The sequence below is a fragment of the Callospermophilus lateralis genome, chromosome 8 (genome assembly GCF_048772815.1).
Source record: "Callospermophilus lateralis isolate mCalLat2 chromosome 8, mCalLat2.hap1, whole genome shotgun sequence".
NCBI lineage: Eukaryota > Metazoa > Chordata > Mammalia > Rodentia > Sciuridae > Callospermophilus > Callospermophilus lateralis.
The window spans coordinates 107,639,530-107,690,716 of NC_135312.1; the positions used below are offsets into that span (position 1 = coordinate 107,639,530).

General features: G+C 35.7%; 3 protein-coding genes across 5 annotated transcripts; 2 read left to right on the forward strand and 1 right to left on the reverse strand.

The window, feature by feature from the left end:
- Window positions 1-8,038: 8,038 nt before the first annotated feature.
- Window positions 8,039-21,937, forward strand: Ppid (peptidylprolyl isomerase D). The gene is made up of 10 exons (XM_076865069.2): window positions 8,039-8,224; window positions 10,456-10,596; window positions 12,615-12,721; window positions 15,108-15,296; window positions 16,250-16,372; window positions 16,511-16,617; window positions 18,357-18,498; window positions 20,659-20,745; window positions 20,841-20,883; window positions 21,652-21,937. Exons 1-10 carry the CDS (start codon window positions 8,140-8,142, stop codon window positions 21,738-21,740), a joined length of 1,113 nt encoding a protein of 370 aa, XP_076721184.2. The 5' UTR covers window positions 8,039-8,139; the 3' UTR covers window positions 21,741-21,937.
- A 424-nt stretch (window positions 21,938-22,361) lies between these two features.
- Window positions 22,362-47,622, reverse strand: Etfdh (electron transfer flavoprotein dehydrogenase). The gene is made up of 13 exons (XM_076865068.2): window positions 47,278-47,622; window positions 42,980-43,120; window positions 42,327-42,556; window positions 40,635-40,716; window positions 40,078-40,196; window positions 37,794-37,871; window positions 33,869-34,015; window positions 32,067-32,207; window positions 30,765-30,908; window positions 27,437-27,605; window positions 24,713-24,895; window positions 24,052-24,273; window positions 22,362-22,908 (listed from the first exon to the last, which is right to left on the reverse strand). The coding sequence occupies exons 1-13, from the start codon at window positions 47,309-47,311 to the stop codon at window positions 22,745-22,747; spliced, it is 1,854 nt and encodes a 617-aa protein (XP_076721183.1). The 5' UTR covers window positions 47,312-47,622; the 3' UTR covers window positions 22,362-22,744.
- Window positions 47,173-50,978, forward strand: C8H4orf46 (chromosome 8 C4orf46 homolog). Of its 3 annotated transcripts, none has more exons than XM_076865071.2 (3): window positions 47,173-47,839; window positions 48,007-48,221; window positions 49,470-50,978. In XM_076865071.2, exons 2-3 carry the CDS (start codon window positions 48,036-48,038, stop codon window positions 49,623-49,625), a joined length of 342 nt encoding a protein of 113 aa, XP_076721186.1. In that variant the 5' UTR covers window positions 47,173-47,839; window positions 48,007-48,035; the 3' UTR covers window positions 49,626-50,978. The 3 variants fall into 3 exon arrangements, with proteins under 3 accessions (XP_076721186.1, XP_076721187.1, XP_076721185.1); XM_076865072.2 differs by having other exon boundaries at window positions 47,173-47,825; XM_076865070.2 differs by lacking the exon at window positions 47,173-47,839 and having other exon boundaries at window positions 47,881-48,221.
- The last annotated feature ends 209 nt before the right edge of the window (window positions 50,979-51,187 follow it).

A 51,187-nucleotide genomic window follows, 5' to 3' on the forward strand; every position in this document is an offset into this window, starting at 1 on the left:
AAATAAAAAATGTGAACCTCTTCATTATCAACCCTGCTGAATTTATTGTTGCTTTTGGCAGAAAATCCTAAATCACAAAATCCTGTCAACCCATAAAACCCAACAGACCCTCTTTATTTAAACTTTCACTACACAAAATCTTCTGTCAAAGACACCAAGATCTGTTGTTTGCATATATTTCTTTTAGTTTCCATCTCTGCCCAGAATTAGGGAAGTTCATGGAGATACCAAAAGATTGACATAAATTCTTTATTTGTTCTAATTTGTTATGCATGACAGCAGAATGAATTTTGATTCATATTACACAAATGAATCACAGTTTTTCATTTCTCTGGTTGAACACAAAGTAGAGTCACACCATTCATGCCTTTTTTAAAAAAATATTTATCTTTTTTAGTTGTAAGTGAACACAATACAATATCTTTACTTCATTTTTATGTGGTGCTGAGGATCAAACCCAGGGCCTCATATGTGCTAGGCAAGCACTCTACCATTGAGCCATAACCCCAGCCCATCTTTCCTATCCCCATACCCACTCCCCTCCTCTACCTCCCCTTTGCCCTATCCACAGTTGATGGACATCAATTCTTTAAATTCTAACCCTTCTCTGTGCAAAATGATTAGGAGGAAATTTTATTATTGTTTTCATTTTCTATAGAAGAATGTGCTATTTTTCTCTGTTCACATTCTATAGATATAAAATATCTTATAAAAAGTATAAAAGCCTGATCCATTTTATCAGGTCAGATCAAAGCCAAAATATAGAGCAAGTATATAATGTTAATGACAGAAGGAGTTCAAGGTTCTCTCTCTCTCTCTCTCTCTCTCTCTCTCTATATATATATATATATATATATATATATATATATATATATGCCTGACTTTTTTACAAATACTTAGACCTATGAAGATTATTTGATATTGGAGGGGAGGGTGACTCAGCATAAGTACTTGCCTAGCATGTGTGAGGCCCTGGGTTCCATCCCTAGCAGTTAAAAACAAAAACAAAATAACAACAACATACATTGTTAGATTATATCTTTATGGTAAATTGACTTTGGAATCATTTGGCAACTTACTTAACCTCTCTTACCCTTATTGGCCTGGTGAGTAAAATTGAATAACAAGGTTATCTACACTACAGAGTTGTTTGAGGACTAAATAAGCATGTAAAAACACCTAGCACAGAGCCTGGCACATAGTAATGATCAATAATAGGTGCTACTTTTGTTTGTGAGAGTCACAAAATTATTTTTAAGGAAATCTTTTTAGTTATTTATTTACTTTTTTTTTTTTTTTGTACTAGAGATTGAGCCCAGGGATGTTTTACCATCCACCTATATATTTCCCAGCTTTTTAAATTTTTTTTTTTTTTTTTTTTGGTGCTGGGGATTGAACCCAGGGCCTTGTACATGTGAGACAAGCACTCTACCAACTAAGCTATATCCCCAGCCCTCTTTTTAATTTTTATTTTGAGACAGGGTCCCGCTAAATTGCCCAGGCTGGCCTGGAACTCATAATCCTCCTGCCTTATCCTTCTGAGTTGCTGGGATTATAGGTCTGTGCTACCATTCCTGGTTTAATGTAACCTTTTTGTTTTCCTTTGGGAGAAAGAAATACTGAGGATTTGAACGAGTCTATCAATAGTTTCGTTTGTTAGATGAGGGGAAATAAATACTTTGCAACTGAAAACAGTTTAAATCAGTCAATACTCCGTGGAAAAGAAAATAATCTTATTACTCCTCAGAAAAATTTTTACTATTGTTCTGTATTACACAATCCCTGTCTTTCTGGTGCTATTGTAAACTGATAATCAATATCTTTGTGTTTGTTTGTTTTTGTCATGTGGTTTTCAGCTGCTAGAACAATCCCAGCATATTGAGAATACTCAGGCACAAAGTTTGGGGCACCATTCTGAATGTGGGATGGTTTCTGCTGGCGCCATAGACTTTGCTGTCCCCTGGTGGCATCTGCTGTCTTTCATTGGTTCAATGTCCCTGGTCAGAAAGCCTACAAGTAGATTGGCAGAGCCTAAGAGCTATTCTTCCATTCTGATCTGTAAATTTTTTCTCTTTCGGAAGCAACACTCTGTATGGCTCAGAGCTGGGATCCATGGTAAGGAAGCTCTCCCACAAGTAATTACCTCAACACCAAGTATTCCTCTGGGAGCAGAATATTTTGTCTCTTTAAAAAAGACTCACTTGTTAGCTAGGTGTATTGGCGCACATGTGTGATTGTAGCCACTTGGGAGGCTGAGGCAGGAGGAGTGTAAATTTAAGCCAGCCTCAGCAATTTAGAGAGATCCTCAGCAATTTAGTGAAATTGTCTCATTAAAAAAGAAAAAAAAAATACTGGGGATGTAACTCAGTGATAAAGTGGGTTCAACCCCCAGTATGGATTAAAAAAAAAGAGTTACATATTAACCTCTTCTTGAATTTCTAATTTTGCAGCAGAGCTTGATGCTACAAATAGGATCCTGGGATTTTTTTCCCCCAACTATGGTGTCCTTATTTCCCTTGACATAGGACTTGGGCACCACTTTGTGTTTGTCTGGTGTCCTGATAAGGACTCAGTGGTCCACAACCTTTGCCCATGTAAAGGCATACAACTCAGATGTGTGTGAAATACAACTTAATCTGTAACTCACTTATATTAAATTTTGAATAGCTTGTTCTGAAGGATTGGTAATGTAATTGTTGTCAGTTTCTGTTATTCCTCCTTACCCTTACTGAGATTGGATCTTAATTTGAAAAGGTCTGACATGGTGGCAAGTTTTTAGGTTGGTATGCTCTGGTTCTCAATGTCATTTGTCTACACAGGCATCCAATGAGAAATCCATTCTCTTACCTCAGTTCTCAGAGGCCTCTGCTGACTTCATAGTTCCCTTCTGCAAGCTCTCTTTAAATCTAGAGATTGTCTTTCCTTTTCCATGCCCACCTAGATGTATAGGGATATTGGGAGCCTGTGTAGTTCCTTTCTACCTACTCCTACATGTTTTTTTCTCTCAGGTCTGTTGTTATTCTGGAGGCTGTTTAGGTATCAGGGTACATGTTTCCTCTGCTCCTGGATCTTAAAAAACTCATCTATTGAGGTTTTCAGGGATGTGATCAGGGGACTAGGCAACACTCCCGACTCTGGGAAGAGGAAATCTGCTTTGTTCTTGCTTTCCCTCTTACTCTCCTCTCTCTGCCATTTATGATCCTCTCATTCTTCAGCACAGGAGATGGGGTTTGTTTCTTTGACTTAGTTTTATTTTCTTCTGAAAGTGGAAAGCCATGGTCTTACAAAAGATGTTTTGTTCAACTCTTTTGGTGTGTCAATAATTATTCTCTGTTTCTGTCAAGCCACGTCTTCTGCAAAACCAGAAAGAGATTCCTTTTTATCCCTCTCCTTTCTTTGCCATTACATCGTTCTCTTAAAACAATAATCATAGAATACTTAGCTGCTTGGAGTGAAGTGATGGTCAATAAGAATTGAGAGAATATTGGGCAAGCTAGGTCTGATGGCATGTTTCTATAATACCAGTTACTTGGGAGGTGGAGGCATGAGAATCTTTTTAGCAATTCTGGAGTTCAAGGCCAGCCTGGGCAACATACTGAGACCCAAGTCTCAAAAGTAAAATTAAACAAAATATGGGGGTTATGTCTTAATATTATCTATACTTATGAGAAAGAGACTAATAACAATAATTATTATAAGGCTCTCAGCATCCCTGTTCCATTCAAGTGAAACCAGGTCCTTAACCCTAAGAAATAGTGCATGTTCTTGGCTCTTTTGCTGTTCCTTGTGAAGGTAAAATGTCAGAAATTACAATCCCCTATCAAAATAAGCAATCTGTCAGTAGAAAACGTTGTCTACTAAAAGGTTTTTCTTTTCACCAGAAGTTCAGTTTGTTCATTTGGTTTTTACTGTACTAGGGATTGATCTCAGGGATACTTAACCAGTGAGCTATATCCCCAGCCCTTTTTAGTTTTCATTTTGAGACAAGGTCTCGATAAGGTGCTCAGGCTGGCTTGGAACCCGTAATCCTCTTGTCTCAACCTCCAGAGTTGCTGGGATTACAGGTGTGTGCCACTAAGTCTGGCAAAATCCAGTTTTGAGTGGTTTTGGGAGGTATGATTTTTTCATTTGGTTTGGTTCTAGGAATATGACAGTTTATATAAAGCTGTTACTTGACTGTGAAAAATCTAGGCACAACGAGAGTAACATTCGAATTAGTCTTTTTGCAAGCAGAAACCTATGTAACAGAAAGAATCACATTATTTTTTTCTTCCAAGAGTGTGGCAGCATCCTCAAAGCACCTTGGCAGTGTTAACTTCCATCTTGAAATATGTTGAAATTAGTAATAAATACAATATATACAACCAGAGATATGAAAAATTGTGTTCTATTTGTATAATAAGAATTGTAATGCATTCTGCTTTCATATATAAATAAAAAAATAATTACAATAAAGTATTAACTATTCAAGTTTAGCAATAGTTATTTACACTTATTGAGTCTTACTATGTATCGGGTACTAAAATGCCTCAATTTAATCATTATAGCAATCTTAAAAGAGGTATATATTTTTTACCCTAAGTTTTAGATGACACAAATGAGACATAGTTTAAGTAATTTGTACTTATCAAAACTCAAATGCTAATATCTATTAGAATTTTATTTGAACTTCAGAACTCTGATGGCAGAGTAAAAATGCTTAATTAATAAGAGTACACATCATATAATGATTAGGAGGACAATGGCATAAAAGTGACTATTTTAGCAATGATAATCTAAAAGCTTATTGTTAAGCTACTAGATCAGAATAATAATTATTATTTTTTTGGTATTGGGGATTGAACTTAGAGGTACTTGACCACTAAGTCACATTCCCAGCCCTATTTTATATTTTATTTAAGAGACAAGGTCTCACTGAGTTGCTTAGCAATTCACAGTTGCTAAGGCTGCTTTGAACTCCCTGTCTCAGTCTCCCAAGCTGCTAGGATTACAGGTGTGTGCCACCGCGCCCAGCAGGATAAAATTTTTAATGTGAGTTTATTATTATGCAATTCACCAGTTTGCAGCCCAGACATGAGACTAGGTTAGAGAAAGATTTGACTTTCCTGGTATCAAAGGACATTGAGCAGTCTGAAGTTCATGGTCTACTTTTCCTATAATATTTATAAATAAACAAAATTCACAGGATTGCAAATAAATCAGTTATTTTGAAAGTTATCAAAATATTAAAAAGCAAATTTGTAATATAATATGCTTTTTACAATGTACTACATTAAATACAACCTAGCAGCAAGTGTAATTATTACTGTATTATGAAAATGCTGAATGATGTGTACAGTATCTTCAGAACCTCAGCAAATGATGTGAAATGAAAATAAATGTGATTACTGTTGGTTAAAAAAAAAAAGAATAAGAAATACAAACAACAAATATGTGAAAAAATGTTCAGCGTCCTTAACAATGAAGAAAATGCGAATCAAAACTGCACTGATATTTCACCCCCTCCAGTTAAAATGGCAATCATGAAGAATACAAACAAAAAAGGAGCATTGTTACTGGGACGGCAAATTGGTACAACCACTTTGGAAAACAGCATGGAGATTCTTCAAAGACTAGCAACAGAACCACCACATGACTCAGCTGTCCTGTTCCTTGGTATCTATCCAAAATAACATAAATCAGCTTTTATAGTGATAAATTCATACCAATGTTTATAGCAGCACAATTCACAATATCAAGATATGGAACCAGGCGAGGTGCTTATCAACAGATGAATGGTATATAAAATATGGCAATTATAAACAATGATTTTTTTTTTTGTACTGGGGATTGAATTTAGGGGCACTCGACCACTGAGCCCCAGCCCCAGCCCTGTTTTTATTTTATTTAGAGACAGGGTCTCACAGAGTTGCTTAGTGCCAGGTTTCATTCTCAACTAAAACACTCAGGGGTCACTCCAGGTAAACTGGGATAACTGGGCTGCGCAAAATAACCACACAAGAGACACAAATACCTTTTTCTTTGAGGTTGCTGTGATGGCTCCTCTGAACTTAAGGGTCCACAGGAAAAGAGAGAGCAAAAGAGCACCTGCTGACCCTTTTTATTGAGGAAAAGCTATTCAAATGAGGCAAGGGGTCAAGTTTCAGGGGGCTGAGTCTAGCTTCATGATGTCTGCTGTCATCAGGTTGATTGACATCTAGGTAGGCCACAACCAAGGGCACAGTAAGATAAGGGGACACACGAAAGGTGTTTCCATGGAACATTCTATCCCAAACAGAGCAAAGGGTTATATTACAAAGGAAGAGGTGAGCATAGCTCCACCCATGGGGCTGTAGCAAGACACACCCATGCAGAAGACACTGTCCCTGGAACCCAAGAAGGGTGGGGAAAGCTCTGCCACATTTCTGTGACTGAGCGCCTCAGCATCCAGCCAGGGAGTGTGACTCAGTCACATGCAAGGTTGGTCTCCCATAGCTTAGCACTTTGCTTTTTGCTGAGGCTGGCTTTGAACTTGCAATTCTCCTGCCTCAGACTTGGGAGCTGTTGGGATTATAGGCATGCACCACTGAGCCTGGCCACAATTGAGTTTTATTCATCCATAAAAAAGAAATTATGTCATTTGTTGGTAAATGAATAGTGAACACCATGGTAAGTGAAATACACCAGAAAAGCCATAAGTTGCATGTTTTCTCTCATAATATGGAGGCTAAAGAGAAATAAAGAAAAGGAATAAAAAAAGGGATCTGAGACCACACTTTCATTTATATATATTTATATAATCATAATGCATTAATTAAAAGATGAATGATAACAGAAGGGAGATCAGTAAGTAGAGCAAGCAAGTCAGGGGAAGAAAGAAGGGGAGGGAAAGTGAATGTTCTGGGCAATGAGATTGGTCAAATTATCTTATGTATGTTTGAATATGCCATAATTAACCTCACTATTATGTATAATTATAATGCACCAATTACAAAAAACCCTCAAACTAAAATTTCACCCTGGCCCCTTGGTCTAGGGTGTAGCTCAGTGATAGGGTGCTTGATTAAAAAGTCAATTTTTGTCCCCCTCCTTTTAAAACATCAACTTCAGTGCTTATATTCAGGGTATATTACATGCCACTTCAAGGTGAGAGTAGAAATCTGTTGCTTTTTTATAATTCTCATTTTTACATATCCTAAGATCAGGCAGCAAACAGGGCAGGAACCTTCATTTCACTGAATAGGAAAGGGGGCAGTTCTGATAGGTGAAAATGAGCTCTGATCGTTCCTTCCAAAAATCTACCCTAGCTGCTGCTATTCAAAGCTTGTGGCTTTTAAGACACTCTGAATGCTGCATTCAAATATGAACGGTTTTGTTTTCTCAGAAGAAAAAAAGGGTAAACATCTAAGGATAACTTATGCCTTATTGGTAAGTTAAGCACACTGAATCCAAATTGCTTGGCTCTAACGGAACTAGAGGTCAAAGCATTTACACAGGTTTTCTTCGTGGATGATCAAATTATAAAATTACGATAACAATACAGTTATTACAGGTTGGGTACCAGCCCGGCAGTCTGTCGGTCATTATGTTAAGTGATTTATGTCTTTAATTCTCCAAATGACCTTAGGAGGTCAGATTTTTTTTTTAATATTTATTTTTTTAGTTGTAGTTGGACACAATATCTTTATTTTACTTTTTCACTTTTATATGGTGCTGAGGATCCAACCCCGCGCCTCACACGTGCTAGGGGAGCTCAGCACCGCTGAGCCACAACCCCAACCCCTGAGGTCAGCTTTTTTATTCCCATTTTCCAGACGAGAGAATTGAAATCCAGTTAATAGCCGAGCTGAGGATGGAATGGGAACGACTCCAAAGCTCTGCTCACCACGAAAGGCGAAGAAATTAGCGAAAGAATACACCGAAGTAGGAGAGCAGCAGGGAGGGGAGCACACGTAACAGCCACACACGCGCTCGCCCGGGAGTGCACTAACGCGGGGGGAGGCGGAGGCGGAGGTGGGATCGTGGATTTCCGGTCTGGCGCCGGAAGTGGCTCCTCAGCGCCGCCGCCAGCTTTCCGCGGAGAAAAGCGCACTGGAGTTTGTGCTGCTAGTGGTGCACGAGGTTCGTGCGTTGTGCTTTTAAACGCGTCTGTAAGTCGAGATGTCGCATCCGTCCCCAGAAGCTAAGCCTTCCAATCCCAGTAACCCCCGAGTCTTCTTTGACGTGGACATCGGAGAGGAGCGAGGTGAGTGAAGTTGTTGGCTGAGGGGCCCCAGGAGGAGGGGCTGGGGGCGCTTGGGGGACTCGCAGGGTGCCTTTCGGACCGGGGGCTGGTCGGTAACACTGAGGCATGGCCGCCTGGGTCCTATCTGGAGCAAGATCGGCATGCGGCGTGAGGTGGAACCAGGGCTTTTGTGCTAATGCTGTCGGTCATGAGGAAGTTTCTGGAAATTTCTAGTTCAGGAATTGTGGCGGTCTTAATATTTCACTTGCCTTCTACCTGTGCACCACCAGCTTGTCACAAAATAAGCTTATTTTATATTTGCCATGGGGCTCTTCAGAAGCCTCGTGTGTCTTCGGAGCTCCAGTCACTCAACACGTCTTTTGGCGCACAAAATGTGTGTGAGGGTGTGTGTATGTATATGTATGCACATATATGTGCACCTGCCATGTTACTTATAAATTAAAGCCACTTGTTTGCTTAGTGCTTTTTCTTTACTACTAATTTTAGAGGTCAGATAAGCAAACGTTTTTTTTGGCATTGGGGAATTGGGAGTAGCTCTGTTGCCTAGGATACCTACCTGCTTAAAAGTTCCTAAGGCCTTGTGAAGTTATATTTATAATTGAATTGGTCTTCTGTAACATGTTATAATTGCTGACCAGGCAGTGTGTTTGAATGCATGTATGGGACACACACATTTTACATGTACCTTCAGCTTGTTTTGGAACTAATTCCAAAACAGTTTTGGAATTTTCGCATTTTAAGGCGTTGTATAGAAGAGGAATTTTTCAGCTTTTATTTCAAAGACTGAACTAGGCAGTTTGCACAAAGTACAGAGAAGGGCTACAGATACATATAAAACTGGGCCAGCCTGACCACTGAAAGGGTATTTTATTTTATTTTTTGGTACTGGGGATTGAACTCGAGCACTGGACCATTGAGCCACATCTTCAGCCCTATCTTGTATTTTATTTAGAGACAGGGCACCTTGCTTTTGCTGAGGCTGACTTTGAACTGAACTTAGGATCCTCCTGCCTCAGCCTCCTGAGATGCTGGGATTACACGTGTGTGCCACGGTGCCCGGCTTCATTTTCTCTTAGTGGTTGGTTGGTGATTGGAAATTCTGAATACAGTTTATTTGGGGGCTCATGGTTTCAGAGCTCTCAGTGCATAGACATCTGGCTCTAGTCCTTGGGGCTTTGAAGTGAGGTTGAACATCATGGCAAAGAGTGTGGTGGAGGGAAGCAGCTCACATGATGATCAGAAGCAAAGAGAGACTCCATTCACCAGATATAAAATATGTACCCCAAAGGGATGCTCCCAGTGACCTACCTCTTCCAGCCACACCCTACCTGCTTTGGGTTAACTGAGTGATAACTTAGGCGTTAACCCTATCAGGGGATTAATTCAGTGATTGGGTTAAGGCTTTTATAACCTCTTTCATTTCACCTCTAAGCCTTCTTGAATCGTCTCACACATGAACTTCTGTGGAACACCTCACGTTCCAAACCATAACACCAAGGGAAATTAAATTTGTATATTGAGATTTCTGCATTCCCATGTACTGCAGCATTATTTGCAATAGCAGAAATAATAGCATCAACCCTGTAATGTCAGTGGATGATTAGATAAAATGTGTACATACACACACACACACATACACCAAGGAGTATACTATTCAACCCTAAAAAAAAAAAGGAAATAGTGTCATTTGCGATAAGGAAGAACATTGAGGACATTATGTTTAAAGGAAATAAGCCAAATACAGGAAGACAAATACCACATGATCTCACCTGAATGCGTCATCTAAAAAAGTTGAACTCATAGAAGTAAAGAGTAGAATGGTAGGTACCAGGGGCTAGGGAGAGGTTGCTCAAATGATATTCAGTTTGAGGAGCTATATGTTCATGATATTTTTTTTTTTTTAATATTTTTGTTTTAATTGTACATGGACACGGTGCCTTTACTTTATTTTTTTGTGGTGCTGAGGATCGAACCCAGTGCCTCACTTGTGCTAGGCAAGTATTCTACCACTGAGCTATGACTCCAGCCTCTAAGTTCATGATCTTTTGTACAACATTGTGATTATAGTTAATAACAATGTATTGTGTTCTTGAAATTACCAAAAAAAAAAAAAGACCAAGAGAATTTAGTAATTCAAGAGTGATTTGTTACCATAGTTGTACCAATTATCCTTTTGTCATTTGGTGGTTTATTTTTGCATACTGACACAATTTCATTTTCTTTTCTTTTAGTTGGTCGAATCGTCTTAGAATTGTTTGCAGATATTGTACCCAAAACTGCAGAAAATTTTCGTGCATTGTGCACAGGAGAAAAAGGCATTGGACCCACGACTGGGAAACCTCTCTATTTCAAAGGATGTCCTTTTCATCGAAGTATGTATACATTTTCTGAATCTACCTTCAAACAGACAAATTCTGTTCTTCAGGAGTTAGGGAAGAAAACATTGAGATGGGAATAAAGGTTAAAAAGTACTGGTGTAGTTAGTTCCTAAGAGGATGCTTTGTCGTGAGAAGTAATAGCTCAATTTCATAAAGACTAGACTGTGAGGTGGAATTAATTATGGGCGAGTACTAGGGTTTATCTATAGGGAAATGGACTACACCTGTTTTTACAAGTTTTTCTTCACTCCTAAACCATTTGATTGAGAAAGAAAGAGCACAGCTATGATAAAGTGAGCTGGCCTTAGGTAGTTGACTGCCTGGTGACAGAAAAGTTATTTTTACTTCTTGGGCAGGATTGCTTGAGAAGGCTACAGATTGTAGATTCAGTGTCTTGGACACACGGTGATTAAAGTATATCATTTTGTACTTTGTAATCATTATTTTATTTAGTGTTTACTTAACAGTTCCCCTAATAGACTGAAGGTTCTATAAGTTTAACTATATGTTCTTATCACTTTGTCTTTAGCACCTTGTATAATTATTGAGTAATCACTCAGTAAATGTTTATTTATGAATAACATGAATACATTTTTTTTTGTTTGTTTTTGCAGTGCCTCACTGCAAGCACTCGAGCTATACCCTCAGTCTTGTGGTTATGTTTTTAAAAAATAATTTATTAAGAAAAATTAGGATCAATTATTAAATGTTTCAAGCATTTATTTGCTTCTGTGTTTCATAAGACATCAATGTGCTAACAAAATATATGTAGAAAATAGTTAACATAGCAGGCCCAAGGCTGCTATCCTTATAAAGGTCTGCTTCCAAGAGTAGCACTTAGCTGGAGTTTGGGAGCTTGGCACTTAAACCATTCCTTAAATCATAAGGGTGATTTACTGTCTCTAGACTGTTTATACAAATATAACTTATGTTGAATATCTGCTTTCTTTTTCTTTTTGGGAGTCTGGAATTTTGGAATATGCTAGGCAGAGTACCTATGTGATAAGGCCTCCATAAATACCTGGGATGCTGAGTCTCTAATTGGCTTTCTTGGGCACAACTGTTGTACATGTTTCTACATCTTCATTGCTGGGAGAAATGTGTTCCATGATACTTCATGGGAGGGAGGCAGCATAATGAAGCCTGCACATGGATTTCTTCAGATCCTGCCTATGCCTTTTTCCAGCTGTGTATCCTTATGATTATAATACAATCAAATGTTGAGACCATGAGTCCTAGGAATCTCTGAACATAGGAGTGATTTTGGTAGCTCTTGATATAAAGGGATAATTTTACTGAAGTATTTTATTAGGGTGTAAAAAATACTAGGACTAATTGGTCTTCATTCAGCAAACATTATTGAATAGCTACATACATAGTTACAAGGAAGAAAAAGAGTTGCTGTACTTAAAGAACTCATTGGTGGAAGAAATAGATCATTATGTAAGATGAAGTTAGAGTCAAGATATGTTGGAGAAAACTTAAGATATCCAGATTTTGGGTTTCATTGACAGTTTTACTTGTAGGTGATCAGGTGGTAAAATGTAGGTTGGACTCAGATTGCAAAAAGTATAGAGTTGTTAAGATAGGTTCGAAGAAAACCAGAGATTAAATGTTCTCTCTGATATGTGGATGCTGATTCACAAAAGGGAGTGGAAAGGAGTGGAGGGGATTGGAATGGGGGGAAGGAGGAGAAGGGAGTGGGAATGGGAATGGGAAAGACAGTAGAATGATTTGGACATAACTTTCCTATGTTCATGTATAGATACATGACCAGTATAACTCCACATGTACAACCACAAGAACGGGAAATTGTACTCCATGTATGTATGATATGTAAAGTACATTCTACTGTCATGTGTAACTAAAAAAGATAGGTGGAGAAAGACAAATGGGAGGATGTTGTAACTAAAGTGCTTTAGGAAGTTGTCTTTATTATTACCTATTCGTTAGTTAATATGGCTGAGCTATCCATGTGTCAGTCACTAATAGCCATTCTCCTTTTTTTGTAGTTATTAAGAAATTTATGATTCAGGGTGGAGACTTCTCAAATCAGAATGGGACAGGTGGAGAAAGTATTTATGGTGAAAAATTTGAAGATGAAAATTTCTACTATAAGGTAAAGTGGAGGAGAAAGTGTATATTTTTGCTAACAGAAAGGTTACACATGTGAAATATATTTGTTGGATATTTTTAAAATACCAAAAAAAGACCTTAAGTGTGCCTAGATTATGCTTTACTTATAAAAGGAATCATATTTGTAAATGTGCTTTTTTTTTTTTTTTTTTTGTGGTGCTTGGACTTTTAAATCTAGGGTCTTACACATACTAGGCAAGCCCTTACCACTGAGCTACATCTCCAGCCCAGCATCCATCTTAATATGGAAGGTCTTCATCTAGTAATAATTTTTATTTGTCAAAAATACTCTATTATTTCTTTGTGGTAGAGTTTTTACATGCTTTGTGTAAGCCAATGAGTTCTCTTAAGATATGTGATAAGGCCCCACTAAATACCTGGGATGCTGAGTCTCTAATTGGCTTGATAAAATGAGCCTATATGGCAAATTGATTCCAGGAAAAATGTTTTCGTTGTAAAGATGATAATTTGTGCATCTTTATTCTTGAATTTGAAGAGCAACAAAAATCATCGCTAATATCCATGATGTCAGGGGATTTGCAAACTAGTGGATGTGGTTAATGTCCAAGCTTCTAAAGGACATTAGTGGTACCTGTGCCTTCTTCATTGGCTCAAGATCTAATCGGGGTATATTGCATCATTCAAGTTTTAAGAATGAACATGTAAGTACAAAAGTAAAGTGATGTCTTTGGAAATGAGGAATATGAGCAAGGTAATGAGGAAAGTTTGAAAAGCAAATGTCATCATTCTTTTAAATAGTACTTATTGACTGTAGTTGTATGCTCAATTCTATTACTGGAACCAGAAAGATTATAAAAATGAAAGGCCTTGATGACAAGGAATTTATAATTTTACCTTGGAGACAAGATTTAAAAATATGGGACAACTAGAGAATAATAAGATACAAATAAATTCTAAATTGAGTGAATATACTAAACTTGTATATAAATTTGATCCAGGTTGAGGATCCCTTGTATGAAATGCTGAGAAACAGAAGTGTTTCAGATTTTGGAGTTCCTTGGATTTTGGAATATTTGCATCTGCTTTCCCAGTTAAGCATCCCTAATCCCCAAATCTGAAATCTGAATTTGTGAATGCTACTGCACAAAAATTCAGATTTTGGAGTCTTTTAGATTTTGTATTTTCACGTTAGGGATTCACAACTCAGTAATATAAACTTTAAGTGTGCTCTGGGGCAAGGATGTGATTTAAATGGCCCAAGTTATTAAAAGAGACATTGAGGAGGAATGGGTAAGCCTGGCCTTGCAAGGTGACTGAAATTTTTTTAGGCAAGAAATAAAATAAGTAAAATTGAAGGATTATGGATGAGGACAAAGACAGTGGAAAACTGAGAAAAGTAGTTAAAATTATAGCTAATGTTTTGGGGAAAGCACCAAAAGAAGCTAATGGAAGAATGTAAACCAAGATAATGTAATGATTTCATGCATGCCAAAAAAAAAAAAAAAAAAGGAAGCTTCTGGAAAGGAGACCTGCTTCTTGTCTAAATTGGTAGCCTTGAAAGCTGAATTATTTAGATTGGAGAGATAAAAGGCATTTTAGGTAAAAAAAACTTAGAGTTAGATATATCACCAATGAGGAGGTATTTACAAAGCTGAAGAAATAAAATAGAAAAACGAAGTTTTCATGACAGAACTATTGAACAAGGTAGAATTTTGATTTCAAGATGTAGGTAGCAGTTTCCTTTGTACACTCCCTGAAGAGTTAATTTACCTGATATAAAAGCCACAAGGTTTAGATTCTTTTGTGATTAGGAAAGTACCTTAACTGAAAGTACCTAAAACTAGTCAAATTCAATATCCCATTACTGTTCCCAGTTGGTGGATGTGTAAAGGAAGAATAATAATGTAGGCCTATTACTGAATGTGGGAAGACCCTTCAGGTCTTCAAGAGCATCCATCATAAAAGGGTAGAAATATATTATTAGATTATTTTAAAGATGAAGTGTAATCATCTTCTTAAAGTGACCAATTTAGAAATTAACCCCCATTTCAGTTATCTTACTTGATTTCATTAGCTTTTCCTAAAGTTTAAGAAGTGATCAAATACCGCCTATTTTGTTCATCGAAGGTTTCAGTTTATACAAAGTAAAGGTAATAGAACATTTCTTAAATAAAAGTATAGTCTGGGTATGTAACTCAGTGTTAAAATACTTGCCTAGTATGCTAGAGGCCCTGGATTCAGTCCTAGTACCACAAAACAAAAAAAGTAAAAACAGAAAAATTAGTGTGATTTAATGGTAGAGTGGCTCATGTTACCAACTATCCTGACTTTATGTGAGTGATCAGTAAAAGAACAGTTTAGATTAATAACTTTCATTTTCTTTGAAATTTTTTTTTTTTTTCCTACAGCATGATCGGGAGGGTTTATTGAGCATGGCAAACGCAGGCCTCAATACAAATGGTTCTCAGTTCTTTATCACGACAGTTCCGACTCCTCATTTGGATGGGAAGCATGTGGTGTTTGGCCAAGTAATTAAAGGCATAGGTGTGGCAAGGATGCTGGAAAATGTAGAAGTGAAAGGTGAAAAACCTGTCAAAGTAAGTAAAAAGTTAATAGTGAAATATACATATTGTCATAGTTTCTATCTTAAAATATTCTAGTGATTATTAGCTGGAAAAATTGGAAAATGTTAGGATGATTTTGATTTAGGAGCCTGCATCTATCACTTTTTGTACCTATTGTCTAAAGAAAGCTTTTAAATTCTTATTTTAAATTTAATGTATTTTTGCTAGATTACTTAAAAGTCTCCCTATATCAGCAAAAGTTTTGATCCAGACTGTGTAATAATGCACAGTAGAAAAAGGATAGCAAACCTAGATTTTTTTTTTTTTAAATATTTATTTATTTTTTAGTTTTCGGCGGACACAACATCATTGTTTGTATGTGGTGCTGAGGATGGAACCCAGGCCGCACGCATGCCAGGCGAGCGCGCTACCGTTTGAGCCACATCCCCAGCCCTAGATTCTTAGTCTAGAGATTTGGCCTTGATCATTTTACTGAATTTTTTTGGCCTGTTTTCCTCATCCATTGTTCCTAAAGTGTTTAGACTGTATGATTTCTGAAGATACTTGTGTTCTAGATGTCTGTGAATCAGAATGACCATAGTATTGTGCATCTTAAGTTGTAAGTGGGCATTGGAAACTTAGTTACTTGTAGGAGGCAAGCTTTGGAATTCAGAGTATGAAGGGAATTATAGTAAATTAAAAGTTCATACCTCACCAAAAGATAATTAACATGGAGAATGGTAAAATTAATAATTTACTATGTGTACACTGAGCTTCTGAATACTTAAGTAGATAGTGATATTGTTATATTAGTTGGAATAAATAAGTAAAAAGGGTATTATTGTAATTATAATAAAAGTTTTCTGAAGTCTATGACTTCAGTAGTGTTGTTATTTACAACTATATAGCTTTTAAAGAAGACTTTTTAAAATAATATTTCATTAATATGGTAGTATATTTCTACAATTCCATTATTATTTTTACAGTTGTGCGTTATTGCAGAATGTGGAGAACTCAAAGAAGGGGATGATTGGGGAATATTACCAAAAGATGGCTCTGGCGATAGTCATCCAGATTTCCCAGAGGATGCAGATATAGACTTAAAAGATGTAAGTACTTTCAGATTAGTACTTTAACAAATGAAAATTTTTAGTGCAAAAAGTTTGGGATTTTGTATCACTCTGTATAATGATAAAACCTATCATATTACTTGTTAACTTCCAATGTGTTTGTATTCCTTTGTACAGGTAGATAAAATTTTACTAATAACAGAAGACTTAAAAAATATTGGAAATACTTTTTTCAAATCCCAGAACTGGGAGATGGCCATGAAAAAATATGCAAAGGTTTTAAGGTAATTAAACATTTTAAATAAATTACTGTTAAGATCTTGTAAATTGAATTATAAATTGAAATTCCAAATTCCTCATTGTATTTTGGCAAATTCCCTCTGGAATAAACAGCTGTGTTTGAAATAGTTGCATTTCTTTTGTTGCTGCAGCTTATTTTGAAAATTTTCAAAATACAGAAGAGTTGAGGTATAGATAATATTGTATGTTTGCTATTATATAACATCGTGAAGGTGTAAATCAGTTTGACCAGAGTTTGTTCACTTTGTACCAGTGGAATGGATGTGTCTGTTCCAGGAGACCCTTTTCCACATGAGGTGATACTGAGATTATATGGAAACCCAGAACCCAACAACCTTTCACACAGTAGTTTTAGTGTCATTAAAGATCCTTACCCTTACTTATTACACTAATTGTTGGAGAACTGTGATATTCTACAGTTGTTAGCTGGCATTCTGTGTAAGAAACCCCTGCCCTCCATTTGGTAATGTTGTAGACCTGTGGTTTTTTCATTTTGGTTTATTAATGTAGCAATACTGTGATTCTTTTTGGTACTCAAAGAGTTTAATATTGTTTAGTGGAAGCCCATTTCATTTTGACTTGCTGGTTTTTTTTTTCAGTGATGGAGATTAAAGTCAGAATCTCATAAATGCTAGGCAAGAGCTCTACCACTGAGTTATATCACCAGCCTCATTTTGACAATCTGTGATCACTTGCTTGCTTTCTGACACAAGATTTGTTTCAGAGTCATCTTATAATCACCTGGCTTTTGTATCTGGTATCAGCACTTTCTCTAAGGAGCTCTGATTAATTTCAAAGAAAGAAAAGTTTAGCAGCTCAATTCTAGGGGCTTGGTATGCTCAGTTTCTTGGTCTTTTTCAGTGAACAATTAAAAATGAACACTACATGGTTGTTCTTCACCTTTTGCCAGTCAGTACCCTTCTGGTACCTTCCTGTTTCCAAATAGAATTACATTGGAAAGTACCTAATGGGACCTGAGTTTTAACTTAGAGGTGTGTTACTACTACTGCACAATTGATTTGGGAATTTTTTTTTTTTTTTAAACTGGGGGTTGAACACAAGGGTGCTATACCACTGAGCTACATTCCCAGCTTTTTTATTTTTTATTTTCAAACAAGCATTGCTAAGTTGCTTAGGGCTTTGATAAGTTGCTGAGCCTTATCTTGCACTTGGTATCCTTCTGCCTCAGCCTCCTGAGTTGCTGGAATTAACAGGTGTGTGCCACCACACCTGGCTCCTGGGAATTGTTTGTTCCCTTTGAACACTTTGGGAAAAAATGTTTTAGGAAATAAAAATACCTCATAAAGAAAATGACCTTCAAAAGAAAAATAATGGGTATGGGAGTAGAGCTCAGTGGTAGACTGTGTGTTTATTAGGGTGCTCGAGGCCCTGGGTTCAGTCTCTGGCCCGCAACAAAAAATAAAAATAAAAAAATGTTTAATAAGAAGATTGTGAAGATTGGATATTAAATTAGTATCTGCTTTTTTTTTTTAATGTTTACTTTTTAGTTTTAGATGGACACATATCTTTATTTTTATGTGGTGCTGAGGATTGAACCTGGTGCCTCATGCATGGTAGGCGAGCGCTCTAACTCTGAGCCACAACCCCAGCCCTAGTATCTGCTTTTTATATCAGAAATGATGTAACATTTTTTGGTATTTTTGAAGTAGTAAGTCTTGTTTGTGTGGAATTACATATTGCTTTTATTAATTTTTTTTTCCAGATATGTGGATAGTTCAAAGGCTGTTATTGAGAAAGCAGATGGATCTAGGCTGCAATCTATAGCCTTAAGCTGTGTGCTGAATATTGGTGCTTGTAAACTGAAGATGTCAAATTGGCAGGGAGCAGTTGACAGTTGTTTAGAGGTAACTCTGTGTAATATTGAACTTTTTGAAGGAGAGGGATTTTGGCTTACCAACTTGAACAAAACCACTTTTTACATATCTGAATATGTCTTACTGCATATTGTCTCTAAATATTTTGGACCTTCAGAACTTCCTTTCAATCCATTCATTTTGCTTTTTTTAAATAAATTTAAAAAAATTTTTTAGTTGTAGATGGACACAATACCTTTATTTTATTTATATGTATGTGGTGCTGAGGATCGAACCCAGTGCTTCACATGTGCTAGATAAGTACCCTACCACTGAGCCACAAGCCTAGCCCCTCATTTTGCTTTTTAACCCTGTGTACTTAATATCTTTGAAAGACTTTCCTATTTTTCTCTTAAAGCATTTGTCAGTTCATGTATTCATTTAAGAGCACCTATTATATGCTAAGCATTGGAACACAAAGTTAGGAATGACTAGGTATGTGGGTTGTGGAGTTAGGCATGCCACACCCCCAGTGCCTTTACCATTGAACTCTACCCCCAGTCCCAGCATGGTTTTATTTATTTATTTATTTTAAAATAAATTTTTAGTTGTAGTTGGACACAGTGCCCCTATTTATTTATTTATTTTTTTATTTTGTGGTGCTGAGGATCAAACCCAGCGCCTTGCACATGCTTGTCAAGCTCTGTACCGCTGAGCCTCAACTCCAGCCCCACCCAGCATGGTTTTTCAAATTAGACCTCTGCCATTCAGCTAATTTTGTGATCTTGTATAGATTCCTAATTTTTATAGAATCTGAATTTTGTTTTCTATAAATTGAAAATAATACCTACCTGATGGGATGGTTGTAAAAGATCATAAAGCAAATTTTAAGTACTTAGCACTGTGCTTGGCACATTTTATGTACCCAGTGAATTTAGTTTGTTTTTAATTACAAGATTCATATTTCCAAGAAACTTAATAGATTTAGTTTAGGAGGGGGCCAGTTTCTATTTAGGGTCATCACACCTTGTATGGGAGAATGGATACTATTTGGAACACACAGAAAGGTCATTTGTCTTTATGAGGGCTATCTAGTTACATTAAAGCTAGAAAGCATTACCTTTCTCAAAATAGATCGATTATGACTCTCTTTCCTGTTATATAGTTGTTTGAAAGTATTTCCAAACTAAATGTTTTGATTTTTGCCCACTAAGCTATAGATTAGCTATAGAACTGAAATGAGATTCTGTACTAGGGGTGTAGTTAAGTTGTAGAACACTTGCCTAGCATTCATTCATGAGGTCCTGGGTTGAATCCCAACACTGCTACATTAATAAAAAAAAAAAAAAAATCTGCTTAGAATAGGTGAATAGAGGATAAGAAAATATATTTGCTGTTTTGGGATCAAATCTAAGACTCTTACTCATGTAAGGCAAGTGTTATAGCAGTGTATACCCCCAGTCCTAGAATATATTTAGAAGGGAACATACAACAGAGGAAAAAACTAGAAAAAATTGATCTTTACTCTGGGTCTCCATAACTTGTGAGGCAGATGTTTCCTTTTCAGTAAATCTGTGATTATTGGCTTTTAAAATATATAAATAGAATGTTAGTTTAAAAATGCTTATTTTAGTGAAAAGATCTTTATAAAGTTACTCAGGTTCCCAAGAAATTTAGATTTCAATTAAAAGCATGTATAGTTGGCCCTCTGTATCCATGGATTCCATATTCTAAGATTCATCCAGCCTCAGATTGAAGATTTCTTTTGTACTAAACATGTGAAGACTTTTAAATATATGGGAGGAAAGGTATAGGTTATTATATGCAAATACTGAACCATTTATATTAAAAATTTAAATCTCCAGATTTAATTTGCAGGGCTTGAGTTGAGCTGTCCTGGAACTATTCCAGAGACACTAAGGGACAACTTGCAAACTTTCATTTACAGTGTTTTCTTTTATAAATACATTAGTTAGGACTGAGTCTGGAGAGAGAGAGAAACCACAGTGCTGAGGAGCACGTTAAAGATATGGACAAGAAACACCTTCCTCCTTCATATAGTGCCCTCTGCTGACAAATTGTCACACTATGCCAACTAGCAAAAGAGAGCTGTTCATAGTCTTCAGCTGAAGTGGATTTGAAGGTGTCGGGCAATAAATGAATCTGAAAAATGTATTTATTTAGATAGTTATAATTTTTTAATTTTTGTAGGCTCTTGAAATGGACCCATCAAATACTAAAGCACTGTATCGAAGAGCTCAAGGATGGCAAGGATTAAAAGAATATGATCAGGCACTGGTAAATTTTGTTTCAAATGTTTTACAATAAACAGTCACCTTTGTAAATTAGATCTTAATTTTTCACAACTTTTTTTTTTTTTTTTCCAATTAAAGGCTGATCTTAAGAAAGCTCAGGAGATAGCACCAGAAGATAAAGGTAGGTTGGCTGTTTTTGTAGTCAAAGTTCATTTTGCACTTTAAAATTATGCTCATGAACTGTTGTACTCTTAACTTTGGCAGATATAAGGCATTTGTTCAGTGGGTCTTATAGACTGCCTGTTACTGGGCCATGTATATCCGTGAATAAGACAAGGTCCTCCCCTAATAGAGCTTGTTTTCATTCCTCTCAAGAATGCACTAGTTTTTCACAGTGCACTTAATATAGTTTATTCTGCCTTATCATTTGAGATCCTGTTTTTGTTACTATGACACTCTTTGAAAGGTCAATACTCAGGTATAGTATTCATTGTAAATCTAATTTTTGGGACCATTCCTTAAGTGGAACATCATGGCCAGTAATCTAGTATTCTAGATACTGGATATGTTTTGGAAAAGCTATGACAAATAAATTTATTTCTTTAAAATAAGCCAAAAGTGAATAGCAACACCAGATCTAAATATTTATCTCTTTGGTCCCTTGTTGCTAAAATAAAACAAGGTAGTTACTACTCTCTCTAATGGAGATGGAGAAACAAGTATTGATGAGATTGAGTTCTCTCAGTTGACAGTCTTCTGAAATTATGCTTCAGGGTTGTTGTGAACTCTGCTTTCTTGGAGTAGAGTTTTCTGTTAATAGGGTTGTTATTTTATCCAGAAGAAAAGTTTTGTCAATGGGGAGGAGGAGTTGTGATATTATAATTGTTTGTTGGTCATCCTAATCTTTTTGTTTTGAGAAATAACTCATTGCCTATTTTTTTTTTTGCAGCCATCCAGGCAGAATTGCTGAAAGTCAAACAGAAGATAAAGGCAGAGAAAGATAAAGAGAAGGCAGTATATGCAAAAATGTTTGCTTAGAAAGGATTCAATTTTGCTTAAATATTATGCATTTATTGTATAAAGGCAATAAGACAATGTAAGAGTTATTGTCTATATGTGATCGCTAATGTGATTCCTTTGACATTTCAGTTCTTCATTGTTTACACTTTAAAATACTGATACAGGTTCCCTGTTAATAAAAAGTGGCAAAAAATACAGTGAAGTTGATTTAAAAATTCTATCTGTACTTTCATAAAGAATGGTGTGCACTTTGCTTTTTTTCTTTTTTTTTAGTATTTATATTTTAGTTATAGGTGGATACAATCTTTATTTTATTTTTATGTGGTATTGAGGATCGAATCCAGTGCCTCACGCATGGTAGACAAGCATTCTACCTCTAAGCCACAACTCCAGACCTCCAGTTTGCTTTCAAACTCCTTAAGTTATATCTTGTTGAATGAACCATATTGTTTCCCTCAATCCTTATACATTATGTGGTAAGTTTGTGCTGGTGTTTTATGCTTAGAGATGACACATAGGATTTGGCAGTTTTTCTGTGAAGGGCCAGATAGTAAAATTTTTACAGTCACCATCTAGTCTGTCACAATTACTCAGTTCTGTAGTTATAACTCAAGACAGTGTATAACCGATGGGCATGGCTGGTTCAGTAAAACTTTATTCATAGTAAGTGCTGAGTTAGATGCTAATCCCTGGTCTAGAATGTATATTCATTTTTATATTTGAAGATTTAGATTTGGTAAATCAACTGTATAGTAAAGCCCAATAAGGCATTTTGCTGTTGGTGCTGAAATCTTGAACAATCAAAGAGGTAAGTAAATGCTACATAATTTTTAGTTTTATTGTAAGAGGAAAATGTTTCATAATTTTTATGGGATAATTTTACATAGTTATAGTATAAAACATTTATTTCACCAATAGTTATTTTGTGAAGGATACTTGTTAACTTCTGAATATTTTAATGTTAGTTTGCTATACATTTACATTTTAAATGTAAATGTGCCTGAAATGAAATAAATTGCAGTTTACATTCCATTATAAGCTGGTCCTCCTCCACCTTCGGGCACCACCCAGTTAATATTCTGACTTGGATCTTTAATATCACATGTTTTACAGTGCACACAGTTCTGAGCATTTATCTGTAACCGAAATCCATCACCTTGTTCCAAAGGTACAAATTCATAAACTCCTGAAAGTAAAAATGAATAATGTTAATGGAGTGGTACTAGGGATTAAACCTTGGGCCTTGCATATGCTTGACGAGCACTCTCTAAGCGGTATATCCTTAGCACTTTAAATTTTTTTTTTTTTTTTTTTAAATTTTGACATGGTCTTGCTAAGTTGTCTAGACTGGTTTTGAACTTGTGATCTTCTTTCCTCAGCCTCCTGAGTAGCTAGTATAACAGGGGTATGTCACCATGCCCTGATCAACTGTAGAATTAAAAATCCTCACCTACAGGAACCTTAGAAGTTGTTTTCTGAATGTTAGAGAATGTCATTATATAATGACAATCTTGGTATGTGCTGCGGGCTGCTGTTAGTTTATAAATGTATATAATAAAATGAAGTAGAGCAGTACTGACTAGGTGAGTCTAACAGGGGTCTTTGGTACTTAGCCATCTTTGAGATACACAAACAAACACACACACACACACACCCATGCTATAGCTAATAAAAGAAATCCACCTCTTGTCCTCAGGGAGTTTATAACCCCACAGTGATAACCTGATTTCTTTAAAAAAAAAAAAAAAAAAAAAAAAAAGTCTAAAAAAGGTCCTTGCATTTGAAGGGCTTGCTTACATTCTAATTTCACTTGAGAATGTATTTATTCTCACATATCTGTATACTGCTGGTTCTACCATAGCATTTGAGACCTGGTTTGGATTAATCTTAGCTGAAAGCAGTAAGAAGATACCATATTCATGGTGAATTTAAAGTTTAGAACCACTCCTGAACTTAGTTTGGCCGTAACCTAGTCCAGCTTGTGTGTGCACACAGGAGTTGCCATGACAAAAGTAACTTTTTAATAACTGTTCTTTGTTACAAGAACAGAGGTGGTATTTTGTGTTCCATAATCCTTATCTTGGTCTGACATTTCTGGAGAAATGTCATCTGAATTAGGTTTAACCAAAATTCCCTATTATTTTATCATTGTTAACTATTAATGCTAATTGCAAACTCATTTAGGTATGAATTTCCTAAAAAGAGCTGAGTGTAGTGGTCATAACAACAATCTCCAAGCAATGGAAATAAATAATTCCTAAATGGAATAATTTCTAAAATATCTGAAGCAGATATATATTAATATGTAGGAATGGAAGGAAATTATTACCTGCAGGGCAGAATCGCTGCTCAGGCCCATCATATATTGATAGATTTCTGTTTACAGGTATGCTGTCATCCTTTAAAGTTAAATGTGCTGGCTGGTCATGTTCATGATTAGTACCGCTTAAAGCCACAGATGACAAGAGATCAAAACTGATCTGTCCATCAGGTTTTGGATATTCAATAGGTGTGCAATCTTTGGCTGGCTTAAGCTGATCAGAGTCAGAACCTTCAACAATTTTCAGAAAAATATTTAACATAACAACAGTTTTCAAATATATGTATGTTTTTTGATGCTGGCGATTGAACCCAGGCTCCTGTGTATGCTAAGCACACCCTCTACCACTGAACTTTATCTCCAACCCTCCCTACATTTCTACCTCTTCATCAGTGCCTTGTAAAAGATAGGCAAGTGTTCTTAACACTGAACTGCACCCCTTCCCACCCTCAAGTACTTTCTTAACATTATAAAAACCTGAAAATAACGCCAAAGAAATACAGCTTTAATCCTCTAGTTACAGATCTTTGAGAGATAGCAATTATAATTTCTCTAAGCAAGCAAGCTTATAAAACATGAAAAGATAAGGTCTTTTTCTCCATTAAGTAATAGATCCCATTTATAATCTTTTAAAGATTATAACATTGACATTTTAAAATGTTTGAATTACCTTTATGTTTTAGGGTCCATGGTTCCATTCCTCTCAATATCCAGTAAAATATTCCAGTGTAAATCATCCCTCCATATAAACCCAATGCTCCATGGCAGGAAGGTCTTATATTTCTAACAGAATACAGCTCTTTCCACACCCAAGATTTCTTCAAATTGTCCTCATACTCGGTTACATGGAGCCCTTTCATGAAAAACATGAAATGTTAACTGTAAAACAGCCTTAAGCTGCATAAAATACTCTATTGTTAAGGTATTTTGATAATGAAATATCTGATTAGTAAGTCATAAGTAATTTTTAAATGTTGGAATCTTCAAAAAGATAATAATTTGATATATATGTTTGTTGACAGTAAACAGTTGCTTTTTATTATTGTTTGTGGGTGCTGGGGATCAAATCCAGGTCTTTGCTTATGACAGGCAAGTACTCTACAATTGAGCTACAGTCCCAACCCTGAATACTTAACACTGGCAGTAAAGAAAATTAGTTTGAAAATTCAGCAAAACTGAGAAGAAAGCTTAAAAAGTTCATGCTACCAGTAAGTGAAAATTGTATAGTTCATCACAGAAAATACCAACTGTGTCTGAATTGAAATATTTCCATGTGAAAATGTATTTTGAAGTCCTAAACTCCAAAATTTAAGACTTTCACTTTATAATAGGGTGGTTCCAGATGTAATTAAGGCTTCCTGGAGTAGAATGGGTCCCTAATTCAATATGACCAGTGTTCTTTTAAAAAGATGGAGACAGAGACTAAATTGCCAGAAGCCAAGGAATGTTTAAGGCTTCCAGAAATTGGGGAGGCAAGATAAGATTCCTCTACAGAGACTTCAGAGAGGCAATATTCCTGTTAATCCTTGATTTTGTGCTTCTAGCTTACAGAACTTGGAAAGAATAAATTGTTGTTTTAAGTTACCTAGTTTAGGATACTTTGTTATAGTAGCTCTAGGAAATTGAATATACCTAAAATATGGTACACTACCTTTAGGATTTAAGAAGACATTTGGTTCTTCTCATTGTCTTTCATGAACTCCACAGTGACTATGCTTTTTTCAGTTATTGTTTCCTGTCCTCGCTTCACTCCCTTTTTTCACAGGCTTTATTCCTTGCCTTTTGTGATACACTGGCTCTAGTACTATGTGTTGGTATTATGGGTATATGATACAGTTGAAGTATGGCTGGTGGTCCAATAAGGAACAATACTTGGCAAAAACATTAGGAAAAATTTCTAGACCAACCATTCCATTTCTGACTTAACTTTTCTGTGTTGTACCTCATCCTCTTCCACTCCCACATGCAAGGCCTCCATTCCTACAAAGACATTTGAAGGCATAACCAAGCTGCATAGTTTTTAATTTTCTTTTTTCTTTTTTTTTTTTTTAAAGAGAGAGTGAGAGAGGAGGAGGAGGAGAGAGAGAGAGAGAGAGAATTTTTTTAATATTTATTTTTTAGTTATCGGCAGACACAACATCCTTGTTTGTATGTGGTGCTGAGAATCGAACCCGGGCCGCACGCATGCCAGGCGAGCGCGCTACCACTTGAGCCACATCCCCAGCCCCATAGTTTTTAATTTTCTACAGTGTACATGCTAGGTAATTACCACTGAACTGTAACCTCCCATCCCCCAAGTTGTGTAATTCTAACTCGTGGAACATTTGTTATCTGTGATTTTAAGGAAAAAAGCTATTATCAAGTTATCTATTCAGTTACTATACTGTGTGCCAGGTCTTTAGGATTCAAAATGAACAAAGTCCTTGCTCTTCTGGAGTTTTCATCCAAGTGGAAAGTGTAAAAAGTATAAATAAGTAAATGATATAGTATGCCAAAAGGTGGGAAATGCTGAAGAAAAGTGTTGGGGGATGGGATGGGAGTGCTACATATTGCAGATTAACTGTTGTGGGCAAGAGAGGGTCACTAGAGTGAAGTTTGAACAAAGGTAAAGGATGAATGAGGGAGCAAGTTATGAGCAAAAACCTTAAGATAAGAGCAAGCATGGCATGTTTCAGGAATTACAAAGAGGCCCATGTGGCTGGAATGGAGAGTGATAAAAGGTGAAGTTAGAGGGGAGGGTAACTTTGGTTTTGAGAAAAACAGAATCCCTTGAGGGTCTATTTAGATAAAGGGTTTACTGAGGTGTGAGTGCTGGCTGTTCTCTACTACATTAGAAGGGTCATTTATATGCCTGTGTTTGCTAAGGAATGCACGCTGGTATTTGTGCGTTCTTACTGTGTGCCTTACATGTATGCAGTGTAAATGCAGTATTGTCAAATCTGGAATAGATTCTGGGGACACCACTGGTACTATTTTTTTTTTTTTTGCTACATAGGAGACAAAGCCCAGGGGCACTCTATCATTGAGTGCATCCTCACTTTTTATTTTTATTTTGAGACAAGGCTTGCTAAATTGTGGAGGATCAGCCTCTAGAGTTGCTGGGATTACAGGCATATACCACCATGCCTGATAATTATTATACTTTTGATATGAAGAAAACAACAAATTGTTTTAAAGTTCTCTTGACAGTAAGTACTAAGAATATGTATGTATGTGTGTGTGTGTGTGTGTGTGTGTATATATATATATATATATATATATTTTTTTTTTTTTTTTTTGTATAGCATATACCATAATACTGTTCACAAAGGAACCAGATACAGTATACATCTTTAAGGTTAACTGTAACACACATAACCTGACAAAACTATTTCCTGTAGTAGGAATTTCTTACCTATTGTCTTTGATTGGAGATTTTCACTAGTTAGTTGATTAAAAATTGATTCTGCTGCCAAACTTCCACTTTTCATTGCAGTATGGGTACCTTTGATCTTGGGAACATTCAAGAAGCCAGGGCTACAACCAATTAGTAAACCACCAGGAAAGGTGAGTTTTGGTATAGACTGAGGAAAAAAGGTTCAGAATATACTGTTAGCGCAAATTAGGCAAAACTGAACACGCCAAAGTCTTCTACAGCTATAAGGAAAGGCTGAAAATAAATAAATGAAAATGAATGCAAGAAGGTAAAGAAATAGAGTAAGGGCAGTTTTCATTTGCCTTCCCTAAGAGTGAGGACTAGGACTATTGCTGTTTTTCTGTTAAAAAGTTTTTCCTTTCCTTTCAGGACAGATTTAAGCTAGAAACATGTTATTTTAAAACATTTAAAATGATTTTATTTATACATATCTATGTCACAGATAAAATGTTCTCTAAACCTGGATGACTACATTCTTAAGTTGTGATTTGCTTTTACATGTATTCTGGGAAAATACATGATTTAGAAGAAATTTTTATCTATCCTTTTTATTTCAGTTTGATATCTAGGGATGAAAATCTGTGATATAATTATGTTACCACTACCGCTAGGCTAAACAATATATTTTGATTAACTTAATGAGCTGAATTTCCAAAAAATTTTTTTAAAAAATATTTTTTAGTTGTTGATGGGCCTTTATATTATTTATCTGTATGTGATGCTGAGAATCGAACCCAGTGCATCCCATGATAAGTAAGCACTCTTCCACTGAGCTACAACCCAGCCCTCCAAAATTTTAAGACACGTATTTGAACTCCAATATACTTTTTTTTTTTTTTCCCCTGTGGGGGTGAGAGGTTTACTGGGGACTAAACCAGGGGCAATTTACCACTGAGCTACATCCTCAACCCTTTTTTATTTTGAGACAGGGTTTCACTTAAATTGGCTAGGGCCTTGCTAAGTTGCTGAAGGTGGCTTTGAATTTGAGATCCTCCTACCTCAGCCTCTTGATCCTCTGGGAATATAAGCATGTACTACTATGCCTGGCCAGTAAATATTTTGGATTAAAAAAAGAATAATGTAATAAAGGGTGGCAATATTTTTAGTCAATAGGAGACTGTTTAGTTAACAGAAGAGTATATGCTGCTCACAAGTATAGCAGTTGAAATAGTGATGGGTACATGGGAAAATGTACTCCATAGTTTAAAAAGGAAAGAGAGAACCAACACAGAATTGTTCTTCCTTTCTGTATTTTTGTTCTCCAAGGGCTTCCTAAATTAAGCCATGGGCTTTTGTTGGGAAAGTGATGAGGTGGTAAAAGTTTGGCTAATAATGCTGAGACAGACTTGAAGAGGTGGTTAACAGGGAAACCACTGCCACCAGCTGCAAAAGAGACATGGTAAGGCCTGGCATGGTGGCACATGCCTATAATTCTAGTGACTTGGGAAGCTGAGGCAGGAGAATCAAAAAATTTTGAGGTCAGCCTCAACAACTTAGTGAGACGCTGTATCAAAATAAAAATAAAAATAAATAAAAAGGCCTGGGAATGTATCTCAGTGGTAAAGCATCCCCAGTACCAACCAACCAACCAACCAAAGACTAAGACATGGTGAAGGCTCTGTGTCATACCTCCTATCAATGACAAAAATCTAAGGATACGGAAGAAGCAAAACTTACAGATAGAAGGAATGCTGGTAAAAGATAAGTATCAGGGCCCAAGTCCTTTCATAGTTTTTGTGGGTAATAAATTCATGACTGTTCCTCAGACCAAACTCAATATTAGAACTACAAAACAGCAATGAATTAGGATCACAAAGCAGTGGAGAAAAAGAGCTTTTTGGAATGCTACCAGCTGAAAACAGATAATGGTTAGGGACTTGGATAATGCTAATGTTTTTCTTAAATGAGATGATGACCTTTTTGATGCTTATTTAAGAGCTAGAAATGTGTGAAGGACATATATTGTTAGTTTAAGTTCTTTGAAACTGGGGGCTTAAATCCCGTGAACAAAAATGTTACAGTAGGGTGGAGGCAGGATGTGTTAAAGTTCTGGGAGGACACTATCCTGGGGGGGCAGTTTTACTGAAAGCTGGACATCATGTTAGGAAGTGAGGGACAAAGGAAAAGACATGCTGAAAAATGTTGGGCAATATTTCTTAGCTCAAAATAATTAAAACAATGTTTCTAATTACTGTCTCTCAAGATTTTCCAAAAACTTAGTGGGAATAAGTATTTAAATCTTTGATTAAGTGAGTATATTCAGGTAAAAAGTGCTTGTTTGTAGTCATCTCTTTCTACTAATCTGCAAATCATTTGAGATGTTTAAGTACATAAGGCAATGTTTTTAAATGAAAATTTGTATACTGAGATCTTTATATTATAAATCACACAGCAGAATTAGATTAATAGACAATATGAACATTATTTAAAGGAATTCAGTAGGCTTGAAAAGAGTTATGCAGATCAATAAATATGTCTAGCAAATGAATTACTACTCCAGAAACAAAAACACCTAATGAGAGTAATCCCATAGCAGAACTTAAGACAGTGTTAAGATTTTAGTGATTATGTTTATAATATACATAATGATTTTATTTTTCAATTATTGTTACAGTAATAAAGCATTTAGAGCTTCATTTTAAGGTTAAGCCAACCCTCTTCTCCCATTTTTCTATTATCTGTTTATTTTATAATAAATTTTAAAAATTCAGTTTCCAAAATTGTGTTAGATTCTTAGAACATTAGAGACAGAAGGGATCATCTTTATTTTTACATACGATCCCTTTTGGCCAGAGAAATTAACTTGGTCAAAATCATTTGGTAAGTTTTAGAGCTGGTTTTTAGAGCATCTTACTTGTCTAATACTATTTTCACAATAATAATAATGGTTTTAATCATAGCCATCTAGATCTTATTTCATTGTTTAGTATATTATTGATACATTAACTATATTTGAAATGATTTATTTCAGACATATAAATAGGGGAGTTAAGGTTAAGATTAAGGTTGCTGAAAATTAAATTTGCCTTCGAGTTTCCTGGCAGTTAAGGACAATGGAAAGATCATGTGTCACAGAGTTATCACTTTGTGGTTGAAAATAAACTGACAAGACCCTCATGAATCTCTAGAGATCAATATATTCTTAAAATTAAATTCATAGTATACACAATTTAATTACCAGGTACATGGTTTTATAAAAATTTTCTTTCTATGAGATAATTTTCTATTCTTTCTCAGTTGGTTATAACTTATTTTCAATTTGGAATTGATAATACATAAATAAGGAAAAACCAATTGGAAGAGTTACCTGAAAGCCACCTTCATTGAGAGCTCTGGCTCCATAGGCAATTCTTTTTCCACCTTCCAATGTTGGCTGAATGCTGGGATGGTGTTTCCACCTTTGGAATTCTCTGAATGGACTCAGGTATGGATTTTGATAGTCTAGACCAACCTTAAAATATGTACATTTAAATTTGACTATTTATAAGCAAATAAATATGTTAAATTTCTCACATACAAAGTATCTGTAGAAACATATACAATAATGCAAATTTAAACAAGTGATTATAAAATCTGTGTGGAAAAGAAAGCATAGACAAAAGGTTACCATGTGTTTATAATCAGCAAAACTTAAAAAATTTGGAGCATATTAACAAATCACTGCTCTGGAAATAAAAGTCCAATATGAAAAATATCTATAGGTATCTCAGATTATGCTTTTACAAAAGGAGTTGTAATTATTTATTATTCATTTATCAATACCAACTCTAGGAGTCAATTAATAATCCACTACTACAGTACTACTAGGGCAAAAATGAAGAAAAAGGATGTAAACTACATTTAGAAAAAAAAGAATAAGGGATATAGGTTACATTTTACAAGGCATTACTAAAGAGCTGGAATTACTAACTACACCGTTTTTCTTTGGTTAGATTAAATGAATCAATATCCAAAGGTGATGCACTGAACACTTGACCAGAGGTAAAAACAACTATATGCATAAATTTAACAATGTGTTATGTACAATCCTACCCATGACACTAAACTATAAGATTGCCACCAAATGCAAAGTATAGAAACTCTTCTCTTTTCCTTGAAATGTTCATGATGTAATTTACTGCAAAGATGTAGGTGGTCAATAAAGAAGAAGCTACTTATATTTTTAAAAAGCTGTAGGTTCAAATCCAGTTTGATTTCATATTTGGTGGCAGCATGCCATAGTGGAAATGGGCTTTGAAGGCAGATAACTTAACGCATGAATCCTGCTTCCATCATTTGGTGTGCTTGGAAAAACCGTTTAACTTGTTTGGACTTCAGCTTTCTCATAAACTCTAAGGATATGCTTACTTCATAGGACTCTTAGGAAAGTTAGTAATATCAGTAAAGAGTCTAGCATGGTGCCTGGAATGTAGTAGCTGCTATTATTATATGTGTGTTTCTAAGTCCACTGATTTTTATGATAGTGATAAGCACTTTACATATTGGTAAAATTGAAAAACAAGATTTAAATGAAAAGCATTTTATATTTCCCGATTCAAAACCCTTGCTTTACAAAACTGATGATCCTATAACTCTACCAGATTTTTTCTGTAATGGGGATATAACTTACCACAAAACCAAGAGCTACGAGGGGTTCACCTTCATTTAAATGATAGAGGAAAGAGCCTCCGTAAGTATGCCTGTCCAAGGGCCATCCAACTGTGTGATCCACTCTCCCAGGTTTCCACTTCTTTTCATCAATAATCCATAACTAAAAAACAAAAATTCAAAATGTTCCTACAGTATTAATTATAACAAAAACTATAATGTGCAACAAAAAACTACTTCATATATCAAAGAATTATATCAATTTGTAGCATATTTATTTATTTATTTTTATGTGGTGCTAAGACTCGAACCCAGTGCCTCACACATGCTAGGCAAGCGTTCTACCACTGGGCCACAACCCCAGCCCAATTTGTAGCATGTTGAATCTGAGTAAAGAAATGAGTTGGAAAAATTATGAACCCTTTTGGGCTGGGGCTGTGGTTCTGTGGTAGAGCACTGGCCTGTGTTAGATCCTCAGCACCACATAAAAATAAAGGTATTGTGTCCAACTACAACTAAAAAATAAAAAAAATTTTAAAAAATTATGAAAACTTTTTAAGACATTAGAGTTTCAAACTGGCCAAACTTTTGTGTGATTATAGAAAACACCAGTGAAAGGATGAGGGAAACTTCTGGGGTGCTGGTAATGTTCTCCGTTTCCACCTAGGTGACAAGTTATATGAATGTGTTTACTGTGTTAAAATTATTGGGGCTGCACACTTGAGATCTGTTTATAATACATGAGTTATTCTCCGTATTTTTTTGGACTCAGGATTTAATCTAGGGACGCTCAACCACTGAGTCATATCCCCAGCCCTTTTTATGTTTTTTATTTAGAGACAGGGTCTGGCTCAGTTGCTTAGGGCCTCACTAAGCTGCTGAATGAAGCTGGCTTTGAACCTATAATCCTCCTGCCTCAGGCTCCTGAGCCATTGGGATTATAGGCATGTGCCATCCTGCCTGCTTCCTAATTAAATTTTAGACTGCAGATCAATATACTATGCCTGGTGTGTACTGTATAAATTTTAAATTATCTTCACGATACTTTTTTTTTTTTTTTTTTTAGTACTGGTGATTGAACCCAGGGGTGCTCTACCACTGAGTAACACCCTAGCCTAAAAAAAAAAAAAAAAAAAAAAAAGTATATATATATATATATATATATATATATATAGAGAGAGAGAGAGAGAGAGAGAGAGAGAGAGAGAGACAGAGAGAGAGAGTGTGTGTGTGTGTGTGTGTTGTAGTTGGACACAATACCTTTATTTTATTTATTTTTATGTGGTGCTGAATATTGAACCCAAGGCCTCGCATGTGCTAGGCGAGTGCTCTACCACTGAGCCACCACCTCCGCCCCCATCTTTTTATTTTTTATTTTGAGATAGGGTCCTGAAGTTGCCAAAAGTTGGCTTCAGACTTTTGAAACTCCTGCCTCAGGCTCCCAAGTAGCTTGGATTATAGTTGTGCACTATTGTGCCTGGGTCACCTTACAATTTTGAATAAACACTTCTCTGTATAATGTGGCTATGCTACAACAGCATATGGATAACAGGTCTGATTCTACTAGGGCAGATGGTATTATTATGAAAAAAAATCAAGGTTTAAATATTTCCAAGACTCATTTGAGCATCACTTGATAAAACAATTTCAAAATGTAATAATTTAGATAATAATTTGATCAGTAGTATTTTCTAGCCCTTTGAAAACTATCCCAAGTATTTTTAGTTTAATGAATGTTTCAAGTCAATGAAAAATACAAATAAATTTAATTGAAAATTAAGTTCTACATATCAAAATTAGAATTGTAAAAACAAATCAGGATACCTCCTTCAGTCCAATCCCATAGGTTTGGGGATCACAATTGGCCCTCAAATCAAATTTCTTGTATAGTTGCTTGGCTAGGTGTCCATGGCAACCCTCCGCAAAAACTGTGACTTTGGCATGTAGTTCTAGTCCCCGCTCAAATGTTGTCTAAAAAAGAAAATCATGTTAAATGACAATATAACATACACATTCCATTCAGTCTTAACTCAGGTATAGAAAAGACAATGCAAAAATATAATAGGAACAGAACTAAGAATACTGTTTATTATTATTATTATTTTTCTACTTAGTTGTACATGACAGCAGAATGCATTTCAATTCATGATACAGAAATGGAGTGCAACATTTCAATTCTCTGGTTGTACACAATGTAGAGATGCATCATTCATGCAATCATACATGTACGTAGGGTAATGATGTCTCTTTCCTACCCCCATAACCCTTCCCTCCCCTCCCCTTTGCCAATCCAAAGATCCTCCATTCTTCCCATGCACCTCCCCCTGCCCCCAGCACAGATCAGCATCTACTAATCAGAGAAAACACCCAGCCTTTAGTTTTTTGAAATTGGCTTACTTAGCTTATCCTAATATTCCCCAACTCCATACATTTACCTGCAAATGCCATAATTTTATTCACTTTTAATGCTGAGTAATATTCCATTGTGTATATACCAGTTTATCCATTTATCTGTTGAGGGGCATCTAGGTTGTTTCCACAGTTTAGCTATTATGATTCAGCTGCTATAAACACTGATGTGGCTATGTTACTACAGTATGCTGATTTGGGTATAGACTGAGGAGTGGGATAGCTGGGTCAAATGGTGGTTCCATCCCAGCAGCAATGTATGAGTACACCTTCCCTGCGTCCCCAGATCCTCTCCAACACATCGCTTGTATTCTTGATAACTGCCAAAGAATACTGTTTTAAGTGGAATCTAATTTAAATTTTATATCTTGTGTCTTGTTTTTACAATAAAGAATGCTCATGCTAAAAAAAAAAATGTATATGAAGTGGAAAGGTCATTTTCCAACTGTTCCTGATTTTCCAGTTTTACTACTAACAGCAAAACCCACTTAAATAGCTTTCTTGTGAATCATTCCAGAAAATTACTATGAATAGAAAATTATAGAGAGCTTATTTATATCCTTTTATAGGATCAGGTTAAATTCTTCAGTTGATTTTTTTTTCTTTTTTGCCGAACAATTTGTATGAAATGAAATGCTTTTTCCTACTATAAAATGAACTACAATGAGCATTTTTCTCTTGTAATGTATTTTGCATTTATGTCTGATACATGGTAGATGCTCTATTAATAAAGTTTTTGAACAAAATAATCAGGAAAAATCTCTTAGAAATATATCTTCATGTTTTTCTATTCATGTTTGCATGAATATGTGTGCACAGATACAGTCATACAATTAAGAGGTTTAAAATGGCATAATTTACAATGATTTTCACATTATAAACTGATTTGCCTAAAGCAATATACACCAAATAAAGCACTTATCTTCAATATTTGAACATATTCTCAAGTTTTCAACCAAATTCCAATTGTTGAACATTTAGGTTGTTTCAATGTTAATTACTGCTAGGATCAATACCCTAGGTTCTAAATATTTTCAGTCTCAGTGGTAAGAATTATTTCATCATTAACTTATTTTTGGTTACTTGAGTTTGAACATTTTTCATGTTTTTTGGTAACTTATTTTTCTTATGAAGTGTTTATTCAGGTGAAGTAAGAAAAGACAGACTGACAGTGAATTGGCAAGCTAAGGTATATGACTCTTAACGAGTTGTTTCAGTAAAATGTCAGGGAGGAAAACCTGGGTTAAACAGAGAATGAGACAACAGAGGAAGCAAAGGAATCCTTGATTTTTTTTTTCCACTTAAAAAACTTAGATTTTGAGTCCCAAACACTAAGAATCCATTACATTCTTCTATGTTCTTTTAGGTTAATATGTTTTTTTAAGAGATGGAGTTGTCTTTTGTTGCCCAGGCTAGTCTCCAACACAGGGGCTCAAGTGATCCTCCTGCTTTGGCCTACCACTATGTATGCTACCAAACCCTGTTTCTATGCTTTCATATCTATATGAATACAATATACAAAATATACTTTTATAAATATAAAGCACAGAACACAAAAAAATTTTGAACAAATATGAGAACATAAAAAATGAAATATCAGAATGGTAGAATTTGTGTGAATTTTGTTGTGACATTAATGACTTATTTGATATTGATAAATTATTGTCATAATGTAGGAAAAATAACCAATTTTCTTTTGTTACTATAAGATAATAGTTGTCTGTTCACTTGGCAATGACTATGAATTTCTGAGTGCATATTTTAAGAAACAACTGCTTACCAGTCCTGGTGGTGCATGCCTGTAATCCCAGTGGCTCAGGATGCTGAGGCAGGAGGATCTAGAGTTCAAAGCCTGCCTCAGCTATTTGGTGAGGCTCTAAGCAACTCTAAGACTGTTTCTAAATAAAATATAAAAAGGGCTGGCAATGTAGCTCAGTGGTTAAGCACCCCTGGGTTCAATCCCAGTACCAAAACAAAAAAACAAAACAACAACAACAACAAAAAAAGAAACAGTTTCTTTACTGGGCATGGTGGTACATGCCTATAATCCTAGTGACTTGGGAGGCTCAGACAGGAGGATTTCAAATTCAAGGCCAGCCTCAGCAAAAATGGGCTAGGGATATAGCTCAGTGGTAATGCATCTCTGGGTTCAGTCCCCAATATTAAACAAATCCCCAAAGCCCAGTTTCTTTATCTCTACTGAAGGACTTGCTGAACCCTAATACCTCAGATGATTCTGATGTAGCCACTTAAATTGCTATATAGGAGGACTCCTGAAATAGGTATAACTTACAAACTTTTCCATTTGCTTTCTCAGCAAGAAGTAATGAGAAGCATGAAGATCTACTGGAGCAAACTAGACAAAGTCCTAGTTTTAAAAGTGGTAGAAAGGGGTATAAACTATCCATAAACAAACATTTACTGAGACCTAATTATGTACCCGGCATGGTGCCAGGCATTAGATCATTTCATCTCTGTCCTCATGAAGCTTATGATCTAGTTGTGAAATCAGATAATAAAGCACAGATATGTAGTTAAGTAGAATGTGAATTTGTGTTTGGCTCTAATTGGAAAGCAATGTACTTTTTTCTTGTCTTTTCCAATGAACCTTATAGGTGAGAACTCTATTAACTAATGGTTTTTCTTCCTCAGATTCAAAAACACAAATTGTGAAAATGTGAAAACCATTCAGCTGTACATTTTGAATGAGAGAAAGGCAACCAGTTTTATATCTACCAAAGGACTTGATGGTTAAAATCAGGTCAAAGTCTATCATTGTTCACCTACTGATAATAATATAAATGATTCTTATCCATAGGAATGAAAATTGTGGAGGTGGCAATGCAGGTGACTGATGACCTATATACACTTGTATGTGTTTTGAATTTTCATTGAACTGGTAGTGATATCTTATTGATTGCCTTAAAAATTTTGAAATGTATTTTTTTGTATGTTTGCATGAATTATTGTATCTATTTAAAAATTATTATTTTTTTAAAGGAATCACTTTGTTTTTTAAATATTTTTTTTTAGTTGTCGATGGACTTTTATTTTATTTATATGTGGTGCTGAGAATTGAACCCAGTGCCTCATACATGCAAGGTAAGCACTCTACCACTAAGCTACAACCCCAGCCCTAAAAAGTTATTCTTAATTGTTGTATCTACTTGCATAAATCATGTGGAGCTCAAATTGCTTCTATATTTTTAAACAAATATTCCATACTAATAATTATATTCTAAAACCCACATAATTATGTGTAGTTGGAGCAAGACCTAAATTACTGAGTTTGAGTGTGCTCTCTTTTTATGTCAATTTGGTAGTAACATGTTACTATTACCTTTGGTGCACCATCCTTTTGTATTCCCACATCATTAGTGGCAATTCCTTTTACACTACCATCCTCATGGAAAAGGATCTAAAATGACAAAAACAAATTTGTTATCATTTCAGGATTCATACTAACCTTGAAAAGGAAGAGTAAACAGCCTTCGATTTCTTAGAATGTGAACATGTTCTCTAGATTATAGAAACACAGGCTTTGAAATGTTAAGGCAAAAAAGAGACATGCTTTTGAGGTACTCTCTTCTGGAGTACAAAAGAACATGAGTCATACTGATGGAAGTAACAGCAATGCCACAAGCCCGATGAGGAAGAAAAGGAGGAGGCAAAAAGAGGTTAGTAAAATAAACTGATATTAAAAAAGAGACTCTCTTCAGATATAAAATCATATGTAAAGAATCTGAAATGAGAGGCTAATAACATGGATAGAGAAAGAAACTTTGAAGAAAGCCTAACTTCAATGAATTGGGACCCCAAAAAACAAAAGGAGGATAAAAACTTCCCAGTGGTGATTATAGTTTATTTTCAGATCAAGAAGGAGGGAGGAAGATAGATCGAAAGTGTAATTCTGCAAATGAGAAACAGTGTATCACTCTATAATCCTTATATTGGTTCCATTACACATTTTGTACTTTTCTCTCCAAAGAGCATTTTTCTTCAGAGAGGAAACAAACGACAGATTATAAAGAAATGAGTAGAAAGGCAAAACAAGGGTTAATAGGAATGGATATGGGAAAAAATGAACTGAAATCTAGTTTAGGGTATCAAAACAAAACTGGAAAATAGATCAATCTTCTGTTGGCAACAATAATTAAAGAACTGAGGAAAAGATATGGGGGGGGGGAAACGAGGAAAAGAGGAGAAAGACAAGACATTCTCAGTGTGTGCATATAATCAAAAAGTGAAAATCATAGATTCTACAAATTACCTACCTGTGATTTTGACACTGATCCCAATCAAGAATGTCTAATAAGGAGAAATGTAAATCCCACACTGGGGTCCAAAAAACCAAATGCATATGTATCAGCTGGGAAAACAAATTTGTAACAACAGGTATAACAGGGATCTGTGTTTTATTTGACTTATATACGTAATGGTCAAAACAAATTTCCAAAATCTGAATTTTTCTCAGTACCAAAGAAAACTGCCCCATCCCTCACTTTTCTTTCAGCATTTCTTCTAGCCAAGCTCTAACTGCAAATGCTTAATCTGTCCCAGATATATGGGAGTCTTTTAAAAAAATCTAAATAAACACAATGACAGTTTTACATTTCACGGATGTCTCCTTGGGGCTTTGGAGTTGTCACTCTGAAATGTGAACATCAAGGAGGATGCCATCAGGTCTTTCTGTCTCTGTGGGAGTTTGGGTTTCCTGAGTCCAAGTAATGTGCTGCTTATCCAAAGAACACAACTTTTATTCTTCCTTTCAATAATGACAATTATTATATATTTTGTAACAGATTGTATCTAGTTTGCTGCTTTAGAAGGAAGAGATTTCTTGACATTCTTTGCAGTCTTGGTTTAATGTTCATTCAATAATAAAGCTATTTCTTTTATTTTAAACAATTTGTGGAGAGGATTCTTCTGGGTTGGCAGAAGATTTTAATAATTTTCCCAATAACACATAATGAGGATCAACAGTTTGATGTAGTTGCCAAGAAAATTACTTTCAGGGAACAGAAGTTTCTAGTATGAAGAAGATAAGAGTCCTGTTCTATATTAGACTTGAAGTAATTTATTCTGGGTGAAGTATAAAGGGGGATAAAGTGATATAAAGTCAATTATTAAGGGGATAAAAAGGAACATATTCTGAAGACAGCAACGAGAATACTCAAGGAACTCAAATTACATCATGTGATGACTGAAAAGAATATTTAGTCTTGGAAAGAAAAAACTCCATAGTAAAGGTGAGCCAGAAGACAGCAAGGCATAAATATAATTGGAAAGTTGTCCTTGAAAGGGTATATGTATTTGTTCTGTATAGCATAAAATAGAATTTTCTGCTCAATATAAGGGAGAGGTTACTGTTAGCCTACACACCCAGAAGAGTATTTTTCATTCCTTATAGTGTTTAATCAGAAATTGGAAAATTACTTGATGAGGGTACAATACAAGGAATTCAAGTACTTTCAGATTTGATCTTTTTAAGGTTCCTCAATCTTATAATTGTTAATTCCTATGCCATTTCTAAAATATATCTTCACCTCTGTAAAATTATTGGTTTATTTACAGAAGGAAAAGAAATTGTTTCCTACAAACATTAAAAACAAGACTATACAAACCTCGGCAGCAGCATACCCTGGATACACTTCAACACCAAGGGCCTCTGCTTGTTCTCCCATCCAACTCACTAAATGTCCCAAGCGTACAATGTAATTGCCATGATTGTTCATTGGAAGACCTACAAATACATGCTTAATTTGTAAATCTGACTTTCTTGTTAATAAACATCTTAAAAATATACTTTTTAATTTAATACTTAAAATATACTTTCTAATTCTAATCAACTTGTACTTCTGCATATATGTATACATTATCTTGATGGTCATAATTTCAATATTTTTTATAATTTTGATTTAATTTAGTTCTAATTTACTAAATTAAAAACATTAAATTAAAAATTCCTGGTTGGCTTCCAAGGCTATCATGATTTTTCCAGACTGGAAGTCAAAAGAACTGGGTTTTACTCCTGCTTTCCCACCAGTTAGTTGTATATCTTTGGCTCAATATTTCAAATCTCTGAATATCGGTTTTCTCATCTGCAAAGGAAGGAATTTCTCTAAATGAAATGTACTTCCTTTCAGGTGTGGAATTTCACTGTTCTAGAACTATTTTCTACCTGGAAGAATTGGCACAGGAATTCTGTATTTCTCTGTTAAAATCCCAAATCTGTCTTCTGTTACAGGAGTGTTAAGTGGAGCCTAGAAACAAAAGAAAGAAAACTTTTTAGTTTTAATTTGTAAGGGCAAAAAACCCCAATAAAAACAAAACAACAAAACCCCCACAAAAAACCAACTACCTTTTGAATTTAGTTGACACAATATGGAAAGGGAATCCCCTCCCTCATCTTCCTTTCAGGCTTTCCTTTGAAAATCTTTTAACTGCAAATCCTTTTTCTGTCTTTTTGAGTGGATGGGCATCTTTTTAAAAACCAAATAAGTCTCTTTCCAGTTTTGCATCCCAGAAACCTCTTTCTTGGGGGTCTGGGAAACATCTTTGAAATGTGAACATTATGTTTCCCTGTCCCTATAGGAGTTTGGCCTAGATGCTTGACTCCAAGTTGAAATTTCTTGCTTTTTGAAAAAAAAAAATTAGAAAAGTTTTATTTTTCCTTTGGATAAAAGCAATTAACATACATACAATGAATTTCATCTCCAAATATGTATGTGTTTGTGTGTATGTACATACATGTGTGTATGTGTATGTACCAAAGCAATAAAGGGGTCTGACACAAAAAATGTTTTCTATCAGAACTAATATCATGCTGATAATAATTCAATGACATTTCTGCTATAATATTGACCAAATATTTAATTGAGCAAAATTACTTTTATTTTCAAGAGTACAATCTTTTGTAAAGGAGAGCAAAATGAAATTTACTCCATATAAAAAGAATACAGATGATATTTATACACTTTTTTGATTTTTGTTTTGTTTTTGTGTTGCTGGGGATCAATCCCGGGGCCTCATACATGCTAGTTAAGTGTTCTACCACTAACTTACATCCCCAGCCCAATATTTATAAACTTTTTTGTCCTTCAGCCAGAGTATTAAAAGACACTGAATATTCTAACCCTAGAACAGGATAGGCATTAAAAAACTAAGTCTGCAAGATTTTAATAAAGTTCATAGAAATTTTATTTGAAAGCAGTAAAACTAGCTCTTGGTCCTCTGCATATCACACCTGTAGCTTTTTTTGGTGAGTCATGAGAGGACACAGCAACTAACTTCTTTAGAAAATTATATTATCCTCTTTGGCTTTAGATATAACATTGTTCTAGAAAATTTTATATAATGCTTTAAGAACAATAATACAAATATCTATAGAAACAAGTTAAAAAATAAAAATTAAAAAAGCACAAATACTCATGGATCTTTTCCAAATCATGCCTTCTCACAAGTCCAGTACATAAATATAATATGTAGAAGGCATTATATAAAAATAAGAGTAAAAAATCTTTTTTTTTTTTTTTTTTTTTTTTTGGTACTGGGGATTGAACTCAGGGGCACCCAACCACTAAGCCACATCCCCAGCCCTATTTTGTATTTTATTTAGAGACAAGAGTCTCACTGAGTTGCTTAGTGCCTCACTTTTGCTGAGGCTGGCCAGTGAGCCAGCTCACAGCGCCCAGTGAGCCAATATATTATAATTCTGATAAGAGCCAACATGTTGGCAATTTTCAAATTTAAACATCTATACATATGTATACAATTACCCCCTAAAAGAATTACATGATAAGGGTTCTTCTATTCCAGTAATTTGGAAAAAGAGATACAGTATAGACTCTATAAAAGAAGCAATTTTTCATACCCCCCTTTCCTTCCAGTCTGGGAAGAGTTCCTGAAAAGCACGCGGATCAAGGCAAGCCCCTGAGAGGGTATGAGCACCTATCTGAGCAGCTTTCTCCACTAGACACACACGGATGTCCTTTTCATGTTCAGCAGCCAACTGCTTTAAACGAATAGCTGCAGAGAGCCCTGCAGGGCCGGCACCAACTATTACCACATCCGCTTCTTCTGCAAATCTTTCCATGTTCACTCCTGTTAAAAATAAATAAAATTAATATTAATTAATTTTAATATTAAGATTAATATGACCTAATAATCACAAGAAATTACATGCTGGTATACAAACCACCTGCTATGCTTTAGTGTTACTTATAGAAATTCCCTCTGTTTTGCATAAAGATACTATATATATTATTGTATAAGTTTGATGCTCTCTTAGGTTCTATCCCAGAGCATATCTTATGTTAGCTTCCATAAAGCAACTTTTGACTTTGAGATTATCATAAATTTATTAAATATTTACTTATCTATGTAGTAATATATAACATACTTGGTAAAGCCATAAAATATTATTAGATAATTTTAAATTATCATGAAAAATAAAATATTCCTCTCCACAAAATGATATAAAGTATCTAGAAAAGTTTCAACAATTTTACACAAATTATTACTTACCTTCCCATCGCTTGTCTTTATCCCGGGGATAAATAGTATAGTGGGTAGTGATTTGAGGTACAACAGAAGTTGAAGACCATCTTGTAGCACAGAGAGGTAGATAATTTTTCTTAATTTTTAAGGCATGAAAGCAATGATAGGCTGTATAAAAATTATGAACATTATTTTATTTTTTAAAATTAGTTCTCGTTAGGAGTAAACTGAAAAAACATAAGCTGAATGACTGTTTTTTTTTTTTTTTTATCATTATTGTTTGTTTTGGTACTGGGGATTGAACACAGGGGTAACTAAACCACATCCCCAAACTTTTTTTTTCAATGTTTTATTTTGAGACAGATTCTCCCTAAGTTGTTCAGGGGCTTGCTAAATTGCTGAGGCTGGCCTTGAACTTGCAATTCCCCTGTCTCAGCCTCCAGAGCCACTGTTGGGATTCCAGGCATGTGAAACTGAGCCCCGCTTGAATGGCTTCTTAAAAAATGATTCAAATGTGAGCAGATTCTATTCTTTCTTAGATAGGCAATTCAGTTAGCATTTGGTCACAAAGTTTGTGAATTTTAGATATTTAAAAACTATCTAATAAACAAGAGAAGGGACAGAATAATGAACAAATAAAAAGAGTTCAGAAGTAGAATACACAAAAGGATGTGGTATATGATAAAGATGTTATTCCAAATCATGAGGAGATAGTCACTTATTAGAGGTACAAAAATAGATGAAAGCCATTTGGAAAAATGTATATCCTATTCCTTATGCCAAATAAATTCCCTTTCAACAAAGATTTTGACAGAAATATCACAGTATAAAAAACTGAGATATGCCCATAAAATCTTTAATTTTCCTCCCTTTGAATGTGAGCTGGACTTATAGAATAGTTTCTAGCAAGAAAGAATACTAAAAGAGAAAAACATCACCTTTACAGTAGAGAAATATGACTTTAACCAAGTGATCAAGTTTAAATATCACCAGCAAGACCTACTGGTATCATACATCAATATGCTGTAATGAAAAGGATTCTTCACTTCTATAAAATACACGCTCAAAATCTTTAATCTCTTTGTAATCAAGATAAATCACAAGACAAACTCAGATTGAGAGACATTCTACAAAATACCTGACAAATATACATAAAAGTCTCAAGGTCATGAAAGATAAGAATTAATATAGGAACTGTCACAATTAAGTAGACCAAGTAAAAGCAAGGTGGTACTCTGGATTGAATACTGGAACAGAAAAAGGAAATCTGAATAAAGTTTGTAGTTAATTAGTAGTATTTCATTAATGTTAATTTCTCAGTTTTGATAATTATTCTATGGTTATGTAAGACATTAAGCTTAGCAAAGGGTATATGGGAACTCTGTATTATCTTAGCAACTCATCTAAGTTAAAAATTATTTTGAAATAAAAAGTTAAAAAAGATTATGGTAGTATAAAAATTAACTCAAAAAGAAGTTCAAAGACTGAAATATAAGAGTTAAAACTATAAAATATTGGTGTAAATCATTGATATGACAACCAAAAGCACAAACAAAAGAAAAAAATAATTAAACTGCATTTCATCAAAATGAAAAACTTTTGTGCTTCTAAGGATACCATTAAGAAAGTGAAAAGTGGCCTGGGTTGTGGCTGTGGTAGAGCACTTGCCTAGCATGTGTGAGGTACTAGATTTGATCTTCAGCACCACATTAAAAATAATAAATAAAGTTATTATGCCCATCTATATCTAAAAATATTTTTTAAAAAAGAAAACAAAAAGATAATCCATACAAGAGAAAGCATAATTGTAAATCATATATGTGATAAGAGACTTGCATCTAGGATATCTTCAGTCTATACAAAGAGATCTTATATCTAATAACAAAAAGACACATAAACCAATTAAAAAGTGGGCAAAGGATTTGAATAGATGTTTTCCCAAAGAAACACATTAAAAGATGCTCAACATCATTGAACATAGGGAAATGCAAATCAAAACCACGAAATACCACTTTACATCCACTAGGATGGTTATATTCAAGAAGACAGTACTGGCAAGGATGTGGAAATATTGAAAACCTCATATACTGCTAGTGGGAATATAAAATGGTACAACTTTTTGGGAAACATGTTAAACAGGGTTTTCAAAGATAAATGAAAACATGTCCACACAAAAACTTGTACATAAATGTTTATAGCCACAAAGTGGAAAAAACCCAAATGTAAACTAGTAAATGGATAGTGATGTACTCATACAATTAAATAATACTCAGCAATAAAAACGAAAAATTGATAGTACTGATAGATGCTACAACATGGATAAGCCTTGTGAATAACATTGCAAAATGGAAGAAGCCAGCCACAAAAATACAAAAGTGAAGTCTATCTCCTCAGTGTTTGAATTTATTAATAGCAATGATGTTTTTAGCAAGTTACTTCTCCTTATCCATTTACTAAAAGGTTTATAGTCAATCTTTGTTTTCTAAATACTATGAAGGATCTAGAATATGTCTTACACAAAGCAAGTTTTAAATACCTATTTGTTAACTGGATAGGTGCCTTCCTAGTTAACAACTGTTATAGAGAAGCCTGCAAATCTCTGTTTAATTTCTGGTATAATAACAATAAGGCCTTTCCTAATTTTAAAGTGTCACTACTATGAAGCATCTATCTACAAATGAATAAACTTCTAAAAATGTGTTGTAAACAGTAAATAGCAAAGATCAACAAAATAATTTCAGTGGATTTGGACTGAATAATTTACTGTTTTGTGGACATACTGATGGCTAAGAATTTTATCCTTTCATCACTTTATGAGATATATGAGGCAGCTACAATCCCCATTTACAGAAGATACAAATAAATTCAAACGCAATCTCAATTTTAACAGTCTGTCAAGTTATGAGACTATTAATCAACTTGAAATTATCTCTGAAGTCACTGAATTTGAGGCAGTGGTAAAACTGTTTTCTTTCTTTCCAATTAACTGAAGATGACATGTTTAAATAAAGATCAGCCTGGCAAACGCTAATTATTTTTATTTAGTACCCAATTGCAAGGTGAATGTATCCTCCCCACCTCCATGTACTGGGGATTAAAATCAAGGGTGTTCTACTACCAAGCTACATCCCCAGTCCTGATTTCTTCCAGGGGATCTAAAAAAAAAAAAAAAAAAAAAAAAGTCACAGCCTTTTCTGAAAACAAATGAAATCTCTTACTTTAGAGATTTCAACAGTTAGGCCCTGTGAATTTTGGTAAAGAAGTCACAAAGTCCACTGAACCCATAACACCATCATATCACTCACACTGATTTGGACAATGCTGAACACTGGAGTTCCAACTCTTTGCTCACACTAGTGCTAACACCAGGTTAGGAAAATGGCAATGAGTAAGTATTTAAAGAAAAAAAGAGTTACTGGGCCAAGACTGAATGCACCTAAATTAGGCTGTAGAGTAGATAGCATCTGACATTACCAATGGTCAACAAAACAAAGAATATCCATGCATTAGGTGCACAGTAGATTCATGGGTAACAGAAACTTTATAAAGGGACCAAATTTAACAAAATTCTACTTTCATGAAATTTAATACGAACATCTTGAATTTTAAACATTTATTCTTGTTTAAGGATTATTCTATAAACAAAACTTCGTTTAAAATATATAGCAAGTTTTAACTTGGAATTTAAGGTCTTCTAAACTTTGTTTGAATTAAAAAAATACATATTGTTTTAAAGTAAAACTTTATAAAAACGTGTAACAGCGTCAAGGTGCACCCATAATGATAAGCCTCTAGTTAATTTTAGATAATGCAGAAAAATTCCTAACTCCAGATATAATTTGTGACTTGGGCAGCATATGAATGTTAATCACGATGTGACAGATCAGACTTCAAATTCTTAAGACTGGACTAGGATGACTGCAAGACGAGTCAGCTCAGGACCAAGAAGAAAAACTGTACAAATATTATTTTTTCCCACTCTTAACAAGGCAACATATAGCACCTGAGCTTCGGTATGTGCATTAGGACCAAGATTTGGGAACACTCAATTCAGAAGTCCACTGAGGGGGCCGTGTTGACAACTTTCCTCTGCCCATGACCTTTAACCTAGTTATGAATTCTTCCAATTGTGGCAACCCCAAGGGGAGAAAGCCAGGGTCCATTTCCAGAGGCAGACAGCGTCGACCTTTGCCCCAGTCTAGCCTGAGAAAAAAGACGAGAGGTGGGATGGGAGGGGTGTCTACAGTCCCGAGGCGTGGGCTAGTCTGTTTCGCCCAAACTCCTTCACCTTCCTCCACTGGTCCCCACCAGGAGTTCCGTCTCACCCGGGCAGTACAGCTTGGCTAGCCGCACCAACATGTTCAAAATAATCAGGACTTTCTCCGTCGGACACCACGGAAGAACTTGTCTGAGGCTCGCGGAGGGCGCTGGACCTCTATGCCACGGGGGGCGCCATCACCTGCCAGGTTACACCTACTCTCCAGCTAAAGTTTGCCTTTCGGATCCACCGACCGCCCTTGCTTCGCGGCGTCCCCGCCTCCCTCCCTCTCTGCGCGGGCGCCACGCATGACGCGACAGCAAAAACAGGTTTCCGGGTCAAGTAGCAAAAGAGAAAGAGACTTCAAGTCCCAGGCGCCCTGCGGCTTCAGGTTGAGGATTGAGCCTGCGCTTCCTCCTGTCCCACGCACCAGTAGGCCAAAGGCCTAGCTCCAAGGCCGAACTGGGGCGGGAGAGTCGCGCAAGGTACCCCGAAAACGCATGCGCACGAGCAGTAAGAGGCAGCAAGAGTCGGGAGACGCGCACAGCACCCTGGGAGTTGTAGTCTTCTGCCCCGACAGAACTGGAGGCCCAACTGGAGGTTTGCGCAGGAGCGGTGAGCCGCTCAAGGTGACTTGACTGACGTCTGATTGGCTGTCGCGAAAAACGAAAAGTCTTTGTGGTCTTGGACTGAGATCCACGAGAGGACGGGGCGGGACTTCGGGGGGGAGAGGCGGAGCCTCTGGGCTTTGGGCGCGAGCGATTGAAAGACTGTTGGTGTCGGTTCTGCTGTTTAGGTCCGGCTCTGCGGTCCTAACCTTTTCCCATGGCTGACCCTGAGGAGTTTCGTGTTTCTTCGCCTCCCCCACCGCCTCCCTCCTCTCCTTCTTCTTCCGATGTTTCTTCAGCATCTTCCCCCGGTGTTCCAATGAGTTTGGGCTGGCGGGATTCGAGCAGGAACAGTGGCCGAACCGTGGATCCGCTGGAGGAAGTGGAGCTGCAGATAGGAGATGTGAGTGTCGCGTTGCTCTACAAGTCTGGGACCGCGTCCCCTTTGGGGATTCTCTTAAGATGGACCCTACCGAGCCCGGGAGACGGAGGGAGCCGGGCCCAGCCCTACACCAGCTCCAACATCCGAAGGGTGGGCAATGTCAACGGCTAAAGTGCCAGCCCATACAGAAATTCTGCCTTTAGATTTCCAGTCGAGCAATTAAGGAGCTGTCTCTCCACCGCCCCACCCCTGTTGTCTTTTTGCTTCGACTTCTGGTTTCAATCATCTGCTGTAACCCGAAACCATGCATCTCATCTGCGCTTGTTGGTGCCAGATCTTTGTGCCCGCTCTTCTTCCACTTTTAAATGCGCGATCCGGTAGCCTTGCTGCCTGTTGGTGATTTGGACCCAGCTGTGATTTCTTTCTGAGGGACTTAGAGTCCGCTGTTCTAGTTGGCCATCTGCCCAGAGCCAGCTGGTAATGCTATTGTCTCCCAGGCTTGCTTTGCGCTGGACCCATCTGGGAGGGCTTAGTCACAGCCCCTGACGTCTCTGTCGGTTTCTTTAACTGTTTAGTACAGGACTTCTCCCTATGAATGCTAGAATGCATAGTCTGGAAGATTTCTATTAAATCTCCGACTTTCAGAAACTAGCACCTAGCCTCCCAACCTTATCACATATACCATTGGAGCCCAGTGGTGGGGGTCACAAATTCTGTATTTATGGACGCTTGAGTGGGGCAAGTGGAGTGAAGTTTGTAATGCATGACCTTACTGGGGTAACTTGTGGAATAGACCTTCCTGTGCACATTGGAAACTAGGGACTGAACTCGACAAATTCTTTTCTTTTCCTTCCTTCCTTCTTTCTGTCTCTTTCTCTCTCTCCCTCCCTACTTCCTCCCCCCTCCCCTCCCCTCCTCTTCTTTTTCTTCTTCTTCTTCTTCTTCTTCTTCTTCTTCTTCTTCTTCTTCTTCTTCTTCTTCTTCTCTCTCTCTCTCTCTCTCTCTCTCTCTCTCGATGAATCAGGATCTATTTTTACAGAATAAGACTGGTTACAAGTAAATATGTAAAATTAATTCCTGGTGTGTTATCTGGGAACAGTGTTTGCTTAGGTTCCCTGAAAGAGTTAGCATTTTAATTTGAAAATCTATTACTTTTAAAGAAAATAATTTGGGCATTGGGTTTAAAGTATTGAGCGAATTTAACTTAGACTATAAAATGAGATGAGAATTTTAAAAATAAACTTTTTTTTTTTTTTTTTTTAATTTCAGGCAGCTTTTTCTCTAACCAAACTTCTCGAAGCCACATCTGCAGTATCAGCTCAAGTGGAAGAGCTTGCCCTTAAATGTACAGAAAATGCACGTTTCCTTAAAACCTGGCGGGACCTCCTGAAAGAAGGCTATGATTCTTTGAAACCTGACAACTGATTTGGCCTGCTTAGCTGTTCTAGCAATGGACTGTGTAACATATTTCTTAACATACGATTTTTGCACATGTACTGCATACATAGGATGATCTCTTTCCAGCAGTTCTGTATACTCAACAGAACTTTTTCTTGACTTTTATGAAAGCAGAATACTGATATTTTTGATGCAGACCAATATTTGTTTATTCTTAAATACTTTCTGCCATCTAAACTTTTGTAGAATCCTTTATGGAAGTTAATTCCATCAGTAGATAATTAATGTTAATAGTGCCACAGGGCTACCAGTAGCATACTACACAGAACATTATTTAAAAGAAGATGCAAGAATAGTAGAATTTGAAGTTGAGCTTCAATTTATGGCCCAAAGGAGGTAACTAAGGTTTCTAATGATGAATCCACCTCCATTAGGGTAAATTCTCCAAAACCAGTGACTAAGTCTTGCTTTTATATCCTCAGCACCTGAAACAGTGTCACACAATACTTGCTAAATGCTTGTTGAATAAAAGACTTGAGAAACATAACTAATAGCTTTTTTTCCTTCATGTTTTTAGCATGAAGACTGTAATTGTTTTTAAAAAATGTATGAATCTGAACTTCATTGACTTGAAGGAAAACATTCTGTTTTTTAAATGGGGATTTGTACTTTGATGATAGTTTCTTAAGATATAATTTTTTTTTGCCTTTCTAAGATGCTTTTTAAAAAAGGATGTCTGAAATGAAAACACGTCTAGAAAGAATGCATGTTTTTGCCCTATTTGTGGTTAATTGCTTTTATCGTTAATATTTCTTGTATTTTACATTTTGAATATTTGAGTACTATCTTAAAAATACCTTATCAAATTTTTGACTCAGTACTATTATTGAGTTGCAAGTTACTTACATAATAATTCTAAAGAAATTGCTCTGTTTCCAGTATATTAAATTTAAATGAAGTAATTGTTTTCATATTATTTGATCTCAGTGACAATGTTCTATTTTATGTGTCTTGTATCTTATATTGCTTTTTGGTGGTTTGTGTCGTGTGTCAACAACTAAGCTAGCTCTAATGCTCTACTATATATAATTTTTAAACATATTTGATGTGGCATCTTAATTCTTTGTAGATATGGAGATGTGTACAGAAATATATTCTTAAAGCCCCTTAGTGGGGGTGATCGCAAGGGGACATATGGATGGGCAAAGAATAGTTTTGTTTAGCATATTAGGTCATAGTTCTTGATTAATTATTTTAGTTAAAGATCACACATGTTGTGTGATTTTTATACCAAAGAGATGCTTACTTCAGTGTTATAAAAATATTTTTCTTATATATTCTGAAAGTTGCAATTTTTAAAATGTATAAAAATAAACTTATTAAAAGCAAATATTGTTTCCATTTCTTTGGGCTTATTATTTTAAAGTTTTTGATATATTGCAAATAGGACAAATGATCGATTTAAAGAATCAGTGTATTCCAGGTTAGGGTTGTATATCAGTGATAGAACACCTGCCTCTCAGGAGTGAGGCACTGAGTTCGATCCTCAGCACCACATAAAAATAAATAAAAATAAAAATATTTTGTCC

Coding starts and splice junctions, on each gene's coding strand:
- Ppid (XM_076865069.2), top strand. CDS start 8,140: ATGTCGCATCCGTCCCCAGAAGCTAAGCCTTCCAATCCCAGTAACCCC. Junction 12,722..15,107: donor ATGAAAATTTCTACTATAAG/GTAAAGTGGAGG, acceptor TTTTTCCTACAG/CATGATCGGGAGGGTTTATT. Junction 20,746..20,840: donor AAGAATATGATCAGGCACTG/GTAAATTTTGTT, acceptor TTCCAATTAAAG/GCTGATCTTAAGAAAGCTCA.
- Etfdh (XM_076865068.2), bottom strand. CDS start 47,311: ATGTTGGTGCGGCTAGCCAAGCTGTACTGCCCGG. Junction 43,121..47,277: donor AGCCAAGCTGTACTGCCCGG/GTGAGACGGAAC, acceptor ATTTTTATACAG/CCTATCATTGCTTTCATGCC. Junction 40,717..42,326: donor CAGACTGGAAGGAAAGGGGG/GTATGAAAAATT, acceptor TTTTGTTTCTAG/GCTCCACTTAACACTCCTGT.
- C8H4orf46 (XM_076865071.2), top strand. CDS start 48,036: ATGGCTGACCCTGAGGAGTTTCGTGTTTCTTCGCCTCCCCCACCGCCT. Junction 48,222..49,469: donor TGGAGCTGCAGATAGGAGAT/GTGAGTGTCGCG, acceptor TTTTAATTTCAG/GCAGCTTTTTCTCTAACCAA.